The following is a 72089-nucleotide window of genomic DNA, read 5'->3' as shown; positions in this document are numbered from 1 at the left end:
AACATTAACTCAGAGGATCCGTTTAGCAGCCACGGCGTATACAAGCTTACCTGCGGATGCCAGCATAGTTACATAGGACAAACAGGACGGCAAATAAGAACGAGGTTCAGAGAACATATTAGAGATTACAACAAAAAAATACGGAATCCAAACATTATACCCGAGTCTAACTTCGCGGATCACATGGTCGAGAATGAATGTTCCCCAGCAAACATCAATAAAACAGTTAGGGTTCTTCACATACAAGAAAATGGCCGACGTCTCAACGTACTCGAAAACATGTAAATCTACAAACAGAAAACATTCGACGGTAGAATAATAAACGAACAGATAAACACCATTTCTGACACAATATTCGAGCCTTTAAAACTTGTTTACAGGAAACAACTTAATCACACAGGTACAACAGACAAACGCACAACAACAAATAAACACAAAACAATTAACACACCAAAACAAAAAACCGACAAAGAAGGTCAAACGACTAAAATCACAGATTTCTACCTACCCCAGTCAGCCCCACAAATCGATTAATAAACCACCCTCGGTTCTGAACGAACACACAGCACATACACATAACTAAATATACACAAGCATCAATTTGACAATACCTGCTCATATACCTACGAACTATAAATACAGGACAAATGACAACAACAGATCAGAACGAAAATCGACACTGATGATGGCACAACGCCGAAACCGGTTTGTCTCAAAACCAAATTTGACAAGGGATGACGGAAAATCGTTCCAATATACATCATTTATCCACCCTGTCGGAAAATCAACCAAACAAGATAGGCCAAATTATAGCTTGCAAAACTTTTAAATTACCTTCTTTTAAAAGTGGGCGGTACCACGCCCATTGTCAAAAATTCTACTAATTTTCTATTCTTCGTCATAAGGTCAACACATCTTCCAAGTTTAATCGCCTTGTCGGTCTTCGGGAATGAATTATCGCATTTTTTCTGTTTTTCGAAATTTTCGATATCGAAAAAGTGGGCGTGGTTATAGTCCGATATCGTTCATTTTAAATAGCGATCTGAGTGCCCGGGAACCTACATACCAAATTTCATGAAGATACCTCAAAATTTACTCAAGTTATCTTGTTAAAGGACAGACGGACGGACGGACATGGCTCAATCAAATTTTTTGATATATGGAAGTGTATATCTATCTCGATTCCTTTATACCTGTACAACCAACCGTTATCGAATCAAAGTTAATATACTCTGTGAGCTCTGCACAACTTAGTATAAAAAAAAGAAACGATTCACACACGGAAATAGTTCTAGGATTTAACCCTTACGGGTACACATTTGTCTAGCCAGACCCCTTTAACTAAATTTTTTTTACAGAAATTATATAGCTACAGTTCTGAGATCTTACGATATCTTCAAGCTTCAAATGAGCTGTAGCTTCGAAGCAAAAACTTAAAACCTAATAATAAATCTAAATTTTATTACTTAATTTATAACTTAACTGTACAAGAGAGGTCCAACGATATCTATGAAGTTATGGGTGAAACAATAACTAATGACTTAGTTTTTATGTACCTTTACTTTGAAACAAAAAAGTTTTTATACATAACAAGAGAAATTAAAATTGTTACAGTTTCAAAAAACAATCTGGCAGCCTCTTTCAAATTGTGCCTTAATATGGTCGCAAATCCCCTCTTTTTTGTTTGAAGGTATTTTTGGTTCGGTTGAACTGGGATCGGCCAGTTCAGGACCTCACATACACTGAATGAGTCCAAAGTGTGTGAAAAGTTACAACGCATAGCTTTGAGTGCTGCTCAACACCATTTGTACAGCAAATGAATAAACAAAATCTCTATACTTATGTGTCATTGAAAAAACATTTATGAACTAAGTCAAGTAAAAAAAAATATTAAATTATTTATTTTAGTTTCTTTTTATTTTACTCACAAACTGTCTACCCAGACCTATGGTGTCCGATATAAGGTACATGAAACTAATACAATCTTTAAAACTTTGTTATAATAGCGCTGACTACAATTAAGACGGCGACTACAAACCACAACGACAATAAAGCAAAGCTGGGCAATAAGCGTAAATAAGAATTGGTTACATGAATAGAAGGATTTGGCCAGTTATGGAACATTGAATACGGTCGAACTTTTTTTATAAAATAACTGGAATTGGAAGTACTTCCTATGCAGGCCTCATTTTCGTGCCTTTTTACAAGGAATTCGGGCGGTAATCCCTTGTAAACACGTAAATATCATAAACTTTGATCGTGAAACTTGAAACAACTTGGCATTTGGTTCGAAAATTCGTTGGCCTCTTCAATTCGATTTCTTGGTCATCAAAAGTATTAATTTCCTCCCTTTAATTCAATATTCAGACAATATCCAATGGAGTTATTAGCAAAGTACTTTTTATTAGTATTTACGGGAAATTATAGTCAAGTAGTACCGAGGAGACTTCGTACCAGGGAGTCACGCTCTAGTATTAGCATTTCATACAGCGGAAGTTTTCCAAGACAATGCTACTGCTGCTAATGAAGGAGTTTTCAATTACTACAATTTAGGCTTAGATTTAGTAGACAATTGATTTCCTTTAGCATTTCCAAATGGCAACATGGAGAAGCGGCGGCATTGTTGAATGGCGAGGAGATTTGAATAAAAAAAAAGTAGGACGGCAAGCTTAAATTTAGAAAACGTTTCTTCAATAACTCCAGCTATCCTGTGATACTTCAGGATAGGTTAGGTTAGGTTGAAGCGGCTGCCTCCGCTGTCCAAGCCGAGACTCACGTAGGCCATTGTGGCCTGTTGTGCTACCACGCGGGGGCCCCTATTTCCTATTTCCCTACTTCTGAAGAATGTTTAGACCCCAGTGAGGCTAAACCAGCGCGTTTGCCTGATGAAACGAAAGATGTCGTTTGTGTGTGCAGATTCAAGGTCCGCAAGACCCTCAAAGGAGTGTCTGTGGAAACATCGGTACCTGGTTTCTGATAGTGCGGGACAGTGGCGCAGATAGTGCTCTACGCTTTTTATATCCTACTCGTCCTTACAGCTGCGGCAGAAGTCATTTGTTTGTAGGCCCATATAGGCACCATGAGGGCACATGAGGCAGTGACCTGTGAGAAGGCCCACTAGTGGGCTTATAGATATACGGTTTAACAGTATCACCGATTGCGATCTCTTTTCATCCAGCTTAGGCCAGATTTGCTTGGATATTCTACATGAAGGTTCCATGGCCCATCTGGCGTTTGCTTGATGCGTGAATAGAGTTCGCAAGCAGTGTTTGCAGGTGTTTAGAGGAGGGCTGGCCCAACCAGCGGAGGTTATTGTTTGCAGTTTGGTGCCTTCCCTAGCTAGCTCGTCCGCAGCGCAGTTTCCTGAAATGGCACAGTGTCCAGGAACCCATATAATGCTCAGCTTGCATTTTTCAGCTAGCTTGTTGAGGGTTTCTCTGCACTTCAACGTCACTAGTGACGAGGTGTTGCTGCATTGAAGGGATTTTATGGCAGCCTAACTGTCCGGGAAAATTGAAATACTTCAGGATTGGCTGAACCAATTAAAAAACAGAAATACACAAATAGGAAGAGAGAACTAATATCTCTGTAAAAGCAAAATGAAGATTATTGAAAACCTATTTTTTACAACTTTTCATAACTTAGCAATATTATATCAGGGCTTTATCTCAAAAAACGGTCGATATAGTCGGACTTGGGTATTTGTTCCACAATTTTTATTGGTTTATTCGTAGGCTAAAGATCCAAAAAAGCTCAAAATGTATAATTGGTTTTTGAATGCTTAAGCTATCTCCGTAGTCACTCACACCTTTTTCGATTTGAGTTAGCTTTTTTCAATACAAAAAGTGCAAGGTATGCACCTTTATAGGTACCCGGTGTTGATTTCAAAAACGAAAACAGAAAAGAAAAAAGACATCAGTTGGTTGCCTCAAATTTCGAAGATGAAAATGGAGAATTTTTTAAAGAAAGTGGACTATAGGACAGTAACCTGTTAAACCGGACTCAGCCTTTCCATCCTGGCAACTTTTTTAAAATTGTTTAAGGAGATATATGGACTGCGGACACATGACACTTCACATTGCGATCAGTTGTAATAACTTTTCGAACATCACACCGGCAAACTACTTCCAGAGTTTTTATAAAAAAATATTTCTATTCTAAAACCTTTGAAGCTTTTTACGAAAAGCACGAAAGAAAAAAATTGTAAAAAGTGGTACGGATAAAAAGTCATAGCCAATTTGAGCCGAACGGGGAGCCAAAGTGGAAAAAGAACTTATAAGTTGAGAACAAAATGTGTGCGGACAACAACGATGAATCGGACTTGAGTCACCGAAATATATATTAAATTCGCATATATGAAAATCTTTTGTTCTATTTTTGACGAATTCGGCTTTAGGGAATAAACTAAGGACACACTGAGCGGCGCGGCATGCAGCGTCAGCAGTGCTCCACTTTTTTTGCTTATTTGATCAACATTGCCACTAATGGCCGCGCCGCGCAGTGCTGCTACCGCTAAGTGTGAATTGCTCAATAAGAATATATGCAAAGAATATTTTGCGGCGTAGTGCAGTGCAGCTCAGTTGTGGCCTTGGCTATAGTCGAACGTATTTAGCATTTCAACTAAAATTGAGGCAGATTATATGCAGTGAAAAGTGTTTTGCCATTAAATTTATATTTATTTATACTTTAAGGCAGCTCATAAAATCAGCGAGTACTAGTACAGTTAGAGAAAACACGTATGTAATGAAGCACCTAAAAATAGAAAACACTCATTTTCCATATCCTTTTTATAAACAAGTTTTACTTTATTCTTCTAATTTGCTCAGCTGGCTAACACTTAAAGTTAAAAGTCTACACACAACAACAATTATAATTGGTTTACTTTAAAACACTCACACAAATGTAAATGCATAATGCTTTTCAAACGCTATCACGGCGAAAGAGAGATCTAATAGTAATATTGTTTTTATTCAAGTCTAAACATTTTTAATTTAAATTTTTACAGTTCTTTTATGCTATTCGCACAATTTTAAAATTTTTTGCTTTCATTTTCCAATTTTTTTATAATTTTTGTTTTTGTTAACTAAAACCTTTGTTTTAGCTAAGTAAGCGCGATAGCTTTTGTCTTTTTGTTTTGTTGAATTTTGGTGGTTTTTGCCAAAACTTGTAAATTTTTTTAAATAAATTTCAAGCATTTTCTTAATGCAATTTTAGAACATTAATTTCTTTTCCGAATAGAAGCGTGTATTTTTCTTTTTTTTTTTGTATTTTTTCTACAATTGTTTAGATTTGTTTCTGTTTGGAATTTATTTTTAAAAGTTGCCTCAAATTTTTGCGTCACTTTATTCACAGCTGTTTCATATTAAATACTCAAGTTTTTATTTTATTTTCTTTAATCAAATTTGTAATTTGAGCAACTTTGTTAATTTGCTAATAAATACAATTTGAACTTTGTTCTTTGTCATAGGTTTTTTTGTTTTTTATGTTTACATGTATGCATGTGTGTGCATACGTACATATGTATGTCATGTATACATGTGTGTATGTATATCATGAAAATTTGTATGTGTTTTAATTTTACAACTACAATATCAAGACAACAATGTTGAAATATTTTTTTGTATACTGAAAAAATCATTTTTGAAACTGCCTTCAATTTTCGTCCTAGAAATGATTTCTCTACAGAATTTGTGTGTTCTGTATGAAGCATTATTAAAATTTTATAATAAAGTTTTTTCAAAAATATTTTCTTATTCTGTTAGCCGTTTTTTTTTTTCCTAAACTTTTTTCATTTGTTTTTCACGTTCCTTTTTTCATCATCATTATACAACAGGATGAAACAGTCTTTCTTGCCAGGTACCTATAAGATGCAAATACAAAGTAGTCTTTCAATGTATTTTCTGAAATAAAATAGTTTAGTTTGTTTACTTATTATTGAAAATATATAAAAATATTATCAAATAATTATAGATTTTTATTGTATATATGTACATATATATCTATATAATATGTTTGCATATACCTACGCGCATTCTTGGTCCTATTGGCAAGTTCGTTGTCTGAGGACTCTATCTATGTATCTATTACAGGAGCTTTCAATTGATGATATATATCGCACACCTAGATGAAAACAGCGACCAACTAAAAAAATCGCGATGTTCACAAAACGCGAAAAACTGTCTACCTCTCCCATATTAGAGATATACGCCGCCGCCGCCGAAGGTCAAAAATATCGGCACGGCGGCGGCGGCGTTCGGCCCGTTACTATATTTTCTACTCTTTTAAGACTGTCTAGTAGACTGGGTCGATTTATTAACCGATTGCGCGCTATCGATTTTTCGATAGGATTTGGGCTCAGGAAAAAAAGTTCCACTACGCATACCCAAAAAAAAAAAAATTCGAGCCTGCGAAATTTCATCAATTTTTTCGATTTTTTATGCATTTTTTTTTTTCAGTTTCAAGGCTCCAAATCATTTTTTATGTATTTATTTTTTTGTGTCAATTGGCAATGCAAAATTGGTAAATGCAGTTTTTTGAAAAAAAAAAAAAAAAATCTTTTATGGAGATTTAGAAGAAATCTACTTTTTTTCACAGGCTCGACAATTATTTTTTTGGGTATGCGTAGTGGAACTTTTTTTTCCTGAGCTCAAATCCTATCGAAAAATCGATAGCGCGATATCGGTTAACTTTCGCCCATACAAATCGGCCCAACCCACTGTCTAGGCCATTTATTGTTCATCTAGAAAATTGGTACTATATGGTCGAAAGGGGTATCAAGGGATGTGCATCACTGTCTGTTATACAAATTCAATTGCGAAATTTAACACTTTCTAATCGTTCGAAAGTTATTTGAAATAACAGACGATTTCAAGGGCAGCTTAACACGGATTTCGCATCACCGAATTCACCAAGTTATTAAAACAAAACACTTAAAGAAAAGTTATATAATAAATTTAAATGCTCACTTCGCATAATTTGTTCAAAAAATTAATAAAGAACAATGAATTTATATATAATGCCCCAAGTCGAACATGCTTCCAAATTGTTCTCAAGTTGTTAAAAAAGCAAGTTTCGGGTAAACGGTGCCGATTTTTTCAAAAATAGTATATCCCGAAAGAATAAGCGAATATCTGGAAAGATAAAGCGAAATCAGTGATGCAAAATCCTTTAGTAGGCTCCAGTGGTTTAAATTCATCTTTGAAACGATTCTCACCTCATACTTAAGTTGCATATACATATCTTCAACACGTATGAGAAGGGCGTATGAGGGTTTGAAAAATCACTTTATTTTCTTAACTATAAAATAGCGGCTGAAATCTTAATTTTGATTTTCACACTTCATTATTCAACACCCAAGTCTTCCGTTTTACATTTCGTAAAGTTGGCTGCCCTATCCTCAACTAGTCCCATGGAGTGAATCACATTAGATATAGCCCATCAACCATGTTTTAATATGACCTACACGTTACGGCTCCTTTTACAAATGTGAATATGTAGGCACATATTTTAACCAGGTTAGGCTTTGTCCTTCGCAAGAACACTAAAAGTTGTGAAGCAAAAGCTGTCTAAATACAGTCGTACAAATGGCCGGGTGTTCTACTACCCTAACGTAGGGGATAGTCGAGCTAGTCTGAAAACTGAAGGCGGTCATCCATAATGAGCTCTTATATTATAAGGCCGGAAACGAAGATTATTTAAGTCAATGTTTCGAACACAAACATCTACAAATTTTGGTCTACATTTTAAAACTTTTATCCACGGTCCTTGTAAAGTTTAAATTATGTAGATGCGCCAATGATTATACAATTTTCACCCATGAGTTACGCAATGATATCCATTTAGACTGCCTATGATTTCGGGGGCGGCATCCTTGGCCGAATAGTTACTCTCTAACGTTTCAATGTGTTTCTTTGGTGTAGCTCGGACTCATAGCGCGACAAAAACATCAGTCAGGAAGTCTTCGGAACTACACCTAGAACTTCTAGGAAAGTGACGTCGCCAAAGGTATGAGTATACGGTATGCAAAAACAGACTGCTTGTTTTGTTTGTATGGCTATTCTTCGCTGACTCCAATCATACCGAATATGCTCCTTTGATACCACATCCCATGTATTAACCAATGAAAACCATAGTAAGATTGCATAAGTCCGACTATATCGTTATCGTTTAGTTTAAATATTTCGTAAAATCACTTTCTTATACCATTATTCAGCTCTGAAAGGTTTTCGAAAAGGGGGTTTGAAAAAAATTTTATTTTACTTCTTTAGTGCCAATAGTCCAGTGCTGCCAGCATGTTTTTTTATATATAGCAAAATACTATGTGCCATCCTATATGAATAGCTGTAGGCCTACCAGGAACACAGGAAAAATTACCGACATGTAACATATGTATGTATGTTTATTTCAATAAATGCTGGGTGGCATGAAATTGGGCAACTTCACCAGATCCGTCAGTATTTATTGATCAGAAACCAAGTAAAGTATTACACCAGGTGACTCGCTCTATATTTTTAGCTTGATCTTGTACGCGGGATATTAATATTTTGGGTATGGGAAAACGAAACTTCATCCCTGAATGAAGGGGCAAATCGGGTGTTTGGCAGTTTGAGAGCTGCAAATTTGAAATTTGTGGAACTAATTTGTCTACTTGAAATTTTGTATTAACCTTAACAAGATTAAGCAGCCATTCTTTAGCTCAGCAACCAAGGTTCGTGCTCACACTGTCCGCTTAAATAGTAACCGGAAGTAAATTGACAATTCACAGAGCGATTTCGTTTAAGTTATTCGGGTATTCACGTTGATGGACATTACGCAAATTTTTCTTAATCTATTAATAATTGCAATTAAGTAAATAATTAACACGTTTTATATACTTGCCTTAGGTTAACTAAACCTACATACTACTTTTTAATTATTGTATTATTATATGACTGTTCTAAGACTACTTACTGATATATATAATCTATCAGAGTTTATAGAAAATTAAAAAATAAATGGCGTATTCTTATTGGCCTGGCTATCAGGTCATCATCTAATATGTTCAAATTGTTTATTTATTAAAAAAAAAAAAACAAGCTTTGTATGGAAAAAAAATGTTCACCCTGTTAACTTGATAACCAGACCGACTTAAATACCCGCAATACCAATAGGGGAAGCCGGTGAAAGTGCAAAACGAACAACAGAAATTAGCCAATTTGATATGATATTTGCCGACTGCGTTAAAAAGGGTGTTCCATATGGCAGCGTATCCGGCTCATAATCTTCAACGAGTTTAGAAAGAGAAAAAGGATGGGACATAAATAGTAACCTTAAAAAGGAACTGGGTAGTCCTTAAAATGAAGGCTAGGCTTTTATTTTAGATAATAGCCCCACGAAGGGGGATAATTATCGAGATCGGAGGCATCTTTAATTATTTTAGTCCAGTATAGCACTGGGCTAATGATCGGGTATAATACTTCACAAAACCATTGAAATAAAGCATTAAAATAAATATTTAATTGACAAGCCGGACCCGTGCGCATCTTGCGCAGCAAATGTAAAAGTCGTTTATCAAATATCAACAGAAATCAGCTGTTCTATCAGTCAATTAAAACTTACAGCTTGCACTTGCATCTGGCGTATGGTAGCAACTGCCGGTACTGCAGTGAAAATATTCACAATAGTGCCATAGTACAAATAGATTTTTTTGTGTGCTCACAATCGTTTATTTTTAATAAATTATTTGAATAAAATATGGCTAAACAAAAGCACTACGACCAAAATTTCCCAAAGCTCGCTAATAGCTCGAATCTCCGTCTTTACAAACAAAATTTTATTTATAGATTTGGATTACAAATAAGAGCGACAAAGGGACCCGTACATAAAAACAGCAACTAGAAATAATATATATGATTATCCCTTCACGGGGTGAGTCATGTGGACTGGCAATCAACCAAGGAAAAACGGAGCTGGTTCTTTTTACGCGAAAATACAAGGTCCCTTTTTCACAACACCCTCGTTTGGGAGAATACCGATGGCACTTTTTCCTAGGGTTAAGAATATGGACATCATATTGGACAGGCGGCCGCCGCAGTGGTAGCGTGCTATGCCTAGCACACCACGGATCCTGGGTTCGACTCCTTGGCAAAGTAACATCAAAAGTGTGGGAAAAGTTTTTTCAATTAGAAAAAAGTTTTTCTAATCGGGGTAGCCCCCGAAAACACTCCGAGTGTATTTATGTCATGAAGAGCTTTGCAGTGAAAGCTCATCTGCCTTGCAGATGTCGTTCGGAGTCGGCATAAAACATGTAGATACCGTCCCGCCACTTTGTAAGGAACATTAAAATGACGCAATTTGGAAGAGAAGCTCCGCCTTAATCTCCTGGAAGGTAAATCGCACAAAGAATTTTTTATTTTTATTTGTATATTTTTTTGGACGGGAAACTATCCTGGAGAGAAAATATGGCTGATAGGGTTAGGGAGGCTTCGGTTGTCTTGGACCAACGGTAAGAGCTGAGGACGCTCATCGATGGTAGCTAAGCCAATTTTTCTCTATGGGGTAGTGGTATGCGGGGACGCATTTAGCACGGCGAAGTTGGTCGGGAAGGCCGGTGCAGGAGTTTGCTGTCAGAGTCCCGATGTAGGCGGCAAGTTTAAGTTGTCTGAACACTGCAAGGTCGTCCAAGTGCTACTACGGTTACAGAACTCAACATCTACTCCTATAGCCATGCAGCTATTAAAGCTCTTAGCTAAACTGTGGTGCGATCGAGGGTTGTGTGGAATGCCTTACCTCGCTTGCAGCTGCGTAGAACTATTTTAACTATTAATATCATCTAGTTCCCGGGACATAGCAATATATATGGCACCTGCGCCGCGGAACTCCTATGTCTGTATGGAACACGGTGTATCCCTGGCTATCTGTGATGTGCTCTTCTTTAGATGGGCTCGAGTCAGTTAAACAAAAACTGGAAGTGTATAGCAAGCGGCTCGCTGAAATTATTGATTTCACCAAGGCTTTATCTTTTAATGGTGATTGGCGTTTTGACGGCTCATTTTCAAGTGGAATTCCATGCGGTACCTCTCAATATATTAAAAACGAGACGATTTGAAATCATCGAAACACTTCATGCTCGGCAGTCCAGCTTTTTCTAGAGTTATGCGAAAGTATTTCTGTCTCGGCTTACTAGGGTCTCTGAAGGACTTATCCAGTGTCGAGATCGGTCTTATTCGAAACTCCATCATTGCCAAGCAACGGTTTTTTAAATAGCTACAGCTGGGGTGGCTACCTTTCAGTTGGCAATTTTTATCAAAAAACGTAAGGATAAAGCCAATCTTAAAATCCATGTTTGGGCTTTGAAATAAAAAATTGACTTATCAAATTTTTTATTATAAATTTCTTTTTGCATGGTGTTTTCAGAAAATTTATCATAAATCAATCAGGCTGCTCATGATCTCGTTAGTTTTCTGGTTAGACAATTCACACAAGATACCTATGTACTATTTTTTTAATATGAATCTTGACACTCCGTAAGAAGGGTCGGTCATCTGTGAAAGCCATTAAAAAATCTTAATTTATTTAATTTTTCGGTTTTATTTTTCTTTTTTTTTAGCGAAAATCCCTTTAAAACTTAAGGCCCAAGAACTTATGTTTTGACAGTGTTGTCAGGTTTATTTCTTCGTAGCTTTCCAATTTTGCTCCCATTTCTTCTATTTTCAACTAGTTTTATTCAATGTTCAATTTTCTTTTTTGAACGAAAAAAATTTGTATTTATATTTTTTAATGAAAAAATTAAAATTTGAGTTTTCCTTTTGCGTCCATTATGGCAGCAAAATTTTCAACATGCGTTCTTTCTCCAACGCCAAAACGACGCAAAGGTCGCATGTATTCGGGCCTTTAGAATTAAATAAATAACATTTTTTAAAACAACTGAGCAGTTCGCAAGGTCTCCGATTCTAGGAGATAATTACAAAATATACTCGCTTTACTGTTTGTTTGTATGGACTTTCAAAAGTCTCACGGTATTTGATCTAAGCAGCAGGTTTCATCTAACCAGTTGATCAGCACGTGACACATTAGGCGTATTTTACGTCAATGTTTTATTATTATAATGATTTTATTTTATGCATTCAAACCGATTTAATTCTAATACTGTACTAAATAATGCAATTAGTCGAATGCAAATGTTTCGGTAAGTGAACAATGCTGAGCTCTTGCTTCATCACAATCAATCAATACTCTATTACTACGGACACTAAATAAGACTGCGTTCTCTCATAAATAGTAGTTACACTATATAGGATTATTTAGTTAGGTAGTAGATATACAGTTATAGTGTTTTTTTTGCTGATTTTATATTCTTATGCAGATTATTAGGCGCTCTCTCTAAGCGAGGCAAACTTTGCTCATTGACTAATCTATTTATACTCTTCAAGATGTGGGGAGTTAGGAGCTGCATATCTAAGCTAAATTCGGCTGGTGATGACGCTGGACAAACATTGACGCGAGCGAGCGGTCCTGTGAGGGAACATAACTGACGTTTCCTTGATGAGCGCTAAGCTTCAGAGACTGCGTGACACTTTTTTGTTTTGATTTTTTCAAAATTTTAGCTGCCATATATCAAGAATTTATTTGGACGTTATAAGTTTTAATTTAAATTTATTAATTAAAATTTTTGTTCCAAAATTTCTTTTGTTGTATTCCGCTGCTTCAAAGCCAAGTTATATTTTTCACAGGCGCGCTATTTAGAATATCAATCGTTTTTAGCACAGCGATTTATTTTAATTTAAGATTATTTTTATTTAGTTTTTTTTTGTTTTTGTTTTTTTTTTTTAGTTTTTTGCATTTAGTGTAGACTTAGATAGGTTTTTCTTTTCAGGTAACCACTGCGTACGGGCGATGACAAACCAGTTTCGTAGCTATTTTATGGAATTTGATTTTGTTGGTGTGATTTTTATGTCATGATTTTTTTTTTTGTTATAAATGTTGCAAATATTTTAGCGATATTGGTGGTGGTTAGGTGCGCATAGAGAGGATAAAGCGAGAAAGAGACGCAAAACACACGCGCACAGTGGATGTGGTTGTGGATGATGATGAGAGCAGGAGCAGAAGCAGGAGCAGGTGATTAATGTATTTTATATGCACCGTTTGATGACGTATATAAGAAGACATAAAGAAAAGATTTGATGAGTAAAAAGCATAAATGCTGACTTTTGTATATATGTATGTATGCATATTTTTTATTAAAATTACACATACCATATAATAATACACATAAATACTTTATAGTCTAATAGACGCCAATTATGTGTAACAAATGATCCAATTATTGTATTTTGGTATAACAATTACTAACATAAATTCTTACAGCTAATTTAATTGAAAATAACCAATTTGAGTATTTTGTGTTTTAATTATTTAATTTTGTTTTTGTTTTTTAAATAATTTGTTAGTTTAACCTTTAAAATAAAGTTTTATACCCAGCTGTGCTATATATGTTTTGTGTAAATAGCAATATTTGCTTCCTTTAATGCAGGGGCGTGCACACTCGCTCAGTTATACAAATGTGTGTCAATTAGGTGAAACAACCTAACTCGAGTTCAGGTCATTGTGGATAAGACAAGTGTGATAACTTCTCCATAGACGTCAAAATTACAAATAGAATAGATCACCTGATTTTTTATTGACTATCGCTGTCTCATTCTGTCTCTCTTTGACGGATAAGATATCACACTTGTTTTATTTTATCCACAATGGTTCAGATAGGCTTTCTCAGTGGGATATATTTATATTTGAATTTTTAGGTTTTTCACAGCGATTGATTTTAATTTTCAAATCAACTGCTAGGTGGAATATCACCCTATATCCACTGCCAGTTTGGAAACGCCCTATCTGAGAATATTTTTCAAAAATATCCCGCTTCAGAATTGGTTTCCATAACACCCTACATATCTGAACTTAAATTCGATAATAGCTGGGGCATTTATGAAACAATATCTGAGATTGGGCATTCTTTTACTGAATTCAGTGATAGTGCGTTTTTGAAAAATATTCTTAGATAGGTTATTTTCGAGCTAGCAGTGGAGATAGGGTGATGGCCAAAATGTTTTGGTCGATATCTCGAAAACGCCTTCACATATACAACTAAGGGCCACTCCCTTTTTAAACCCACCTTTTTAAAATACTCATTAACACCTTTCATTTGATACCCATATCGTACAAACAAATTCTAGAGTCGCCCGTGGTCCACCTTTATGGCGATATTTCGAAAAGGCGTCCACCTTAAGAACTAAGGCCCACGCCCTTTTAAAATACTCATTAACACCTTTCATTTGATACCCATATCGCACAAACAAATTCCAGAGTCACCCCTGGTCCACGTTTATGGCGATATCTCGAAAAGGCGTTCACATATAGAACTAAGGCCCACTCCTTTTTAAAATACTCATTAACACCTTTCATTTGATACCCATATCGTACAAACAAATTCTAGAGTCACCCCTGGTCCACCTTTATGGCGATATTTCGAAAAGGCGTCCACCTTTAGAACTAAGGCGCACGCCCTTTTAAAATACTCATTAACACCTTTCATTTGATACCCATATAGTACAAACAAATTCTAGAGTCACCCCTGGTCCACGTTTATGGCGATATCTCGAAAAGGCGTCCACATATAGAACTAAGACCCACTCCTTTTTAAAATACTCATTAACACCTTTCATTTGATACCCATATCGTACAAACGAATTCTAGAGTCACCCCTGGTCCACCTTTATGGCGATATCTCGAAAAGGCGTCCACCTATAGAACTATGGCCCACACCTTTCTAAAATACTTTTTAATACCTTCCATTTGATACACATGTCATACAAACACATTCCAGGGTTACCCTAGGTTCTTTTTACAACAAGGTGATTTTCCCTTACTTTGTCTCCACAGCTCTCAACTGAGTATGTAATGTTCGGTTACACCCGAACATAGCCTTCCTTACTTGTTTTTATTTAACTTTATATTTTAGTTACTTTGAACTTTGCAATTTTCAAATGTATTATCAATATTTTAATTTTCAATATTGATTATTCAATTTTCAAAAATTTTCATTGTTGTAAAAAAAAGAAGAATTTGACGCATACATTTAGGCGTTTTAAAAAATATAATTTAAAGTTTTTTAATAAAATAAAAACATGGTTTCAATAACTACATTGGCGATCCTGCCAGGAGACTTTAAGACAGCGTCGTTGTCAACCACTGGATAGTTTTTCTAACATATTTTGTGTCTGCCTACTACCAAATATACTAAACACATGTCAAATATTAAAATTACTTGAACGTGCACAAAAGCCAAACCATTAATGTAGTGATTATTTTAAAATTCAAAGGCTATTTTATATAGAACTAGAAGACCCGGCAGACGTTGTCCTGCCGTAAATTTGGCCAATCTGCATACATTTTAATAAGCTTTTTCCGTCTGACCACATTTTGGCCTATATCCCGAGATCACAGTCACCCAGGGGTATGAAAACTACTCTCTAATAAAGCACTCATCAACAGCTTACATTTGATATCCACATTTTATAAACACATTTTAGGGGTACCCGGGTCCTCGTTTTCGCCTATATCTCGAGACCCTAGTCACCCAGGGGTATGAAAATTACCCTCTACTAAAGCTCTCATCAACAGCTTTCATTCGATATCAATATTCTATAAACACATGCTAGGTGTACCCGGGTCCACTTTTTGGCATATAGCTCGAGACCCTACTCACCCAAGGGTATGAAAATTACCCTCTACTAAAGCACTCATCAACAGCTTTAATCTGATATCAATATTCTATAAACAGATTCTAGGGGTACCCGGTCCACTTTTTTGCCTATATCTCGAGACCCTAGTCACCCAGGGATATGAAAATTACCCTCTAATAAAGAACTCATCAACAGCTTTCATTTGATATGCATATTCTAGGGGTACCCGGGTCCACGATTTGGCCTATATCTCGGGACCCTAGTCACCCAGGGGTATGAAAATTGCCCTCTACTAAAGCACTCACCAACAGCTTTTATTTGATATCCATATTCTATAAACACACCCTATTGGTACCCGGGTCCACGTTTTGGCCTATATCTCGAGACCCTAGTCACCCAAGGGTATGAAAATTACCCTCTACTAAAGCACTCATCAACAGCTTTTATTTGATATCCATATTCTATAAACACACCCTAGGGGTACCTGGGTCCACGTTTTGGCCTATATCTCGAGACCCTAGTCACCCAGGGGTATGAAAATTACCCTCTACTAAAGCACTCATCAACAACTTTCATATGATATCCATATTCTATAAACACACTCTAGGGGTACTCGGGTCCACGTTTTGGCCTATATCTCGAGGAAATATGCTATTTTGAGTATTTTCCCGGCAAGTATTAGAATTTTTCTCACCTTTTAAACCTTCCCTAGACCTCCACGAATAATTCAACACCAAGATAAGATAAATCCGTTCAGCCGTTCTCGAGTTTTAGCGAGACTAACGAACAGCAATTCATTTTTATATATATAGATGATAGATGATTTAAATAACAGAGGCATTCCAAAAATATACTAACTAATTTGTATAGTGTAAAAACATTTAAAGAGAGTTTTGATTAAAAACGTAGACTATTATTTACAAATAGTTTATATGTGAAACTTTCACTTCAACATCAACAAATTAGTTGATCAAGAATCTTAAAAACTTTACTACAATAGTGAACAAAAATAAAACAATTATAAAATTAAAACTCTATCATATATCGACAATCCTCAACATTGTGCAATACAAATTTTTCTTCTATCAAATTTCCATATTCTCTACCAATAACAACAATCAACAATTTTCGATTAAACTACTCCTCAATCAATTTAAATCGTATCATAAGTTGGGATCAAATACCATACCTTCAACAAAAAGTATCATTTTATTACTATAATCAAGATCATCACACACTGCTGTATTTTTAAATAAAATCATTAATGACATTGCAAAATAATAAATACCATTGCAAATTACAAATGCCATTGCAAAGATGCTTTCTATATAATTTAAATACAATAACTAGAAGTTTAAAGTATGTGAATTGATTAAAATTTATATTGCTGGTGAATGAATATCAAGTGATTCAAACTGATAGGGTGATATTAAACGCATCAAGTAGTACAATATATATAGATATATTTTTAAATTATTAAATCGTTGTAAACTCTCTCTTTAAATTATCTATTTAATACATTTTCCGATATAATTACTGATTGATTTTACAGTTTTTTTTTTGTTTTTTGTTCGTAAATTCCTTTTCATTTAAATTAACATGTTTCGTTCACCACAACATAATACACAAACATCTACATTTGCTAATAATTTAAATAACTCTTTGATAGGTTTAACAAATGACACTACTCAACAACAAATTACAAATCCATATACAAATGTTACTCAAAATGAAATTTTGGCAGTTTCAGTAAAACTACCAAAATTTTGGACTAATTGTCCGGAAGCATGGTTTATTCATGCCGAAACACAATTTAGTACTAAAAACATTACACAAGAAAACGCTAAATACGAACATATCATTACAGCACTTCCGCAGGAAGTGGTAATAACTATTTTGGATTTTATCCAAAATCTCCCCATTAATAACAAATTTACTGAACTTAAAAAAGTGTTGATAGAAAGTTACTCACTTAGCGAAAATTCGAAACTTGATAAAATTTTAAATGATTCTGAGATGGGTGATCGTAAGCCATCAGAATTTTATCGTTCATTAATTATATTAGCCGGATCAAATTTTAGTGAAAATATTTTAAAGAAAATTTGGATGCGTAAACTTCCTAAAAATTTGAGTATGATTTTAGCTAGTTCGAGTTCTAATAATATTACCGAATTAACAAAATTAGCAGATAATATTTGGGAAGTGATAGACAAAAATGCAGTATTTTCGGTTAATAATATTTCGGATACAAAAGCACAAAATTCTGTTGTTGAAAACTTGGTTAAAACCACCTCTTTGATGAGTGAAAAATTTCAGAAACTTTCTTTGCAGTTAGCTGAAATTAAAACAGAAATGTATCGGAATAAATATAGGTCGCGTTCCAATTCTAGCAACAATTTTAGAAATTCTTTCAGGCGTCGTTCTAACTCGCGTAATAATCCAAATTGGTTGTGTAGATTTCACTACAAATTTGGAAATAATGCTAGAAGTTGTGAACAACCTTGTTCTTATAACAAAAAACAAAGATTCCACAAGCTAAATTCTTCCGTTCTTGCAGCGATGAACAACGGAAATTTAGAATTTTCGACGCGTCGCTTATTTATTTTTGATAGAGAAAACAAACAAAATATTTTAATTGATAGTGGAGCAGAAATTTCGGAATTACCCGCGTCTAAATTTCCTCATACGAAACGTTCAGACATAATTCTCACTGCAGCTAATGGCTCAACAATTGCCACTTACGGGAAAAGGCTTTTAAACGTAAATTTAGATTTAAGACGTGAATTTCCCTTTACATTTTTGATTGCGGATATAGCCAAGCCAATAATTGGCGCTGATTTTCTTTGTAAATATGGTCTTCTTATAGACATTACACATAAACGTTTAGAAGATCTATTAACCAATCTCTCAGTTAATACAGTATCCTACTTTTGTGATATTCCATTACCTAAATTATTTGTGGTTGACAATAAATTTACAAAATTATTAAAAGAATTTCCGTCACTTATTTCAGAGCCAGATTATACTAAACCTGTTAAACATACAACAGTACATCGACTTGTAACAAAAGGTAGTCTTCCATTTTCTAGCCCAGGCGCTTAGATCCGTAATAATTATCAGCTGTATGTTTTGTGAGAAGCTTTTCGACGAAAAACTTACCTTATGTCACTGCGTGCATTTTCTTTGCTGTGCATATTGTGACGAATATTACCATCACTAAGTGATACTAGCATCCGTAATCTGATACTAAGCATTATGAACGCAAACAAAGCAATCATCATACACACATACATACAATACAGTGGAGAGATACTCACAAACGCATGTCATCATCAACCGAAGTAGTACTCACATATACACACGCATCTGGCTACAAACTACAAATACACATGGTTATGGCTGGTGGCCGGTAACCAAGCATGAAGTTCACGAAACATCTAGATATTTGGGGAAATATGCGGACAAACCAACAGAAAGTATAAAAGCAGCACAAGATGAGTAGTCAATAATCCGTTATGATTTAAACACGCAATTGGTTGTGAAGTTAAGTGTTATTGTGAAGTACTTTCAAAGTAGTCTAATAAAGACCATTTTGCATTATTGAGTATTGGAGTTATTTATTCAACAGTTTAGAGTTCGAACGTTAGCAGAAGATGGAAGATAGGCGGAATTCCTTAAAATTCGTTACAATATCTTTGTCTGAGTCGATGTTTGGACCTCGCAGAGTACGAACATCTAGGGCATGGCAAATATGCCTGCCATTGATTTGGTTTTGTGTTCTTCTGGCTTGGTGTATCTTTTTTTCCACCTCAGCCTCAAGCCGTTTGGAGATGTTATATAGTGGAGGCTTCGTTTTCCTACTGCAGAACCGAATACCCCTATTTTTGCATGATTTAAATTAATGACAGTTATCGTATGGTTTTTTTCAGTTTTTATAGGAGTCGTTATCTTCGCCGTCTGCATTGTCTTTTGGTCCGTAAGCACAAATGAGAGTTAAATTGAAAAACCCCGTCTTGATGCGGATCGCGGAGGGATACTCATGCATAGTCGTGAATGACGGTACTTGGCAGCGAAGTCTCTTTCCAACCACAAAACCAGCAGCTTGACTCCTGGGGCAAATGTAACAGTACGTTTATGTACAAATTACATGAAGCGCCACAAAAATTAAAAGTAGAAATTTTCCGCCGTATGTGTTTACGTACAAATTGTTGTTGCATTGCTGCACATTTTAAAATTCCTTTTAAATTGTAGCACTAATTATGTAATATATTTTTATCATTCACAGATCTATTATACTTTCTCATATAAAAACCGCAAGCATACCAAGAACCGAATAAAGCAATGTCTTCACAAAATTTCGTTCACAGTAGAACGCAAATAAACTAGTTTAAATATTAAAAATAAATATAGCTACATATATTTAATGCATTTTATGAGTCCGATAAGCAAAGCATCAAAATGTTGATAAAGGAATACCGAATACCCTTGCCGCTTACGGTCGAGGAATATCGCATTGCACAGCTTTATATGATAGCGGTAAGTGAAAGCGCGCACACCAAATGACCAATCAAAGCAACGAACAAATTAAACGAATTTCAATTAATTCCTAACCTCGTCATACAGAAAAAAAGTCGCGAAGAAAGTCATGACGAAGGTAGTGGCGTCGAAATTATCATTAATGAACCCTACAAAGATGGTCCAGGCGGCAATGGCCAATACACCAAGAAAATCTATCATGTTGGCAGTCATTTGCCTGGTTGGATAAAAAGTGAGTACACTAATTGGCAATTAAATGGATTCAAGTCAATTAAGTGTAATGGGCGCACTGCGTGGCTGCTGGTGCTAACAATTAAATGCTTAATGATATTTTTGTTGTCATTTGTGGTTTTCACATACTTAATTGTGTTTCTGTTTGTTGATGTTTTTCGTTTATGATAAAGGTTTACTGCCCAAGAGCGCGCTGACTGTGGAAGAAGAAGCATGGAATGCCTATCCATACACACGTACACGTTATACCTGCCCATTTGTGGAGAAATTTTCACTGGATATTGAAACTTATTATTTTCCTGATAACGGTTATCAGGACAATGTATTCAAATTAAGTGGTAGCGATCTAAGAAATCGTATTGTGGGTGAGTTGGACGCTTCGATTAAGTATTCATTGAAGTCAATAAATTAAATTAAATTATCAAGCTCAGAGTTAATTTTAAAATTGGTGAAATGGGGTTTTAGCTTCACCCCCATGAGAAGCTAAATCTGAATTAGGAGCACACAACGTAGAACTGTTGGTCTGGATCCGAGGCCACAGGGGAGTTGAGGGTAATGAGCAGGCGGACAACCTGGCCAGAGATACAGCAACGGTACGATCCATCGGTCCCGAGCAATTCCTGCCAGTTGGCCCACAGAAAATCAGGGGGCATTTATTAGTACAAGACAGGGAAAAGAGAGAAAAACACTGGCGCAATATGCAAGGTTTGAAACAATCTAAATAACTGTTAAGAAGTTATAGCACAACCCGCTATAGGGCAATAATAGGCCTCCAAAAAGATAACCTAAGAACGCTAACAGATATTTTTACAGAACACTGTAGACTGAACAGCCACATGCAGAAACTTGGCATACTATCAGATAATACATGCCGATTTTGTGATCGATCAGTAGAGACGGTGTACCATATTTTCCTGGAATGTGATGCAATCTCAAGACGCAGGGCTAAGTTTATGGGCTCACCATAGTCAGAGCATTCCCACATTCAATTCCGCAAGCCAAGCGAACTGCTAAAATTCACCAAGTAAGTCGGCTTGCATGAGGTGCTGTGAAAGAGATGGGGGCACAATGGACCAACGGTCGCAGTGCAATCCTCAATAAATTATCTATCTATCTAACTCTGAATTAAAAAAATAATCTGAAATGCTGCAAGCGGCCTAAGTTCTCGTTATCAATAGATAATCTATGCGTTTACATATGTTTCATTCCTAGGTGGTAGATTATTTTCTGTAAATTTTTCATGTTTCTCTTTGTTTTTATGTTTACAATTAGAGATACGCTCGTAGAGGTGGAGTTTTTTCTATCAAAAAAAAAAAAAAACAATCCGCATCTCTTAAATTTGTTAATAATTACCGATTATCGAAGTCAAAAATTTATACGGGAAATCAAGTTAAATACAAAACGATTAGGAGTCAAGCACGAAAATGAAGATAATCTCATTATATGTAAACTAGATCTAAGAAGGTTAGTACAATGAAAAATTCCTTATTTCGAAAATTGTACATCATGGCAATCTTCGGACTTCATAGTTTTATTAAGGCCCAGATTTTCAGTAGTTGGTTAAGCTAAGCCTAAACTAAGTTTGCTTAAACTCTAGTCTAATTTAAGCTCCAGTTTAACTACACACTACTCCAATGTGGTACCACCAAAGACAACAGCTGTTTATTGTGACAAATAAACACCTCGCCGGAGCATTAATGAAGCTTTATAAATTAGAAATAAATTAAGCATGTTTGGAATCTTACGGAAACGGCGACCGCCCTGGTGGGATGGTAGCGTGCTCTGTCTCCAAATTTTAGAAACAAGTTTTTTTTTTTAAATTAGAATACAACTTTTCTAAGTGTGGTCGCCCCTCGGCAGCGCTTGACCATTTCCGCCATGAAAAGCTCTCAGAGAAAACTCATCTGCCTTGCAGATGGCGCTCGGAGTCGTCATAAAACATGTAGGTTCCGTCCCACCAATTTATAGGAAAAATTAAAAGGAGCACGTCGCAAATTAGAAGAGAAGCTTGGCCTAAAATATCTTGGAGGTAACCGCACCTTGCATTTATTTATTTTATTGGATTCCGTTGTGTAACTGCCTGTATCGGGGTGGGCAGCGTGGCCGGCAGGCATGGTGGTAGCTCGCCTGAGGCTCGTCGGTGGCCGTCGTCCTTGCCACCTTACTCCACCCGCAAAAACTAAAAAAAATTTAAGTGCATGCCTTAGGAGGGTTTGATAATGAATTGAAATAAAGAAAGATGAAAGCAAAGCGGAAGAAACCAGCCCGTGTCTGGGGGAGCCATCCCAATGCGCACAGTGGTCCTGAAGGAAGTTTATGACAAACTAAAATGTCATAAAAACTGCTTAATGCCATCCCTTTATACACAATATATGCTTTCAGAATCCGTTTTAATCAAAATCATAGCTGCTCATTTTCGAAAATGGTAGCAAAAATCTCCATTTTACTTTTTCTGAATGTTTTTCCTGAAAAGGTATATCAACGCCTCTCGACTTTTGTAAATTTTCCGAAAAAAAAAATTATAATGATTTCTTACGAAGTATTTCTTGCTATTTCCGAATCCGAGTTCGAAATGAAATACATTCCTATGTAAAATTTAAGATGAGCGACATATCTATATGTACTTTATGTTATAGAAGTACCCAGAAACCACGACGTGGACGTGGTGGCATATTGGTTTCATTAAAGTTTTTTTTGTATTTTTTTTTTATTTTATGTATTTTTTTTGTATCTTTCTTTGTTTCATGTATTTTTTTGTATTCTTTTTAGTTTTATGTATTTTTTTTTATTCTTTTTTTTGATTATATTAAATTCTTGTAGAAACTAAAAAAAAAATCCAGTTTATTAAATAAGTAATTTAATTAATATTCAAAGATGAAGTGACGTACATTAGACTACGGCCTTTTTTAATCGTTTCGAATATGACGGATTCTTTACACAAGTGATTTTATACTTATCCCAATATTTTAAAAACTTTCTGTGTACTGACTCTCCCGCTTGTTCTGACCATAGTCCCAGTCCATCATTATCTAAAAAATATAAACAATTTTGCAAGTGTTCTAGTAACACGTGTACTTTCAAAGTTGTTGTCAATCCTGTACTTTCGAAAGCTTTTTTTTAGTTCCAGAACTTGATTTTCCAAATTCGAATCACTTTTACGTATAGAAAAAATGCTTGATACCATTTTATCCATAGCCTTCAGGGCTGAAACATAAGGTACTAACTCAAAGTAGGCAAATTTTTCAGTATAAATTTCCGGATCTTGAAGAGCATCTGAGGATTTCAAAAGCTTGCGACATGCGTTTCCTTCAAAAACTTTGCCTTGATATTCTTTATTTTTCAGGCCTAGTTTTTCTGGCCATATTAAAGCTTTCTTTTTCCCAAGGATATGTACAAGACCATCCCAAAACAAATGGTTCACAAATCCCTGAAGTATATGTAATTCCGGGATTATACATTTATCAATGACATATATATCGTCATCTTCTTGAAAAAGTGGAGGATTTATTGTGCTATGATATTCCATAGCAAATTTCTTTTTGCCGAAAACAATAAACTCTTTATAATCCTTCCTCAGATCGCCAAAGGTTTTTAAACGTAAGCAATCAGCACTCACTTTAAGATAATTGGTTATTTCATGGTCACTTTCAGTTGTTTCATTAACTGATTTCCTTTTTTCTTTTTCTTTCAAATAGTTCAAAGTAACGAGGCAGTATGGACATGGGTACATAAACGAAGCAGTTTGTTGGCCATTTATAATAAGTAAAACTTTAAAAGCGCAGACTACTTTAAAAGTAATATTGTTTAAATTACTTATATCAAATAGTAATTTTATATTTTCGTACGTTTCTTTAATTTCTGGTACCACACATATTAAAATTAGTTTTTCAACGCTGGTCAACTTAGCCGTTTTAGCACTTGATCCACCTTCCGAATATAGACTTCTATATCCTTCTTCAGGTGAGTAATTTTTATGCATTACCGTCATACTAATTTTAAAAAATTTCTGACCTCCATCAAGCATTACTTTGACTACGAAATCATTTAATAAGTTTCGTTTTTCTAAAACATGTTGCAGCAAATTTTTTGCGTTTGCATAAATTACTGGTCTAAGCTCCTTTTTATGATTTGATTCTGTATCTGAAACTTCAAATAAATGAACTGCATCATTATAAAAATCTTCTAAAATACTAAGCTTTTCAGAAACATGTTTTCAATAACCAACTGGTATGGACCGTCTGTCTGCTCTACTTCTTATATAATTTGTAAATTTTTTCATGTCATTAGACGATTCTCCAGTGTTGTTTATTAAGTTGTCCAAACTTTCTTCAGAAAAAAATACTTCCTTTTTTGGGGCTGGTTTGACGGACAGATTTAATTTCTTGCCTTGAGTGCTTAATTTAAAGGCATATTACTCCTTTTATACCCACAAGAGTTGAGTTTTTCTTTTACAATTTTTGAAGCTATTAGCTCCTGTGTCTTTTGTGGCAGTTTGTCCACTATTTTAATAACATTTTCCCGACTTCTACTTTTTATCTTGCAGGAATGTCGTTTTCCTCTTCCTACCTCCTGACAAGAAGATTCGCATAGATTTATTGACATTTTTTTGCACGGAAACTGTTCAAAAGTCGAATCAACATCACGTTTGCTGCAAACGTCTATTTGAGTTAAATCACGTCTATTACCTTTCCCTTTCATAACTTTTGGATGGAAAGTTGATCTAGCTGTAAGGCATATATAGCATCCGCATACATCGGTGCAACCTCTGGTGTAAGTAACGAAGTGCAATCTGTTGTAGTTCGGCATATTTGGTAAATCTCTTTTGACAATCTCTCTTTCGCGCTCGTTCAACGTACTTCGATACGTACCGCAAATACCTGAAGGGAATTTGGAATCACTTTTATTGTATTCGCTATTTAAATGTTTCTTTATAAGATTTTCTAATTTTTTTGTAACAAGACCGAACTAAAAAGTAGAAAATAATTTTCAATTAAAAAGATTTTATATAACAGTACTAGAAGGTCAAACAATCATTTATAATTAATCACCTCAAAATAAAATTATAATAAAATTTAAGTTATTAACAGAATAATTTAATTCACAGTAAAAAGCGTGGGGTGCATTTGACTACATTTCATATCTTTCCTCTCGATAGTCGCCAATAGAATGATTGTAACATTCAATATCAAGCACCCCACGCTTTTTACTGTGAATTAAATTATTCTGTTAATAACTTAAATTTTATTATAATTTTATTTTGAGGTGATTAACTATAAATGATTGTTTGACCTTCTACTACTGTTATATAAACTCTTTTTAATTGAAAATTATTTTCTATTTTTTAGTTCGGTTAGCTATAGAAGTGTGTTTTTTTTAGTTTTTTAAACTATTATTTATTTTAAATTTTTTAGTTCAAGTAATTTTAAAAGTTGTAGTGGAGAGTGATGAAACCTCGAAACGGCAGCGGTCCATGGATGAATCCAACCCACGGCACCGAAAAGGGTCAAGACGCAGGGGGGCTGGTCGCAGTCTTTCGCCGAAATTGCCAAGGGTCGGCAGATCATTGGCATTATAGACGAGAGCAGCCGAAGATGGCAGGATCCCGAAACAACAGTGGAAGTGGATCGAGGCGGCGCTAGCTACGGTGGCCGTTAAGATTAAGAAAGACAACCCTGGTCCACCGCCATCTTACACCGATGCAGGGCGGTTCCAGGGTAATATCAAGCTAATTGCCTGTGATGACGCCAGGTCGGTAAACCTCTATAGGGCCGCCGGCTCGCTGATAGGGGTGGTATATCCGGGCGCGCACCTCAAGGTAGTGCAGGCGCGTAATATCCCCTCACGACCAAGGGCTAGAGCCTGGGTTCCAGTGACGCCAACGAACCCAGCTGACATCCTGGAGTACAACCCGCCACAAGTTTGGAAGTCAACCCGAATAATACCGAGCGTGTCCTCTTCACGAGGAGGTACTAAGTACCAAATCTTACACCGCCAAGAACTGGGGGTATGTTCTAAGTGTTTAGCGATCAAGTCAAGTACTTGGGAGTCATTCTGGATAGGAAGCTATTATGGAGTGACCATATAGTAGAGCGATCCAAGAAGGCAGCAGCAGAGCTGTTCACCTGCAAGAGGGCAATTGGCACCTCCTGGTGATTCTCCCCTAAGGTGACCTACTGGATTTACACAGATTGTGCGCCCGATTCTTCTTTATGGCGCCTTGGTCTGGTGGCCTGCACTAGCTAAAAGTACCTATCTTAAAATGCTTCAAAAGGTGCAAAGGAGTTCGGAGCTCTGCATTACCGGGGCTCTTGGCTTCACTCCAGATTACATTACATACATACATGGATACATAGATACATAGATAAATACAGTCCAAGCTAATAAAAGCGTGTTAAAAAGGGATCCAGTATGCTCTTTCGTAGATGTGCCATGCATCCCCTTCTATCATTAATAAAGGACTGCGTTCTTCTCATTATGTGCAAGGTTTCAAATCTATAGCCATTTGGGGTGGTCATAAGATCAATTGACCTTATGTCCGTTAACCTTATGTCACCCCACCATCACATTATTGCATTGTTATTGAGCCTTGATACGTGTGCAAAGTTTCAATCAAACTTATGGTCATTCAAAGTGGTAATAAGGCCAATTGACCTTATGGCCGTTGACCTTATGTCACCACACCATCACACTAATGCATTGCCACTGAGCCCTGATGCGTGTGCAAAGTTTCAATCATACTTATGGCCATTCAAGGTGGTAATAACGCCAATTGACCTTATGGCCGTTGACCTTATGACACCACACCATCACATTAATGCACTGTCATCGAGCCTTGATACGTGTGCAAAGTTTCAATCAAACTTATGTCCATTCAAAGTGGTAATAAGGCAAGTTCACCTTCTGTCACCGCACCATCACATTAATGCATTGCCATTGAGCCCTGATGCGTGTGCAAAGTTTCAATCATACTTATGGCTATTTAAAGTGGTAATAACGCCAATTGACCTTATGGCCGTTGACCTTATGGCACGACACCATCACATTAATGCATTGTCATCGAGCCTTGATACGTGTGCAAAGTTTCAATCAAACTTATGGCCATTCAAAGTGATAATAAGGCCAATTGACCTTATGGCCGTTGACCTTATGTCACCGCAGCATCACATTAATGCATTGTCATCGAGCCTTGATACGTGTGCAAAGTTGCAATCAAACTTATGGCCATTTAAAATGATAAAAAGGCCAATTGACCTTACGGCCGTTGACCTTATGTCACCACACCATCACATTAATGCATTGCCATTGAGCCCTGATGCGTGTGCAAAGTTTCAATCATACTTATGGCCATTCAAAGTGGTAATAACGCCAATTGACCTTATGGCCGTTGAACTTATGGCACCACACCATCACATTAATGCATTGTCATCGAGCCTTGATACGTGTGCAAAGTTTCAATCAAACTTATGGCCATTCAAAGTGGTAATAAGGCAAGTTGACCTTATGTCACCGCACCATCACATTAATGCATTGCAAGGCCAATTGACCTTATGTCACCACACCACCACATTAATGCATTGTCATCGGTCCTTGATACGTATGCATATTTTCAAATTAATCAGACTTCTAGAAACCGGTGAAAATTAAGCTCAAAGATTTCGTTACATACAGGCCAAGCTAATAAAAGCGTGTTAAAAACTGTCATACCGCTGTTTGTGAATTAATTTATGTATAAGCGCGTGTTAATGGTATTGGTAAAAACTAGTTATTCGTTTATATTTATTGAGCTTTACGGCCGATTTCAAATTATAAGGCAAAACGCTAAGTTTTCCTTTTTCTCCTATGCATTTCGGTATTAGTTATTCGACATTGGGCATGGTGTTGAGACCACGGTTGCCACTTTAATAAAAGTAGTCCTTTCCAACCCCATTTTGTCCGCTGGTCCCTCTTTTCCAATTTTGGTCCTTTTTAGGATGTAATCAAAATTGTTTGTTTTCACTGAGGAAAAAATGTTCAACACTGGCCACAAAATTTTCCACACCTTCATTAACCCTTATATAATTTATCATTTACCTCAATGAATTTCTTACAAAAGAATTGATGTCAACAAAATGTAGCAAAACAATGGCACTTCACCTAGCAGAGAGTTTATAAAAGTGTTGGATCTTGAAGCAAACAAATTTTCGTTAATTGTTGGTGAAACAAGCGATGAATCAGAAAATCTTGTTTTGGTGGCTAGATATTTCTACCGTTTATCGAAAAATATTCATCGTACACTTTTGTCAATGTTTGAGCTTAAAAAAAGTTGTTGCAAATGCACGTACATCTCAAAGTAATTTAACGGAGTTTTCCATTGATGAAGATATTCATGTATTGAAAACTAAATAAATTAATGAAACTAATTTGTTTTATATTAAGTGCACTTACCATTGTTTTATGTTCAAGTTATGCGATATAAAATTTTCTCACACAGCACAAAGCAAATTGATGAGTTTTAGAAATTCCAATGCTTATATGTTCTTCATACTGCGATGCGGCTATATTTTATATTTTTGTGTCTGGAAGTTAATAGCATTTCTGCTATACAACCTTCAAATTCAGTTACAGAATTAAAAGTTTCTATATATTTCCGACCTGTGATAAAGAGTTCAATCAGAAAAATTTAGTCTGCTGTTATTATTACATCAGTATTAGACATTTTAGGTGCAATGATTATATCAAAATATTGGATATTTAAAAAATGTTAGTGTACATAATTTAGAATACTAAGTCTCTTAACCCAAGGAATATTTTTTATTGGAAGTAAGGCAGGAATATTTTTGGAAAGCAGATCTGATATAAACGCTTTGTGCCAAATTATTCCCGTTAGAGAGCAGAACCCCAAAAACTTTAATAATAACATTGTTAATAATAACTAATTTCTCGTACCTCGTTAAATGGAAATTCGACCATTACTACACAGTTCAAACTCTTAAAACTTTTCAATAGTAAATCTGAGGACTGTGGCTAGATTCAATTAATGTGAATTTTGAAATGTACATTTTCTCTAACACAAATTACATGGAAATAATGTACATTTCAAAACCCGCACTTAAGGAATATAGGCTATAGTTGGGAAAATTCAAGCGAGAGAGTGCACTGGTAAACGGAAGAAAAAAGAATTAAATTAAAATAAGTAAAGGTGTCTAAGTTCGGATGTGACCGAATATTATATACTCAGCGAGAGCTTCAATTGTACATTTCATTTCAGATAAATTACTTTTCTACATAACACGTGGCACCGCCCGTTAAAAAATGTCTCCCCATTTCCTCTTACAATAAAACTTGATAAGTGAAATATCATTGATTCAAATTGCTAAGTTATAGCTTATTATTCTAGTCTACGACCCTTTTAAACCTTTTAAACTTGTTTTATATCTAAGTTGCCGCGTTATTTTTATTACGACCCGTTAATTTTTCTTCGAGTTATGGCTCCTGAAACATAGAAAATTGCATATTCATAAAATGGGCAGTGCCACACCCATTTTCAAAAATTTTAGTGTTTTCCAATTTAATGTTATAATTAAATTTAAAATGTAAAATTCTATTGATACAAAGCTCTTTTTCGCTAAAATATAGCTTATTATTTTCGTCTACGAACCTTTTAAAAATCTTTTATATAAAAGTGGGCGTGGTCTTTAACCGATCTCGTCCATTTCTTCTAGAAATATTTCCTGCTATAGGGAAAATCTGTGTACCCAATTTTATTATGATCCGTTAATTTTTCTTGGCTCCCGAAACATAGAAAATTGCTCAGTCATAAAAGGGGTGGTGTCACGCCCATTTTTATAAATTTGAAGTTTTTCCTATTTATTGTTATAAATCCACTTGGGAAATGAAATATTATTGATATAAAGCTCTTTTTTTTCAAAGATATAACTAATTTTATTCGTCCACGACCCTTTTAAAAATCTTTTATATAAAAGTGGACGTGGTCCCTAACAGATTTCGTTAGTTTTTCTTCAAAGCATTCCTTATAGTAAAGGCAACCTCTCTGCCGAATTTTGTTAGGATAGGTTTAAAAACTTTTGATTTATGATTAATAATATTTGTAAAATTTATTTTATCACAAGTGGGCTGTGCCACTCCCATTTAAAATTTTTTTTCAAATTTTTGTGAAGATATCGGTCCCCGCGTCAAATTTCAACATTCTAGGTGTATTATTTACTAAATAATCAGGTTTTTTTTTGTTTTCCAAAATGTTATATATATAAAAAGTCGGCGTGGTTATCATCCGATTCGCTCATTTTCAATACGAATCTATTCTGGGTCCAGACCAGCACGTGTGCCAAATTTGGTGAAGATATCTCAATACTTACTCAAGTTATCGTGTTAACGGACAGACGGACGGACGGACATGGCTCAATCAAATTTTTTTTCGATACTGATGATTTTGATATATGGAAGTCTATATCCCTCTCGATTCCTTTATACCTGTACAACCAACCGTTACCCAATCAAAGTTAATATACTCTGCGTGCAAAGCACGCTGAGTATAAAAAGCACCCACCTATTGGATTTCTTTGGAATTTGGTCCTTTTTTCGATGAATTTTGGTCCCAAATGAAAACATGGTGTGGAAACCGTGGTTGAGACTCACCTCGCTTGTCACTCTCCAATGGTATCATCCGAAAGCTAGCTGCAAAGAAAAGAGAAGTCAAAACAAAACCTGACCTACATTTGGTCGCTCCGGCGAAATGAAACTGCAGTAAATTCTTGCAGTGTTAATTTGTAACTTATTATTATTTCCGCTTACGCAAGCGGGTGCGTGGAACTTCGCGGCTGCCCGGAAAAAGTATACAATATAATGGAAAAATCGTGAAATATCCCGAGATATAGCGTCGCAGGGAGGCCCGGGTGGTCGTGTAGACCTAATGAGTGCAGTGAGTGTAACTATCTTTAAGGTGTTAGATGGGTTTTTTTTCTTTACTTTTTCTCCACGTGGGTGGGTCGACTGCGTTGTCTTTGTGGCTTCACGCCAACACGCAAAAAATATAAATAATCAAGGTACGAATAAATGTGCTGTTGTTGTAGCAAAAAACTTACAAAAAAAAAAATATAAAAATATGAAGTGAAATGACTACGTTCAAAAACATTCAAAATCGCAAATGAACCACTTCGCGGGACGCCTTTTAATACCTCTAATAATTAAAAAAAAAATGATATGTGAACAAAAAAAAAAAGGATGAAATGATGCAACTAAAATAATAATAATGGAAAACTTATATCTATCATGAAGCAAGTGCGTCACCTCCCCAATCATAGATCTCCACACTGCGACGAGCCCTCGCCTATAACGTTTGCTCTATACAAGCAGCGCTACGGTCGAAAATTTCTTCATCACCTCGCCCAGCTTTTCAGCTGGTTGGAGTTCCTATATGGTATCTTTTTTGCTTCTCAGAGCAAGCAGAAATTGGTGTTACTTCTTACTGGCTTCCAAATGCCTCCCTCAACTGTCTCCTAATTTAGTGGAATTAATGTGTTATCAATAATTTGCCCTCTCTCTGTATTAAAGTTCTCGATTGGTATTCCTCTGCCTCTGCCATGCACCCACTCATTGCCCGAAAAATTAAAAGGAGCACGACGCAAGTTGGAAGGGAAGCTAGGCCTTAAATCACTTTGGAGGTTATAGCGCCTTGCATTTATTTATTTGATCTCAGGCGCACGGCGCTTCTCTCTGTGGCCTCTTTCTCCTGGAACCTTTTTCAGTTTGGAGGGTTATTACCAGGTAAGCTAGCTGTCCGATTCCAAGCCAGAATATCGCCTTCCAGATAGGTTAAGGCGGCAATCCATCCAAATTCTTAGCATGCAAGAAAAGGAAAGCATAGAATAGTAATCCCAGACTTAGAACGTTATCAATAGAACTTTTGCTAAAAAAAAATCTTATTTCTAAAGATTAATTTTTGTGTTTCTCCTCCCTGCATAGAGTTAATTGACATTGTCAAAGATCAATTGTATGGCGGTGACTATGTTAAAGAAGAGGACCCAAAGCTATTTGTATCTGAGAAAACTGGACGCAGTCCACTCGGCGAAGATTGGCTGGAGGAATATTGGCATGACGTGAAAGGCAGGCAGCAACCAACAGCTCGTAATATGGCCTTGATGTGCGCCTATAAAATTTGGCGCGTTGAGTTCCGTTATTGGGGAATGCAAAAGAAGATTGCAAAATTCATACATGACGTAGCATTACGAAAAACTATGGTGCGTGCACATCGACAGGCATGGGCGTGGCAAGATGAATGGTATGATCTAACAATTGACGATATACGCGAGATTGAGCGTCAGACACAGCAAGCAATAGCAAAGAAAATGTGTGGTGCTGAGGGTAGCGAAAGTGATGCTGAAGATGGTGAGTGAAAATGAAATCGTGACAACCAAGTCAAAAATATCAAAATTGTAAGTCCTTAAAGCAAAATAGATAGACCCACCAATAAATATAACGAAATGATCAGGATGAAGAGCTGAGTTAATTTAGCCATGTCCGTCTGTCTATCTGTCTGTTTGTATGCACACTAGTCGCTCAATTTTTGAGATATCTTGGTTAGCGGGTATATTTAGGTGTCCGATTAGACATTTGTCGGAACCGGCCGGATCGGACCACTATAGCATATATCCCCCATACAACCGATTTTTCAGAAAAGAGAATTTCTGTCATATATTCCTCGATTTATCAGACTGAAGCTTCAAATTTCACCATATACTTTCGTATATTGCACATATTGTTGTCTGCAAAATTGGATGAGATCGGTTGTATATATAGCATATATCCCCCACAAGTAATTGTGCAGACAAAAAGATTTTTGTAATTTTTTCTTCACGAAAATAAGTGCCATCTAAATTTTAAACCAAATTTTCTTTGGTGTGCAAAAAAGTTAAAGATTTAAGCTCAAGATTTTAACCGTGTAGTTAAATTAGCTTCATTAAATACAAATGACTTAATTTAGTTATTTTTTTATTAAATCAAATCGTATGACAAACTTATTGAAAAAGTTAAATCTTCATTTATTATATAATTATAATTTATAATTTATTTAAAAAAAAAACCAACATCCATATTTTTTTTTTTCAGATTTTTCATTATCCATCAATTCTCTTATGAAACCCAGAACTTCTGGATCAGCTGCATTTACATAAAGTTTAAATTTTCCGTACTTCCCATAAATCGTAAATAATCCCACCGCACAAAGCTGTCCATTGACGATGCCCGGTGCTCCAGAATCTGCAATACACTCTCCACAGGCAGCTTGAACACAATACATATTTTTTCCTTTGGCGTAGTCCACACATTTCTGTGGTTCTACTATAGTATCGTTATGTTTTACGAGTTTAGAACGCTCTCGGTAGTATCTATATAGTAGAGGAATCCATTCACTAATTTGGATATTTTTGCCCACCGAAAGTTGCTTTTCGCAAAGTGGTATTGGCTCCACTCCATCATTATTTTCAAAGGCTTCCTTCAGTATAATTCCAGCTATATCTGTATCGCTGTTTCTGCGTTTTAAATTATTTTGATAAAATACTTTCTTCACTTTGCGATGTGTTCCGTGGAAGTAGTATGCATTAGTTATATTAGCTGCCACCTTGATTACATTTGTTTTTACACCTTTCAGGCATATCGCAGCTGTGATCACTATTTGCATAGTCACTAATGACCCAGCGCAATGATATTATTCCCTATTAAGTAATGCTACCAAATAACGCCGATCGTCAGTTTTTGAATTTATATGGGTCAACAGATAGATAAGCACTACAACCAGAATCGCGAAATTGCTTAAATTCATTTCTGTTTCTGTTTTTTTTTCGCTGCTTGTTAAGAAGTATAAAGTAACTATAACAAGAAAAGTTTTGTGGGCGCTATTTATATACAGCGGTGAAGCTCGATGAAATTTTCGGGTGCACGGTTAGAAATCTGCGGCTAAATTTTTAACCCTTTATCGGTTTAAACACTTTTTGAAACATTTGTCTTTTAATTTTATTCAATTTTAATTTAAAACTTGTTTAGACTCTAAGTTTAAAATTTAAGAATTGTTTTAAAACAAAATCAAAAAAGTTTCAAAAAATACAAAACTTTTAGTCACTTCTGGGTTTGAAACAAAAGCAAAATGTTTCAAAAATCTAAAAATATAAACTGGAATAGAAACGTTTGGTTTTAAAATAATCATAACAGTTTAAATTCGAGTCTGATAATTCAAACAAACACAAAATTTATTTGTGAAAAGTCCTGCAAATTATCGAATCTTTTTCAAAAAATTTTGTTATACACATAAGGTGTTATGAAATGATTTCTAACACAGTAGGTAGAGCAACACTGTAGGAAAAATCTCTAGTTCAAAACTTGTGCGTTTCTAGTATATACGGAACCTCTACTATTTCGCCCTTTATATCTTTTACATACTTCCAACTGGCGTATTTAAAATGGTGATGTCGAGTTGGTTCGAGTTGTATTAACTTTTTTATAGTTCAGAACTGTATAAATATTTCCACTTTTGAACTAGTTGGTTTATTTGAAGAATTTCATTAGTTCCAAACTAGTGTAAAATTGACAGGTTAGTTGTTACTATTTGTACTAGGTTGTGCTATTTCGTTGGTTCCGAACCGAAGATAAATTCTAAATGCTCCTTCTAGTACGATATTAGAGTGGGAAAGTTTGTGAAAAGAAATCATACTCATAGTCGAAGTTACTTAAAACTGGAAGTAGTTATTTTGCAGATAGCATATTTCTCAAATTAAATATGAAAAATAAGAACCCAAGCTGTCGATTTTATAACTGGGTAAAATCTTGTTAGTACCGAACTTGTAGTCATTTGGCAAATTAGGTCTAGTTCCGAACCAGAAATGTGTATCACTAGTTACTGATTGAAAGCATTTCAGGGAGCCGCCCCCTATTTTTTTTTTATAACTTTTCCAGTTTCAAATTGAAACCCAGTTCTATGCACTCATTTTCAGGAAGACCGGTATAATCTACATTTTATACAAAATTTGGTTTTTTCATATGTCAAAAATGTTTCAGATTTAGGCTCAAACTTTTATCCGTGTGCCTCCACAATCTCAAACTATTTATTGATAAAAAGCGGCCGTCGTGGTGTGGTGGGAGCGTGCTTCGCATACCACACCGAAGGTCCTGAATTCAAGTTCCGGTAAAAGTAACATCAAAAATTCAAAACCAGTTTTTCAATTGGAAAAAAGTTTGTCTAAGCGCGGTCGATGCTCGTCAGTTTTTTGGCGTACACTCCAAGCGTATTTCTAGTATGAAAATAAAACATGTATCCCGCTAATTTGTAGGGAAAATTAAAAGGGAGCAAGACGCAAATTCGAAGAGAAGTTCGACCTACATTTTCTCTGTGATAAATTTCGCCAAGCATTAATTAATTTTTTATTTTTTTATTATTTTTTACGTTTAATGCGTCAAGAGTAAAGCAAATTCTAAAACAGTTAAACAAACAGCTTTTGTTCTACCAAAACAGCAAAGTCAATGTTGTTATGTTTATTCCAGCGAAATGAAATTAGCGCGTAAATATTTGGATATTCTTTTTCAAAGGAAATTTTAGTTGTATTTAATTGTTCGTTTCTATATTTGTACAGTTGAATTGTGGTACAGTAGTCGCTCATAAATCAGAACCTTTAGTAATTAGAATGTCCAGAAATTAGAATCAACATTTTCAATACATTAAACGATCTGAAATGAGAATCGAAAATTCTAATTTCTGAGCGTATTTTCTTTTTTGTAGCAAAATATATATAAAAAGGGGAATTCAATTTATTCATACGCTCGGTAGTCGTTCGATTTTCGTCACGGTTCTGTACAGCTTTTTGTTAGTTTTTGTGTGAAATTCGATGCGCGTGCACGAATTTTGGTATTGTTTGTTTAAAAGTAATTCGCTGAAATGCCATATAAATGTAAGAAAAATATTTTGTCCTTGGAAACCAAAATTAAGATCTTGGAAAAGCTTGACAAAGGTGTTCAAGGGAAGCGGTTAGCCCTAGAATTTGATGTGGCTCCATCTGCAATCAGCTAATACTTATCATACGGCTAACAAAAAACATTGCACATTGCTGAATATTAGTTATGAAGTTTTTGTTTCATTTCTGGCCTTTTCTATCGATCTTTTATGTATTTTTAATGAAAAAATATATTTATTGTAATTGGAGTTTTTGTTTTTTGGATCTTGTTTTGATTCAGCGTATATATACATATGTGTATATTTAATAAAAAAACATGTGATATGTATTGTACTGGATTGTTATCTTATATTTTATCGTTTTTATAAATAAAAGTGAATAAGACAAGATTTCGTTGTAGTTTTTTAGCGCAAATTGACTTAATTTTTAAGGTTTTATACAAATAAAACCACGTACAGGAATTAGAATTTTTCATAAATTAGAATCATCCTAAAAACAAAGTGGTTCTAATTTGTGAGCGCCTACTGTATTAAGTTCACATAGTTTAAGTGATACGTGTACAATATGACCGTACTTTTAACCCTTACACGCATATGGGACACAGGTGTCCAAAAAATATTTCCTAGTATAGCAAGAAGGCTACAAAGTTTTTTAAACGGTTTTATTTAGCTTGACTTGACAGGCTGGTTGGATGGATGGTTGGCTGGCTGGCACGAATTTTGTAATTGAAATTTAAGTAACTTCCCTATAAGCTACAAGCTTGAAACTTGGAATATAGTTCACAACCCCATGACAATGCAATAATAAGAAAAAAATCCCCGCTAGGTGGTGCAAAGATCGAGATATTCACAAAAATCGTATTTGTGGTCCGATTTGGCTCATATTTGGAACAAATATTACATAGAGTCCGGTAGAATTGACATCAAAATATTTTGGAGTTGGAGGAGGGACAAGCCTACGTGGCGCAGAGTCGAGCAAAGTCTTTGGAAGGATTATGTATTGAGGATTTAGATTGTAACAAATTGTCAGGAAAGAGTCCTTGTAATAATGAGTCACTAAATGGACATTAGTGCAATGCAATTAAATAAAGACTAAAAAATTTAAAATAAAATAATAAAAAAAAGAAATTTTAAGTTAAACGGTTTTATTGAAAACAATACGTACATGAAGTAATAATAATACTAAAAGCTAGAAAATAATTAGGTAGGTCCTAGATACTAGTCACCACACTACTCACCAATCTAGAGCGTTGATCAGACAATTAAATAAAAGCGTTGGACGCGTCATATTTCTTTTGATAGTCATAAGTAAGACCACCTGAACCTTAATCAGGTTATGCTACGCCTCACATTTTTAGAAATTTCACGCGCCCAACGCTTTTATTTAACTGTCTGATCAACGCCCTAGATTGATAAGGAATGTGGTGACTAGTATCTAGGACGTACCTAATTATTTTCTAGCTTTTCGTATTATTATTTCTTCATGTAAGTATTGTTTTCAATAAAACCGTTTAACTTAAAATTTTTTTTTTAATTACTTTATTTCAACTTAAGTAATAGCATTTTTCGTTTTACGCTTGTTGGGTATATTCGACGCCATTTCGAACGAACGCAAATCACCGATAAGTTAACTAGTATTTAACCCGGCCAGATCGACCGCTTAAGCTCAGCTGAAACTTCAGTTAAAGTAGACTGAAAAACTGCAGAATAAGTTTAAGCGTAGTTTAACTGACAAACTGAGTTGAAAGCCATGTCCGTTCGTCCGTCTGTCCGTCTGCTAACACGATGACTAGAGCAAATAGATGAGATATCTAAACCAAATTCGGTATACGGTCTTATCTGAACCCAAATGGGTTGGCATTGACGATATCGAAAATTTAGAAAAATTAAAAAAAATTTGGAAATATGGGCATGACACCACCCATATTTAGAAGAAGAAAATTTGTAACTTTAACATGCCTTATGGCCGTTAAAGACATTACATTGATATTTGGCAGAGACAATACCCTTGCAAAATTATAAAGACTGAGTGAAGATAATCAAAATCAATGCTATAAGTCGAACAAATATCTCCAAATCCGAAAGAAGTTTGGCATAAGCATTTTTTTCATAACTACCTACTACTTTTAAACTGGATTTTTACACGCTCAAGTTCATGAGTGGTAGCCTCTGTATCTTTTTTGCTCCTTTCGACCGAAAATGAGTTTAGAATAGAACTGTGGCGGTTTACTAACTAGCCTTTTTACAATAGTCAATGAGAGTCATTTTACTTCGCGACACGATTCACATGTCATTCAATGATAAATGTCAAAATGAGTTTTATACCTTTTCTTACTTACTTTGTTCTTTGTTCGAGCGGCCGTGACAAGCGCACGCATTCATCATAAATTTGTAAAAACTAAATCGCAAACACTGTGGTTCATCCGCGAATAAAATCAAGAAATATTTATATAAAGTTATACAGTGTGTTTCCTTGATTCGGCAGCGATAAAGCATTTCATTAGAAACCATCATTTGTTGGAATAATTCTGCCGACAAAGAAGCCCACATTGGTGACCCCGACATATAACAAATACAATACAGTGAAAAAGGTGCAAATACATATTCGCATTGCCCTCATCGTTTATCGACTCGGGAATGGAATAAACTTACCAAAAACATTAAAGCATCGATATTTTCACAAAACCAAAAGTGAATTTAATCAGAAAAGTGCAATCAAAATCGTCTTTTTTGCAAAAGTCAAAAAATTAAAAACGCACAAATTTCACCAGCTGATTCACACATTACGTCACTTGTGCGCAACAAAATTAAATTGTTTGCAACACAAAAACATTATTATCCAAAAAATTGATTTGGGAAACGTGCCCAACAGAAGCCGAAGTGGAAGATAACCAGTATCTTGACGATTTCAACCAGAGCTTTCGGATGATATTCAAGATGGACGAATCGAACAATTCAAATGGACAATCAGCATCAAACGTAAGTACCGCTAGCAATTTTCCTTTACCTGAAATTAGTAGAATTACAATAAGGGCACCGACGTTCGTAAAAAATGAACCGGATTTATTTTTTATTCAAATGGAAGCTCAATTTACCAACGGTGGAATCACTAGAGATAACGCTAAATATAATCATGTCATTGCTGCACTCGATCCTCAATATTTGTCAATGGTTTCTGATTTGATTCGTAATCCGCCGGACGACGGCACAAAATATGAAACATTAAAAGCGCGTTTAATTAATGAATATACAGCATCTGATCAAAAGAAATTAAAAGTTTTGTTAACAGAAATCGAACTCGGTGATGACAAACCATCGCATTTATTGCGTAAAATGCGTGATTTAGCACGAAGTTCTATGAGTGATGAAGCATTAAAATCACTTTGGATCGATCGTCTGCCCGAAAATGTGAGAGCGGTTGTAGCCATTTCTAACGATAATTTGAACACATGCGCCACTCTGGCCGATAAAGTAGTGGAATTAACTTCTTCGAAACAAATCTCCGAAATCAAAACGGAAATAAACCCTTCTTTGTCACAATTAAAAGCACAAATTGATGAACTCACAAAATCGTTTAATGACTTTAGGGCAAGTCGAAGTAAAAGTCCCAACCGAAACAACAACAGTAACAGACGTTCTCGATCTAAATCAAATAGAAAACATCCATATTGCCGTTACCATTACAAATTCGGGGCACTTGCTCGCAAATGTGAACAACCTTGCCGGTTCAAAAAACCTGAAGGCAGTTCAAACGATAATTCGGAAAACTAAAAACCACTTCGCCACCGACGGTACACGAAGTGGAATCAAATCTCACTCGCCGTCTCTTCGTCACTGATCAATCAAATCATCGTAAATTTTTAGTCGACACTGGCGCAGACTTATCAATTTTGCCAAAAAATTTATTCAATAAATTAAATAAACCAAATTCCTATAAACTTTTCGCCGCAAACGGCACACCCATAGAAACTTTCGGTAGCATTACTTGCAATGTCAATTTAGGACTAAGACGTGATTTCATTTGGACATTTTTGATAGCAAATGTGTCCAAACCCATTCTTGGCGCTGATTTTCTTGATGAATACGGATTGCTGGTTGATATAAAAAATAAACAATTTATCGATGTTCATACAAATTTACGAACTAAATGCAATTCTCATCTTACACATTATCAAAGAGTCTCTTCGGTTCATTGCAAATCTGATTTCAGCGAAATAATAAATGAATTTGTAGATCTCACTCTGCCTCCAACCTTCAATAAACGTGATAATTTGAAACCTAGTACAGTAAAACATCAAATTATTACAACGGGTCGTCCCACTTTTTCACGAGCACGTCGTTTAAACCCTGAAAAACTTAAACTAGCTAAAGTTGAGTTCGAAGCAATGCTAAAAGCGGGAATTTGTCAACCAAGTAAAAGTCCTTGGGCAAGCCCATTGCACATAGTACCCAAAAAAGGCGGCACATGGCGTTTTTGCGGTGATTATCGTGCTTTAAATGCCGTTACAATTCCTGATCGATATCCCTTACCTCACATCCAAGATGTAACACACATATTTGCAAACAAACAAATTTTTTCAAAAATCGATCTCGTTAGCGCATACAATCAAATCCCAATAGCAGAAGAAGACAAAGAGAAAACTGCAATCATTACACCCTTCGGCTTATTTTAATTCAATGTGATGACTTTTGGTCTCAGAAACGCATCTCAAACTTTTCAACGTTTCATGAACAGTATTTTTCACGATCTTGATTTCGTCGTTGTCTACATCGATGACATTTGCATAGCTTCAAATGACATGAGCGAACATCGAAAACATTTGAAAATTGTCTTACAACGTCTTAAAGAAAAAAACATTAAAATCAACCTTGCCAAATGCGAATTTGGACAACAAAAAATCACTTTTCTCAGTCACATCGTCACAAAAGATGGCATTTTACCAAAAACTGAAAAAGTTGATGTCATTAAAAATTTCAAAAAACCTGAAAAAGCACACGAACTCCGTAGTTTTTTGGCAATCCTTAACTCATATCGTCGCTTTCTACCGAATGCTGCTCAAATCCAAGGCAAACTTCAGCTGCTAATAAAAGGCAACAAAAAAAAAGATAATTCGCAAATTGCTTGGAACGACGATGCATCTTTAGCATTTGAAAAATGTAAAGCTGATATCGCCAACGCTGTCCTGTTAGCTCACCCAATTCCCAATACAACTTTGGCATTACACGTGGATGCTAGTAATCACGCAATAGGGGCAGCCCTTCACCAAATCAACAATGGTCAACTTCAACCATTAAGTTTCTATTCCAAACGATTAACCGATACCCAAAAGCGTTATAGCACCTATGATCGTGAACTTTTGGCAATCTTTCAGGCAATCAAACACAACAAATTTATGATCGACGGACGCAATTGCATTGTGTATACTGACCATAAACCATTAACATTTGCCTTTCGACAAAATCCCGACAAAGCTTCACCCAGACAAGCACGTCAACTTGATTTCATTGGTCAATTCACAACGGACATTCGTCACATTTCCGGCAAAGATAACGTTGTTGCAGACTTATTGTCGCGCATTGAAGAAATCAAAGTTAACGATATCAGCTTAGAACTTCTAGCAAATTCTCAAATAAACGACAACGAACTAAATGACATTCTGGAAGGAAAAATCCCATGTTCTTTAAATTTGAACAAAATTTATCTTCCTGGTTCTAATCTGCACGTTTATTGCGACACATCTTCTAAGCAAATCAGACCCTTTATCGTCGGTAACATGCGAAAGAGAATTTTCAATCTGGTGCACAACATCTCGCATCCTGGTAAAAGGGCTTCTGTCAATTTATTAACCGAACGTTATGTATGGCCAAACATCAAATCGGATGTCTCTAAATGGTCAAGTGAATGTGTTAATTGCCAAAAAAGCAAAGTTCACAAACATAACAAAACTGCTTTAGCTAATTTCAATGCACCTGACGGTCGTTTCAAACACATAAATATTGATATCATTGGACCTTTGCCGTTATCCAAGGGATTCCGTTATTGCTTAACATGCATTGATCGTTTCTCACGCTGGCCAGTTACAATCCCCATCGAAAACATGACAGCTGAAACGGTAGCCAATGCACTCATTCGTGGATGGATTTCACACTATGGCGTACCATTATATGTCACAACCGATCAAGGTCGACAATTCGAATCGAATGTATTCAAAGAATTGAATCGTCTTCTTGGTTGTAAACACATCCGTACCACTCCCTATCATCCACAAGCCAACGGCTTGATTGAACGTTTCCATAGAACTCTGAAGGCATCAATCATGTGTCATCAAAACGAAACTTGGTATGACGTGTTACCTTTAATCATGCTCGCATTAAGAACGACAATTAAAAATGATTTACAAGCTTGTCCAGCTGAATTGTTATACGGCACAACTTTAAGATTGCCGGGCGATTTTCTCGATGACAAAACTACTGATCTCTCGACAGATTTTGTTAAAAATCTAAAAAACGTCATGAACCAAATCAAAACCATTGTCACTTCGAATCACTCTGTGAACCATTGTTTCATTCAAAAAGAACTTTCGAATTGCACACATGTATTCCTACGTGATGATTCCGTTAGAGCACCATTTAAACAGCCATATGATGGCCCATTTGAAGTTGTTAAACGAAAAGAAAAAAATTTCGACATTCGGGTAAATGGAAGATTGGTAACGGTATCATGTGACCGTTTAAAAGCAGCTGTATCATATAAGGATAATAATGAAACGAATACCAAAAATTTTATTGTAAAAAATAATGTTAAAGAAAACAATGAACCTCTTAGTCAAAAATTTGAACATGCCAAAAAATCCAATAACGTTAACTGTGTACCCACAGAAGTTAGAACACGATCAGGAAGACTGATTAGAAAACCCAATCGTTTTGTAACTTTTTCAACGTGATCGGTGGATCACTGGTGGGGGAGTATGTGGCGGTTTACTAACTAGCCTTTTTACAATAGTCAATGAGAGTCATTTTACTTCGCGACACGATTCACATGTCATTCAATGATAAATGTCAAAATGAGTTTTATACCTTTTCTTACTTACTTTGTTCTTTGTTCGAGCGGCCGTGACAAGCGCACGCATTCATCATAAATTTGTAAAAACTAAATCGCAAACACTGTGGTTCATCCGCGAATAAAATCAAGAAATATTTATATAAAGTTATACAGTGTGTTTCCTTGATTCGGCAGCGATAAAGCATTTCATTAGAAACCATCATTTGTTGGAATAATTCTGCCGACAAAGAAGCCCACAGAACCATATGCATTAGGGTGGGTCGATTAGTATGGGCGAAACTTAACCGATATCGCGCCATCGATTTTTCGATAGGATTTGGGCTCAGGAAAAAAAGTTCCATTACGCATACCCAAAAACCTAATTTTAGAGCCTGCGAAACTTAATTTTTTTGAGAGAGTACTAAAAAAATTGTCATATGCATAGGTACCATATATATTAGGGCGGGTCGATTTGTGGGGAGGCAAAAAAAAACGCCCATTGCTCTGTGAAAATCATATTCTAGGGATCAAAATAAGAAACTTTGCCAAAGGAATCATACCTCTAAAACGAATTCTGATGTCCCCCCCCCCCCCCCCCCCCCTCCCAGGTAGGGGCAAATTTTGAAAAATACCACTTTGACCCGTTTAGAGTGCTCTACTCGACTCCAATTGTCCGACACCCACTAACTTTGGAGGCCCGACCCACCGATGCTAATGGCACACCCCCTGGAACTCCCCTGGGGTTCACCATACAAACATTTCAAATTATTTCATTGCAATTTTTTTTATTTGTTTATACGTAATAATAAAATGTTACGTATACGCAGTGGTGCACCTCTTTTCAGTTGGTATGGATATGTTTGTGCTGATTTTTTCATGTAAAGTGCAAAACCGGCGATTTTTTGAAATGTTTGTATGGTGAACCCCCAGGGGGTTCTAGGGCGTGTGCCACTGGCATCGGTGGGTCGGCCTCCAAATTTAGTGGGGGTCGGTCATACATTTGGACTCGATTGGAGTACTCTAAATGGGTCAAAGTGGTATTTTTCAAAATTTGCCCCTACCTGGGGGGACATCAGAATTCGTTTTAGAGGTATGATTCCTTCGGCAAAGTTTCTTATTTTGATCCCTAGAATACGATTTTCATAGAGCAATGGGCGATTTTTAAATCCACCCGCCCTAATATATATATAAATATTTTTTTTTTTTCAAAAACTGTTATTGCCAACGTTTTTAGCGGACATTTTTGGGTCGGACATGGTATACATGAAAATTTTACAATCAAATGAAAATCTTTTAGTAGGTCATGAAAAAAACCTTAAAAATCAAAGTCGAAAAAAATCAAAAAAATGAAATTTCGCAGGCTCGAAAATTATTTTTTTGGGTATGCGCAGGGGAACTTTTTTTCTTGAGCCCAAATCCTATCGAAAAATCGATGGTGCAATATCGGTCAACTTTCGTCCATACAAATCGACCCACCCTAATAACCATATGTACCATTGCGCAGCCTTATAACACTATTAACCGCACAAAGCAAACAACAACAGCGTTTCAAGGGCACAGCTGGGTATGTAATGTTCGGTTTACTTGTTTATTTTATATTTATCGAAAATATCTCTTAAGTATGTATGTCTGTTCGATATAATTGCAGTACCCTTCAAAAAACGCGAGTACTCCATAAATGGTGTAAAGAATACTCTTTTGGGAGTATAGGAGTGTTCAAAAACTAATCTGTATTCACACAATAAATGTGCTCCAATTAACATTGCGATGTACTAGGAGAGGAGTAGGTGATCCCACTCTCGCTTTCTTTGTGAGTATTCCATACAGTACATACGTGAGAGTACTTTCCAAAGTACTTTCACTGTAGTACTCCATGGAGCACCTACAGAGGATCATATGCCAAAGTACTAAAGAGGAATTGTATTGTCGGAAAGAATTATCGGAGTGAATTTAATTTAAAATGAAAGTAAATGAAGAGGGGCACAACTTTTATATTTTATACTACGAATATTCTTATGTTATTTAGCATGTGCGTGAATAAAAAACTAAATATTTCTCTATACTATAGTATGTAAACATAAAACCAGTGCGCTGTTGCATTTTATCAGAGTTGCCATAGTAAAATTTTATTCTCAGTTATTTGTATGCAATATTTTACTTTTGGCAACTCTGTTCGATCGTCATCGTGTTGTGATCACGGTCGTTAAAAAACGAGCAATGATCGGCTGATGGTGGTCCACAAACGCATTGCAAAGGAGTATTGTTAGGCTACTCCAACATGAAGAAAATGGAACACGTAATCCAACAATTTTTGCAGGGTACATATCTTATACAGTCGATTATTCGGATATTACAAATGGGATAATTTTTGCTCAGCTCCATACAGGAAAGGTATGAAGCCTTCGGCACAGCCGAAAACAGTCCCGTCCTTACTTGTTAATATTTTATTTATTTACAAACTTTAGCCGACAGCATTGCTGATCTGCATGGCAGACCAATAACAAGCAGTACAGGCAGTGAACGTAGAAAATCGAGTGGCGCACCACCACCGATTGTCACCCAAGAGCCGCCAAGTGCTGACGGCACTTCAGATGAGGATGAAGAAAACGCTGGACAAGAAGTGAGCGCACGTTCACGTTCGCAAAGCATACAATTGACGAAGTCCAAATTCGGTTCTAAGGGTACGCTACATTCGCCAGCTGGCTCGGCGCATAGTTTCGATTTACAGGTAAATATTTGATCATGAATATTTAAAATCATTGGTGTGTTTCGTTAAAAAAATGCTTGCCTAAAGTGTGTAATTTATGACATAACTGTTAAAATAATTTGTAATCATACACGAAGTACGAAGCTCGTTTGTGTTTACGTGAATGTCTTATATGCTTAGCTGACTTTTCGTTTTGTGCTTTAAACGGCAAGGTCGTTTAATATCTTGAAGGGTGAGGAAATATGATATACAGCTATGAGAATTATGGATAGGAACATTTTTAGTACCTACCGAACAGTAGTCCAGAAGAGATGATAATAGCTATGGAGCAAAATAACATAAATGGAGATCTACACATACTTAAAATACACAACCTCTGATAGTGTTCGTGTTCCTACACAAGATCAAGGCCTTAGATTTACCAATTGCTAATTGTATCACATATTCAATAGCCAAACCAATTTAATAAGGGGATTTGTGTTCCTAGGAAAGTGTCAGGAATTGTCGTCTACACACGAGGACCCACTGAAATTAAGAAGCTTTTTTTTAAATAATAAGCCATCAAGCAAGGGTTCCGCTTGATGATCATCATTTGCACTAATTTTTTTAAACTGGGAACATGACCAAAAGCACCGTCGATTCAAAAGCCGGTTGGAGCGTATCTCTTAGAAGGACTTCAGAAAAATCAAACTCTCGTCATATCTCCCAAAAGCCCTCCACCATTTCATTTATCTCTACATCAGGGGTCGGCAATACCGTAGCACATTGTGCTCTCATTACGTATGCGAAATAGAAAGGGTTGCTGTTGACAAAATAGCAGGCATATTGTAAGTAAGGACAGGTCAACGAGAACTACTCTTCGTCTGAGGGTTGAAAACCAAGAGGTCAACCATGGTCAAGGGTACAGCTGCAAAGAAGCTATTAGATGTGAGGACTTTGACAAGATCTGCTTTATGAGATAGAAGTTAAGTCAATTATGCTCTATGAGATGCTGCTGTAGTGGAGCGCACTGTGCGGATATCGCTGGTTTTTATAAACGGCGCTATTAGAGCAACACCTACCTTGGCTTTGGTGGCACGCTAAACTTTTCACACGAGGCGACTGTGGCCCGGTGTTTGATTAAGTTTCGTGATATGTTGTAGGGGATTTGTGACTTCGGCCACACTATCATTCGTACCGAATTAGATTCCGTCCCAGATAGGACAAACTACTATATTCCGAAAACTGCCCCATGTGTCAGTTACTCATTAATTTTCTTGTATGAGGACTGGGGAGTTGGACTCATCTGGGGAAGTGGACAAGTTAGCTGGCTTACAGAAAAATCGACGTTGGCTGGGAAGATTTGTAGAGGATGATTTTTGCAAGGAGTTAGAACTAGAGATAGTAGCAGTGTTTTTTTTACATCTATAGACGTTTACGCTTAAACTTTATATGGATTTCTAAGGGTCAAACTTTAAATACACCTCTGAAATTGCTGCGCCTAAAATTTGTCCTACATAATTGCAATACGCATTATACTCAGATGTAACTGAAATATGTTTCTCTGTTTCACCCTCTACACTAATTCTATGTATTTTATGCGTGTCCACAATTCATCGCAACTGATTCAGCTATATGTTATCCCCTATGGCCATCAGAGGGTTGTGTCTCCGCTTTTCGGTACACCCTGTGCTGTAGCTAGTTATTTAACCACTGTCGCCAGATGGGTCTCCTAAACATTAACTAAGCGAGGATTAGCATTTTTTTACGCGCAAACGTAAACGTATACGCGTGTGAAAAAAAAACACGGCTAATGTATAGTCTTCCAAACAGAGTTTGAACCGATTAAGAATGCACTGAATGTGATGATATCTATACTGTAAGGGAACTTAAAGTCTAAGCAAAAGTCAAGAGTCTTACCAAAATTCTGAGATCAGTCGTAAGTGTAGTCTAAAAGTGCCTAATCTTGTTTGGGGCTGGATCAAACTAAAGTTGGGATAATCTGAATCAATATCAGTATTCCAAGAAGTTGTCACATAAATTTCTCGGCGCGAAACTGAAGTGATCATAGGGGGAAGTAGAGAGTACAGAACTCCGCTAGCTATGCGGATGGTCAGAACTAGATAACGTCGAGCCGTTTTAGTGCACTAAAGCAACAAAGTGGTCAATAATTAGCCTAACACAAACACAAAAAAAAAACAAGTAAGGAAGGTTAAGTTCGGGTGTAACCGAACATTACATACTCAGTTGAGAGCTATGGTGACAACATAAGGGAAAATAACCACGCAGGAAAATGAACCGAGGGAAGCCCTGGAATGTGTTTATATGACATGTGTATCAAATGAAAGGCACTAATGAGTATTTTATGAGGGAGTGGGCCATAGTTTTATAGGTGGACGCCATTTATGGATATAGCCATAAAGGTGGATCAGGGTTGACTCTAGAATGCGTTTGTACGATATGGGTATCAAATGAAAGGTGCTAATGAGTATTTTAAAAGGGAGTAATCCTTAGTTCCATAGGTGGACGCCGTTTCGATATATTGCCACAAAGGTGGACCAGGGGTGACCCTAGAATTTGTTTGTACAATATGGGCATCAAATGAATGGTGTTAATGAGTATTTTAAAAGGGAGTGGGCCTTAGTTCTATAGGTGGATGCCGTTTCGAAATATCGCAATAAAGGTGGACCAGGGGTGACTCTAGAATGTGTTTGTACGATATGGGTATCAAATTAAAGGTATTAGTGAGGGTTTTAAAAGGGAGTGGTGGTTGTTGTAGAGGTGGTCGCCTTTTCGAGATATCGCCATAAAGGTGGACCAGGGGTGACTCTAGAATGCGTTTGTACGATATGGGTATCAAATAAAAGGTGTTAATGAGTATTCTAAAAGAGAGTAATCACTAGTTCCATAGGTGGACGCCGTTTCGAGATATCACCATAAAGGTGGACCAGGGGTTACCCTAGAATTTGTTTGTACAATATGGGTATCAAAAGAAAGGTGTTAATGAGTATTTTAAAAGGGAGTATTCCTTAGTTCCATATGTGGACGCCGTTTCGAGATATCGCCATAAAGGTGGGCCAGGGGTGACTCTAGAATTCGTTTGTGCAATATGGGTATCAAACGAAAGGAGTTAATGAGTATTTTAAAAGGGAGTGGGCCTTCGTTCTAAAGGTGTTCGCCTTTTCGAGATAACGCCATAAAGGTGGACCAGGGGTGACTTTAGAATATGTTTGTACGATATGGGTATCAAATGAAAGGTGTTAATGAGTATTTTAAAAGGGCGTGGGGCTTAGTTCTATAGGTGGACGCCTTTTCGAGATCTCGCCATAAAGGTGGACCAGGGGTGACTCTAGAATGAGTTTGTACGATTTGAGTATCAAATTAAAGGTATTAATGAGAGTTTAAAAGGGAGTGGTGGTAGTTGTATATGTATAGGCGTTTTCCAGATATCGACCAAAATGTGCACCAGGGTGACCCAGAGCATCATCTGTTGGATACCGCTAATTTATTTATATATGTAATATCTGCCAAGATTTTAAGGGTTTTTTATTTCGCCCTCCAGAACTTTTTCATTTTCTTCTTATGGTAGGTGTTACAACCATTTTATAAAGTTTTTTCTAAAGTTATATTTCGCGTCAATAAAACAATCCAATTACCTTACCATGTTTCAACCCTTTTTTCGTAGTTGGTATAGAATTATGGCATTTTTTTCATTTTTCGTAATTTTCGATATCGAAAAAGTGGGCGTGGTCATAGTCGGATTTCGTTCATTTTTCATACCAAGATAAAGTGAGTTCAAGTAAGCACGTGAACTAAGTTCATTAAAGATATGTCGATTTTTGCTCAAGTTATCGTGTTAACGGCCATGCGGAAGGACAGACGAACGACTGTGTATAAAAACTGGGCGTGGCATCAACCGATTTCGCCCATTTTCACAGAAAACAATTAAAAGGGGCATAGCCACCTAATTTCAAAAGGATTGGTAAATTTTTGGCCGACTTATGGCTTTAAATGTATCCTAGACAAATTAAATGAAAAAGGGCGGAGCCACGCCAATTATGAAATTTTCTTTTATTTTTGTATTTTGTTGCACAATATCATTACTGGAGTTGAATGTTGACATAATTTACTTATATACTGTAAAGCTATTAAATTTCTTGTTAAAATTTTACTTTAAAAAAATGTTTTTTTAAAAGTGGGCGTGGTCGTTCTCCGATTTTGCTAATTTTTATTAAGCAGACATAAAGTAATAAGAGTAACGTTCCTGCAAAATTTCATTATGATATCTTCAACGACTGCTAAATTACAGCTTGCAAAATTTTAAATTAACTTCTTTTAAAAGTGAGCGGTGCCACGCCCATTGTCCAAAGTTTTACTAATTTTCTATTCTGCGTCATAAGTTCAACCCATTTACCAAGTTTCGTCGCTTTGCTTGTCTTTTGTAATGAATTATCGCACTTTTTTTTTAATTTTTCGAAATTTTCGATATCGAAAAAGTGGGCGTGGTTATAGTCCGATATCGTTCATTTTAAATAGCGATCTCAGGTGAGTGCTCAGGAACCTATATACCAAATTTCATCAAGATACCTCAAAATTTACTCAAGTTATCGTGTTAACGGTCGGACGGACGGACGGACGGACATGGCTCAATCAAATTTTTTTTCGATCCTGATTATTTTGATATATGGAAGTCTATATCTATCTCGATTCCTTTATATATGTACAACCAACCGTTATCCAATCAAACTTAATATACTCTGTGAGCTCTGCTCAACTGAGTATAAAAATTGGCAAAAATATTTCGGTCTTGACAACCAAGTCCGACATAGGTTTCATTCAAGATTATATTTTTATATTGCTATAACTTTTATCACCGTAATCGCATGTGGTATCACAACCCGCATGCTTCTCCTACCGGGGTATCTACAACTCAACCTAATGCAACCCGGACCGCTTGAGGCATGTTGAGGTCCTTCTCTGCTTAGGTGGAGATTGGGCTCAAATGACGAACTGAGGCGTACTTGAAAGTCAGCGCTGGTACACTGAACAACTGCGATATCTCACAGAACTTCCCACAAATTTGACTCAATATGCGTCTGGGAGGCGGTTCCCTGTCTACCAAGTTTTTGTTGCTGTGTCTTTTAAGTTTTCATCGAAGTAAGCATTTTCTTAAGTTATGAGTATCTACACCTCCAAAGGAGATACGCCGTGACGGCAACCATAAGTGATATGTGAACTTTGTTGCAACTTTGCTCGCAAGGGCACATTGAACACATCGCTCCAGCTGTTGGTAGCCATAATTTCGAAATAGTAAAAGAATTCGTTTATTTGGGAACTAGCATCAACACTAACAATAAAATCAGCTCTGAAATCTAGCGAAGAATCACTCTTGCCAATAAATGATACTTTGGATTAGGTAGGCAATTGACATGGAAAGTGCTCTCTCGGCAAACAAAAATCATGCTCTACAAGTCAATTATCCGTCCCCTCTTGCTATATAATGCAGAAGCATGCACCATGACAGCATCAGCTGAAGAGATAAAGAGAAAAGTTCATCGAAAGGTTAGGAACCTCTTCGCCTTGGCGATGGCGAGTACCGAAAAAGATTTTACGATGAGCTGTACGAGCTTTACGCAGCCATAAACATGATCTATCGAATTTAAACGCAGCGGATACGCTGGCTAGGCCCTGCTATGCGAATGAGAGATGACGCGCCGGCTAAGAAAGTATTTTTATCGCAACCCGCCTATGGAAGCAGAAGAAGTGGGCGGCCACCACTCCGGAAAACGATTTAAACTCCTTTGGTGTGACCAATTGGTGCCACTAGGCATAGCGAAGGAGCGACTGGTGCGCTTTGTAGGACGGCCATAACGGTTTAAGCGGTTAAGCGCCAATTAAGTAAGCAAGTAATTGAAGCGATTCAGATAGCCGCGGTGTCTTTCGTTCCTAGCATCTATGCTCGGGCGAAATTGAAAGTAACGAAAGAAAAATTTTAACGTCTAACTTAATATGTATTCCCTCTACAAACTTAGTTAGCTCAGGGTTTTAATACGAGGGCAAAGCTTACCTCTTTAATTACGCATTCCCTCGACTGAGGTCCAATTTAATTAGTATCTAATTTTAAAACGATACTTAGTTTGCGACCTCCTTCACCCTTCAAGACATTCATTTTTCATTACTTTGCGAAACTTGCATTTGTATTTCTTCTTGTTAACACAATTTTTTTAAATTTAAACGAAAACTCTAATTAAAAAAATTTATTAATAGCCGCATGCTAAGAGTACACACCACAAACGCGTAAATTTCTTTGTTTTACTAAATGTAATATCTGAATGCAAAATCGTATTCCTTTTTTTTATTTTTATTGTTTAATTGGTTTTCATTCTTATAGAAGTTTTCTAGTTTTACAACAAAACTAAAGCGAACGTTTGGTGTGATCGGTTCTAGAGTGAAAAGAACTTTCCACACAGAAGCTAAAATCTTGTTAAATGTAACACATAGATGGCGCCATTTTCATTTCGCTCTTTGAAAACGCCTACTCACTTTGTAAACCGAACCACCTCATTGTTATAGTCTTTTACAAAAGTATTGCTCCCAGCAAAATAACTAATTATTCAAAAATTTCAGGTTGCAAATTGGCGTATGGAACGTTTAGAGGTGGATACTAAGTCGAACTCTGACGAAGAGTTCTTCGACTAAGTAAGTACTTTATATACCGAAAACATAGTTTCTTAAGGAGACGAAAATTACGTCTGTAATTGCCATTTCGTCAGAGCATCTAAAAGAGCACAGTAAATTGGAGCGACAGGTGCAGAAGAATTACCATAACTGACGCGTCTCACACTCCCAATCATACTTATCAATAATCAGAAACATCGACCCAATTACAGATTCTTTCATATGATAAATTATCTGCGACAGCGTGAGTCAATGTATGTGTGATTTGTGCTGCGACTAACTAGCAGTAGCTAGTTCAATCACAATCTCATTGGCTTATATTTTCGCAGATAACGACTTCTCTGATCCCAGCCGTTTTGTGATAAACATGCTTCCGAACGAAATCTAGCTCAGTCACGGTGATTTCTATGAATCTTATCCGCCGATTTAGTTTTATCTTTCTATCGGTGTGACAATATCACTAGTAATCGCAGCACAAATCACAAATGCATTGACTCACGCTGTCGCAGCTAGTTTCTTTGTTGAGACAAAAGTTGTGATTGTGATTTACATCATATTGTAACGAAGTTAGAGAAATTCCGCTTATTCCAAACCTACTGTTATCGTTCGAATCGCTAAACTGTTGAATAAATAACTCCAATAACCAATAATGCAAAATGGTCTTTATTAGACTACTTTGGGAGTACTTACAATTATACTTCACTTCGCAACTAATAGCGTGCTTAAATCAAACTGATTACTGACTACTCAGCTTGCGCTGCTTTTATACTCTCCGTTGCTTCATTTGCATATTTCTACCAAAGTCTAGACGTTTCGCCTTCTAGAATCACTTGCTTGGTTACCAGCGATATAAATGTATATTTGCAGTTTAGGCGTTTCTCATATTCATGTGCGTGTGTATGTCAGCACTATTTCTGCTAATGACCACAAGTGTGTGCGCGTAATATCTCTTTATTGCATTGTATGTATTTGCGTAAATGATGATTAATTTGTTTACGTACCAAGAGTGGCAGCTTGCTGTATTGTTGTTGTGCCTTTATTTAATAACCGCCTAGTGATGTGAGTATCACTTAGTGATGCTAATAGTCACCACAATATTATTTTTCTATCAATGTTCGGGTCACCAAAAATAATGCAAATCGGTGCGACTTTCAAATCGCAGTTGAAAGTTGCGTGTAAAAATCGGTGCGCCATTCAAATCGCAGTCACACATCACGATTTTCCTTGGTTCTAATAATAGTTGCTTGCATACCTGCATATCCTTATAACTCAATGTTTTTCGTTTTTGATTTAGATATCAATGAGACAAACTCACTTGCCAAATGGAGTTCGCTTGAACTACTCGGCGAAGGTGATGACAGTCCGTCTCCAACTAGTGGTGTGGCTTACAAAGATAGTGAAGAATATAGCATTTTCAATCAGGACTTCCTTATGCGCGTTGCTTCCAAACGTGGCAATAAGCGTCAACTGCGTTCCTCGGCTAGCATAGATCGTGCACATGAAACTTCACCGCCAGGTTCGCCAGGTGCACCATCTTGTTGCACCACTATACTCATACTCGTTGTACATGCGGGCAGCGTTTTAGGTAAGACGTGAGAATTAAATGCTTGCAAAATGAAGTTAATAATGTTTTTTTTTTTTTATTCATTTCAGACGCCACCAGTGAGCTGACCGCCAAGAAGTCAGACATTACCACATTTCGCGGCGCTTTCGAGGGGGTTATGCGTCAACATTATCCAAGTTTGCTGAGTCATGTCACAATAAAAATGGTTCCATTTCCTTCCATTTGTACCGATGCATTGGGTATACTCTCTAGCCTTAGTCCATACTCATTTGATGCTTCGCCATCGGCAGCCGATATACCAAATATAGCCGATGTACCTATTGGCGCAATACCGTTGCTATCGGTGGCATCACCAGAATTTCAAGATACCGTTAATAAGACAGTGACAGCAGCAAATATTGTTTATCATTAATTTATGAAATCTGAAGAGGGTCACGGTTTCGCTGGTCAAGTGGTAATGCTGGGTGATTCGATGGGTTCGCTGTTGGCTTGTGAGGCGTTGTGCCGCGGTAATTGCTCTGATGGGGCTGGTGATTTTGGTGGCGGTAGCCGTTCATCACGCACAGATGACGACGAACGTCTTGTCTATTCAGATTTAGATGCGCAACGTTTATTGGTTGCACCATCGCCACGTCGTCGACGCTCCTCATCGAGTGATTCGCGCGGTAACAATCTGGATTTTGAAGTGGGTGATTTTTTATGTTTGGCTCACCGCTCTCCATTGTGTTGGCATCACGCAAGTTGCACGATGCTAAGGCGGGTAAGTTGGTCCGACCAAACTGTAATCAAGTGTACAATTTATTCCATCCTACCGATCCAATTGCTTTCCGTCTGGAGCCATTGCTCAGCGCCAGGTTTTCCATGTTGGTACCAGTAAATGTTCCACGCTATGCTAAGTACCCATTAGGCAATGGGCAGCCTTATCATTTATGTGAGTTTCTAATTAATAGAAAATGTTTCAATATATTTATTTAACTTACCTTTTACAGTGGAGGTCATTCACTCTCACCCGCAGCATTTTAACGATGCCAGCAATTTATTTAGTGGCAGACGTTTATCGGATGCTTCTGTGCAAAGTACTATATCTGTCCTAATTGAAAATATATCGCTAAGTACAATCCACTCACGTAAGTTGCTAGTATATTTAGAAAGCTTGAGCATAAGTTTTAGAGAGAAAGTTTCCCTAAACATAACACGTTACTCATATAAAGCATTGTAGCACTGCTAAGAAACTCAAACTTGTAAAATAACTATAACATAATTACATTAGGATGGACCAGTTTCTTTTAGCGACACCTTTTCTAGCACATTGTTTAAGTGAAAACAAGTCAAAGAAGCCTTTTTCAAAAATGAAAGAACAAAAACTACCAGAAGTTTCGAAAACTCGAAATGAGTTCGAAATATCCTTAAATATAAGAGCAAGGTAGTTATTATCTTTGACTTAAGTCCCAAAATTGGTAATGCCTTACAATTCTATGACTTACAATTTTATGTGATATGTTTGTATGACAATGATTTTGAAAAAGTTGCCTAAAACAAATTGGCCCACCCTAGTTTACATAAAATATTGACACTTGTAAAATTAGACTTATTAGTCATATAAATTACATACATATATACATTATCTCTGCAGTCCAAATGAAATGGTGGGGCACAAAACGTTTAGATTACGCTTTATATTGCCCGGAAGGTTTGAGTAATTTTCCAGCTCACGCTTTGCCGCATTTGTTCCATGCCAGTTATTGGGAGAGCGCCGATGTGATTGCATTCATTTTGCGACAGGTGAGTATTGGTTATTTTAAAGAAAAAAATTTGATTAGGTGTTTTTTATTTTGGTGAGAGCTTGAGGTTTAGAGAAAAAACCTATGTACCGTAGAGTTCAACAACCTCGAGAACATGTGACAGAATATAAACCGATGATATCTCGAAAAAAATACTTCTAATAGGGTCTACACACAGTGAATCAGATTCAAGAGTCAGTTTCGATGTGTAAGTGAAAATATTTTAGTATTAGTCCCACAGGCATGATTCTGGCTGACTCGTATACGTACAAAGCTGACTAGAGAGTGAGATGCACCGTGTGTAGGCCAATAAGGCCACGAGTGAGCACGCATTTTAATAAAAAATAAAATAAATGTAAGGCGCGATAACCTCCGAAGAGATCTAAGGCCGAGCTTCTCTTCCAATTTGCGTCGTGCTCCTCTTGATTTTTCCCTACAAATTGGCCGGACGGGACCTACATGTTTTATGCCGACTCCGAACGGCATCTGCAAGGCAGATGAGTTTTCACTGAGAGCTTTTCATGGCAGAAATACAATCGGAGCGCTTGCCAGACACTGCCGAGGGGCGACCCCGCTTAGAAAAATTTTCTTCTGATTGAAAAATCTTATTTCTAAAATTTTGATGTTGCTTTGCCCAGGAGTTGAACCCAGGGCATACGGTGTGATAGGCGGAGCACGCTACCATCACACCACGGTGGCCGCACGCATTTTATTCATCAGAATAAATAGGCACACTACCAAATCTCAGATACCATTTTATATTTTTTTAATATCCTTAGTTGAAGTTTCACGGCAGGTAATTATGAGGCAAAATTTAAATTTTCCATCTTACGCGTTTCGATACTTTCGCAACTTCGTCAGAGAGCTTCGTTATCATTAAAAAAAAAAAAAAAAAAACACTCTTATTTTCATAAAACGCTAAACACTTCAACACAACCAACGGTTTAAATGATATCCTACAATTTATTAAGAAGATGGGAATAGTATAAATAGAATATGGGAACACTTTAAGTAAGAACCGATTATCAGTTCAGCGGACCAGGGAAAAACACGTGATCTGCATTTTTTTTTCAACCATGCACGGTTACTCCACAAATGGACAAAGGAGAAACTGAACTGGCCCTACGAGAAATGCGCACTGATACTCTTAACAGGATCAGAGCATAGAGCAGAGCCGTGAACAAAAACGTGAAAGCATTTCTTAGGCTCTGATATGAGTTACGTCGTATTCTAGGGCGGACTTAATATCAGAATAAGGGCTCAGAACGATATGCCATTTCTAGTGGAGCGAAGTAAAAAAATAAATTTAGTGCTATTTGTTCTGTTAGACATTGTTATGCCGAACAATCCCGCAAAAACGGAGCGTGTCCCGTTCATTAGAAAAATGGACATTTCTTCCTCCAACTTTTTGAGACTATTAGTCTAACAAAATCCAGAATGTATAAATAAGATATTAGCTGACATGAGAATTTGGCGTTAAACGGAGTCAAAGCTGACCTAACATATAACAAGGACTTTATTACCGAAGTGGTTGACTTATACAAAATATAAGATATACTTCGCGCGAGGAATGAAAGGAGATCAAGGGCTTCATCTTACTCGAAGCAGCAGCTACCCTGCTCCAAAACAATAAAATCTTAGAGGTCAATGTAACGATTTTTGCTTGCACCCGCGATATCTTGCAAGGAGAGGTCGATCTGTGCTGGCGCTCATAGAGTATCTCGATATTCCCAACTGGATATAAACGAGGCCGACAGTCACGAGCACCCATCATTAAGTTATCTTCTGAGGAACACTGCAGAATACAGTTTTAGGCCAACAAACTTGATCGCACCTAACCGAAATGATTGTCCGGTATTGAGGTTCTTATGACAATGTTTGGATAGGAAAGGTGTGAAATTTTTTCTTATGATTAACATATTGCACTAATTCACCGATGTTCATACAAGAGCATATGCTCACAGCGTTCCATCTGCAGAAGTTGTGGGGATGGGGAGAAAGAGTAGTCGTTTCATCACATCCTCCGCTAATTGGAGAATAATAGTATAATATAATTCACAATATAAACTTGTTCGAGTGGTATGGTGAATAGTTCCCATTAATGCCCTCCCAACCTATGCAGTTTCGTAGTCCTTGGATGAAAACCACGGGTCATGATAAATTTATAGAGTACTAAAAAAAAAACAAGACTCCATCAATGTTCTTCGCACAAGAATTCCTATTTATATCTGTTTTTAAACGAGTTCATAAAACGTATCTGCCCCCATTTGTCATCTATCTCTTGTTCCCACCCTCAACTAAAGTTTCAAGGCTTTAACATAAGATCAGTTTTCAGATTTTATTTACATATTTCTATTGTTTAATCCGGGATCCAGCTTTCATCTCATATATTGAGAACGGAAGGGACATTCTTAGTTTCTTCAACCTTTTTGCTTTGAACTGTTCCCAGGCGAATTTTTTAAATGATTTTGATCCTTTCTAAATGCTAGCCTTGAAGGCTACTGTTCAATGTCTGACGTTGACACTTTTTCGTAGTACAGAAAGTCACAAATATTGATAATTTTCTTCATTGACCCTGAAAAAATATAAGTCAAATCGTGTCACCTCACGAGGCCAACAATAGATAAATTTGTTCCTAAGAGGTTAAAAGAAAAGAGAATTATTAAATCTTCTAAACAAACTCTAATTTTTTTCCATAAAAAAATTTATGAATTACATCAAAATTCCATTATTTCCAGATTGGCAAATTCGATGGCATTCCATTTGTCGGATATGCTGATGACAAAGACACCGTCACCTTCCATCCGAGTCAGCCACGTGAGAAATGGATGAAAAAGCGTACTTCCGTCAAGTTGAAAAACGTTGCTGCCAATCATCGAACCAACGATATCATTGTATTAGAGGGACGTGAACAACGTTTGAATGCCCGTTTTATGTACGGCCCACTCGATATGATCACTTTGCATGGCGAAAAAGTCGATATACATTTAATGAAAGATCCACCAGCTGGCGAATGGACATTCCTTGCCACCGAATTGACTGATAAAACGGGACGTATCTCATATAGCATACCCGATCAAGTTGCACTGGGCTATGGTATTTATCCAGTGAAAACGATTGTACGCGGTGATCATACATCAGTCGATTGTTATTTGGCCATTGTACCACCAATGACCGAATGTGTGGTGTTTAGTATTGATGGTTCCTTTACAGCATCGATGTCGGTGACGGGGCGTGATCCAAAAGTACGTGCTGGTGCAGTTGATGTATGCCGGCATTGGCAAGAGCTGGGCTTTTGTTGATCTACATTACAGGACGTCCAGATATGCAACAACAGCGAGTAGTCTCATGGTTAAGTCAACACAATTTTCCACATGGTCTTATTTCATTCGCCGATGGGCTATTGACAGATCCATTGGGCCACTAGACCGCTTATTTAAATAATTTAGTTCAAAATCATGGAATATCTATAGTCGCCGCATGTGGTAGCAGCAAAGATATAACGGTGTATACCAATGTGGGTTTGCGTCCCGATCAAATATTTATTGTAGGCAAAGTAAGTTGGTATGCGTGAAAGTGTTATACAAAATAATAGATTTTTTTCCTTTTTTATACTCGGTTGAGCAGAGCTCACAGAGTATATTAAGTTTGATTGGATAACGGTTGGTTGTACATATATAAAGGAATCGAGATAAATATAGACTTCCATATATCAAAATAATCAGGATCGAAAAAAAATTCGATTGAGCCATGTCCGTCCGTCCGTCCGTCCGCCCATTAACACGATAACTTGAGTAAATTTTGAGGTATCTTGATGAAATTTGGTATGTATGTTCCTGAGCACTCATATCAGATCGCTATTTAAAATGAACGATATCGGACTATAACCACGCTCACTTTTTCGATATCGAAAATTTCGAAAAACCGAAAAAGTGCGATAATTCATTACAGAAGACAACTAAAGCGACGAAAATTGGTAGACGAGGTGAACTTATGACGCAGAATAGAAAATTAGTAAAATTTTGGACAATGGGCGTGGCACCGCCCACTTTTAAAAGAAGGTAATTTAAAATTTTTGCAAGCTGTAATTTGGCAGTCGTTGAAGATATCATGATGAAATTTGGCAGGAACGTTACTCCTATTACTATATATACGCTTAATAAAAATTAGCAAAAACGAAGAAGGACCACGCCCACTTTAAAAAAAAATTTTTTTTAAAGTAAAATTTTAACAAAAAATTTAATATCTTTACAGTATATAAGTAAATTATGTCAACATTCAACTCCAATAATGATATGGTGCAACAAAATACAAAAATAAAAGAAAATTTCAAAATGGGCGTGGCTCCGCCCTTTTTCATTTAATTTGTCTAGGATACTTTTAACGCCATAAGTCGAACAAAAATTAACCAATCCTTTTGAAATTTGGTAGGGGCATAGATTTTATGACACTAACTGTTTTCTGTGAAAATGGGCGAAATCGGTTGATGCCACGTCCAGTTTTTATACACAGTCGTCCGTCTGTCCTTCCGCATGGCCGTTAACACGATAACTTGAGCAAAAATCGACATATCTTTAATGAACTTAGTTCACGTGCTTACTTGAACTCACTTTATCTTGGTATGAAAAATGAACGAAATCCGACTATGACCACGCCCACTTTTTCGATATCGAAAATTACGAAAAATTAAAAAAATGCCATAATTCTATACCAAATACGAAAAAAGGGATGAAACATGGTAAGGTAATTGGATTGTTTTATTGACGCGAAATATAACTTTAGAAAAAACTTTATAAAATGGTTGTGACACCTACCATATTAAGTAGAAGAAAATGAAAAAGTTCTGCAGGGCGAAATAAAAAACCCTTAAAATCTTGACAGGTATTACATATAGTTATGTATAGAAGGATACACATATGAGCTTGTGTTAGAAGTAGTATTAAGTTCTCTTAATTTAGTATTAAGAGAGAAGTTAACTTTAATTAGTTATAAGGATACCGTTATTCGAAATTGTTAACTCTTTGAACATTGGCATAAGCTCCATTCGAATTTCGGTTTAGATCAGATGTAAAGTGAAGCTCGTGAAATAAAGATCATTTTAATCGACTTTCCGTCTACATCATAATTGGCGCAGTCAACGGTTGAACTTACGGCTCGTGGAAAATTAGTTATTAATAAACCACATGTATTTAAATTTCGGAAAGAAATAAAGTATATTTTAATTGCAAAAGTGCTGTTGGTTATTTGAACAAAAAAAAAAAAACTTTAACGAAACCAAACGTATGATTTTGAAATACAGACTGAAATGAGAAAAACAAAAGAAGTGTATAAGTTTGTGGCTCATTTAACTTTATATAATTTCAAACATTGATTTTAACAAAAAGCTGCGAAAAAAAAAAAAAATTCAGAAAAATTAACGTTAATAATAACCCGTATAGCGAAGTAGCGTTTTAAATCGAAAAACAAGAAACAAAAGCTACAACAAAATTTAAAGGACAGTCCAAAGTTCAGTGAATTGATCATTTAAAGTCATTTAAAGGTCAAAGGAATTTTAACAGAAGTTCGAAAATAGTCAAAGATTTAAAAGGCACAAAGTCGTTTAGAGGGAAAACTCATCAGTCAATCCAGCTAAAGTAAATCAGAGCAGAGAATTTCTTTTTCCAATCAAACAACAACAAGCAAGCATAGGTAGAGAGAAGCCAATTAAATTGAGAAGCAGCAACATCTACAACATAGACTTATGAGAAGTACACGAACAACTTGGTAAGTTTAAACTCATCTTTACTCCCGAATTCGTTCCAACCGAGGTTAACGACGATCACGAAGGAATCAAGTGAACATCAAAACATAATTTTTTTAGAATTTCGAAGGGCAAGAAGCTGCAAGAAACCGAAAATGGAAGGCCTGGACATAAATGTTAGATTTAAGTTAATAACAGCAAATATTAATAACATTTCAAGTTTCAATGGCGATAGAGATGCGCTCCTAATTTTCCTACAGAGAATAGATTCGATGGTTCCAATTCTCGATTCGTTTCCATTAGATTATCGTTGTTTAATTATGGGTAGCGTTAAAGATAAAATTGTAGGTGATGCAAGGAGATCTTTGTTGGTCAATGGAAATGCGGATAATTGGCCAGATATTAAACAAATTTTAATTGACAATCACGGCGAAAAAGATTCCGTATATGACCTTATTGATAAAATTAGAACTTGCCGTTGTGATTCAACAATCGAAAATTTTTACAAAAAATTAAATACATTATTATGTAGGTTAAACAATGCTTTATATTTTAGCAACGAAAATAATCCAGTAATAAATAGTAACAGCAATGCCAGAATTGCTTTACATACATTTAAACATGGTTTACCAGAGCCAGTTAAGAGCATTATAATTAGCAGGAATCCATCAAACCTTAAAGAAGCTTTTGATGTTATAAAAAAAAATGGTTATTTAATGTACACAACCAACAGTCATTATTCTGTTAGTAACAGAGCACAGCACGTAGGTAATGTACAAAGCGCAGATAGGAACGTGGAACATAACAGAAGTAGACAACAGCACAGGCAAGACAGCAATAGGTATTTTAATGATATCGGAAGCAGAGCAAATGTACGAAACAATTTGGAAGGTAACAGACACCAACAACACATGCAAGACAACAGGTATTTTAATGAGTATCCAAGCAGAGGAAATGAAATCGAAAACGGAAATGGACGTGAATTGAGACAAAATCCAAATACACAAACATCTATGCAGTCAAGGAGAGCGCATAATTCTAATATGCAAGCAGTGAATGGTAACAGAAACGTGGGTAGGTATACATTTGGACACACAAATAATTCACAAAATTCATACATAAATAATACTCAACATCGCAATGATAACGAGTCTATGGAAATAGGTACAAATGAAATGATGCAAAATTTTCAAGCACTAAGCCTAGAAGATTACCCTATATAATAATTAATACAAAGATAAGAAAACTTAAATTTATTATTGATACGGGTGCAGAATTCAGTGTCATAAACCCTAAAGTTTGTAGCCCTAAATGGAAAATGGACTCACCGGATTTCACACTAAAAGTATTAAATAAAAAAGTCAGTACTAATACTTTATATAGGATACCACTATTTAAAGAATTCAATAAACCAAATACTTTTGTTCAATTCTTGGAAGTACCATTTCACACATACTTTGATGGCATAATTGGAAATAATATTCTGTTTGATCTTAATATAATATTTGATTATAAAAAGAGAATGTTGTTAACAGACAGTGCAAGTGTGCCAATTTATTTCAACGAAGAAGAAGAATCTTCTTATGATAAATATTTAAATAATGAATTGGTACAGGTTTTTACATGCGAGGAAGAAAAAAATGAAAAGTCCTTAAATAGTTTATTTTCTGAACACTTAAATTCGAAAGATAAGGCGATGCTAAAATCTGTTTTAAATAAATACACTGATCTTTTTTATAAGGAAGGCGAGAATTTGACCTTCACAAACGAGATTAAGCACAGGATTATCACAAAAACAGATGTCCCGATATACAGCAAACTTTATAAATATCCTGCTGTACACAGAGCAGAAGTCGATAGGCAAATTAAAGATATGCTAAATCAAAAGATAATAGTTCATAGTAATAGCCCGTACAACGCGCCTCTTTGGGTTGTACCAAAAAAAATCGATAGCAGCGGAACTCCAAAGTGGCGAATCGTTATTGATTATCGAAAGCTAAATGAGCAAACGGTAGATGATAGGTTTCCTATTCCGAATATGGAAAACATATTCGATAAATTAGGTAAATGTAATTATTTTAGTACAATTGATCTCGCGAAAGGGTATCACCAAATTGAAGTTCATCCAGATGATAGGGCAAAAAACTGCGTTTTCAACCGCTGATGGTCACTATGAGTTCAATCGCATGCCATTTGGGTTGAAAACTGCTCCAGCCACCTTTCAGAGGCTAATAAACTACGTATTGAGGGAATACATAAATAAAATTTGCGTAGTATATTTAGACGATATATTAATCTTTTCTACTGGATTTCAAGAGCATATCGACTCTATACAAAAAGTTCTAAATCAGCTACGCAAATCAAATTTAAAAATACAGTTTGACAAATGCCATTTTGCTGCAATATCAACGAAATTCTTAGGTCATATCATTTCTGTTGAAGGAATCAAACCCGATCCTTCCAAAATTGAGGCAATTAGTTCCATGAAATTACCGCAAACTGAGAAAGAAATTAAACAATTTTTAGGTATAACCGGCTATTATCGGAAATTTATGCGCGATTATGCGAAAGTAGCATTACCGATGACTAAATTTTTAAAGCAAAATGCAGTAATTGACGTTAAAAATAAAGACTATATTAGTTCATTTGAATCTTTAAAAAAATTATTGACTAGTGATCCAGTTTTACAGCCACCTGATTTCGCGGAAAAATTTATTTTGACCACGGATGCGTCCCAATTTGCCATAGGTGCTGTATTGAGTCAGAAAAATCATCCAGTTTGTTATGCCTCGCGCACCTTAGCTGAACATGAAATACGATATTCAACCATTGAAAAGGAACTTCTAGCTGTAATTTGGGCTGTGAAATATTTTAGGACGTATTTGTATGGACGAAAATTTCTAATCCAAACAGACCACAAGCCTTTGACATGGTTACATAATATTAGAGAACCTAATATGAAATTACAAAGGTGGAAAATTTTTCTAAATGAATATAATTTTGATATTTGCTATATTAAAGGCAAAGACAATAAGGTTGCTGACGCATTAAGCAGATATTTAAGAAAATCAAACGACGACAATAGCGTTGACATTTTTAATAACGAGCAAATTGATTTTGCTGATACTAACATAGATATTCGCTCTACAGATGCAACTGTCCACAGTGGTATTGAGGATAATTTAAAATACATTTTTATTACGGAAAAAAGTGTAAATTATTACAAAAACCAACTTTATCTTAGTTACGGTGATACAGAAAATATTTTTACAGAAACTGTTAATAAAAAAAGTCATACTTTTGTCGTCATTAACGAGTCTTCTGATTTAGTAAATATATTTAGTAAAATACTTTTGAAAAAGGGCATAATGTGTATATATTGCGAAGATGATGATCTTTTCATAAAGTTTCAAGATATTTATATTAATAATTTTCAAAACAGCAGCTTAATTTTGTACAGATCAGTTACTAAGTTAGTAGAAATTACAGACAAAGACGAGATTTTAAGTTTAATTGAAAACGAACATATTCGAAACAATCACAGAGGAATTAAAGAAGTTTTTTACGAATTAAAAGATCGGTATTTTTATCCCAAACTTTATAAATTGATCACAATAGTAATTAATAATTGCAAAACTTGTCAGCTCGCTAAACACGATAGAAAACCACTAAAAATTCCGTATCAAGTTACGAAAAATCCAACTCACTTTAATGATATTGTGCACATTGACATTTGGTATCCAAATAGAAATTGTATGTTTTTAACCACAATAGACAAATTTTCCAAATATGCAACTTTTCACAAGTTAAATGATAGGAATTGGATAGCGATATTGGACGCTTTAAGACAGCGTATACAGTTTTTAGGAAGAATGAATACAATTGTTTTTGATAACGAAAGATGTATGTTACACAGTGCTGTCGCTTTGTTCTTGAAAGAAAATAATATCGAAGTTCATAAAACTACGCCATACCTTAAAACAGGCAATTCCGATATCGAAAGGTTGCATGGTACATTAAATGAGCATCTGAGAATAATGAACGTGGATAAAAAGAAGAAAGGTTTATAGTTAGAGGAGAAGCTTTTTCAAATATTTAATATTTACAATAATACAATTCACACTACAACAAAGAAACGTCCTATCGATTTTATAATTAAAAATTTTGACAAAGATTACATTCAAGACTTATGTAAAAAATATCAAGATGAGAAGGCTAAACGAATAAATAAGCTTAACGAAAATAGAAATCAACCAACTGACCAACAAGATAACCTTGTTAAAACCAGAAAAATTGCAAAAGCTGAACCAAAATATAAAGAACTTGATAACTATGTTAAGGAAGGAAATTATGTTTTGGATACATCTACTAAGCAAAATAAGAAATATTATAAATCACAATTGAAAAGAAAATATAATTATCAAACCACTAGTTAAAGAAACAAGAGAATTTTGAAATATTAACAATGTTTTAAAATATATGTAACTAAAATTATTATTTTTTTTAATATCTTACCATTGTCGAATTGTTTTTAACATTTCTTTTCTTAAATAAGAAGACTGTGTTAACATTTTTATTTTTATTGATAACGTTTGCAGAGACGCAAACATCTAAGGGTGGAGGAGTTATGTATAGAAGGATACACATATGAGCTTGTGTTAGAAGTAGTATTAAGTTCTCTTAATTTAGTATTAAGAGAGAAGTTAACTTTAATTAGTTATAAGGATACCGTTATTCGAAATTGTTAACTCTTTGAACATTGGCATAAGCTCCATTCGAATTTCGGTTTAGATCAGATGTAAAGTGAAGCTCGTGAAATAAAGATCATTTTAATCGACTTTCCGTCTACATCATAATTATATATAAATAAATTAGCGGTATCCAACAGATGATGTTCTGGGTCACCCTGGTCCACATTTTGGTCGATATCTGGAAAACGCCTTCACACCACTCCCTTTTAAAACTCTCATTAACACCTTTCATTTGATACCCATATTGTACAAACAAATTCTAGGATCACCCCTGGTCCACCTTTATGGCGATATCTCGAAAATGCGACCACCTATACCACAACCACCACTCCCTTTTAAAACCCTCATTAATACCTTTAATTTGATACCCATATCGTACAAACACATTCTAGAGTCAACCCTGATCCACCTTTATGGCTATATCCCTAAATGGCGTCCACCTATAGAACTATGGCCCACTCCCTTTTAAAATACTCATTAACACCATTCGTTTGATGCCCATATTGTACAAACAAATTCTAGGGTCGCCCCTGGTCCACCTTTGTGGCGATATCTCGAAACGGCTTCCACCTATGGAACTAAGGATTACTCCCTTTTAAAATACTCATTAACACCTTTCATTTGATACCCATATCGTACAAACGCATTCTAGAGTCAACCCTGATCCACCTTTATGGCTATATCCCTAAATGGCGTCCACCTATAGAACTATGGCCCACTACCTCATAAAATACTCTTTAATGCCTTTCATTTGATACACATGTCATACAAACACATTCCAGGGTTTCCCTCGGTTCATTTTCCTACATGGTTATTTTCCCTTATGTTGTCACCATAGCTCTCAACTGAGTATGTAATGTTCGGTTACACCCGAACTTAACTTTCCTTACTTGTTAATACACGTTTTAGGTTAGTAAAAAATTGCAATCGAATGCTACGGTGCTAAGCGATGGTTATGCTGCCTATTTGGCTGGTTTACAAGTAATGGGCGGCTCACGTCCTGCCAAGGGCAATGCACGCATGGTAATTCCGCGTGGTTGCTTCAATTTACCTGGACAAGCTTCGAATTCACGGCGCAGAAGGTATGTGGATGTGCCTATAGTTTACTGTGTCCATTGTTTTATTTGTTGTAAGATCATCAAAAGTACACCTATTAATACTAAGTATTTAGTTGTACATACATATATGTATATACTATAAATAGTATACAACTATTTTAGATCTATTTAATTTAAACGATTTTGTCGGTTTGATCACAAACAAATCGCTGACTTTGTTTGGTTGAGTGTTGATTCTTAAACGATACAGGGTTTTCAAATTAAATGACACAGAGCAAATGAAACTTTTTTTTTAACCAAATTAAACTTTTTCAGGTCAAATTAAACTTTTTTCAAGTCAAAGTAAACTTTTCTTTAATCAAATGAAACTTTTTTCAGAGTGAATGAGAGTTTTTTTAAACCAAATTAAACTTTTTTGGAGTCAAATTAAACTTTTTTAAATCAAATAAAACTTTTTCAAGTCAAATTAAATTTTTCTCAAATAAAATTAAGGTGTTTTCAAAGCAAATTAAATTTTTTTTCAATTAATTGGAACATTTTTCAAATCATATAAAACTATTTTCAAATCAAATAAAACTATTTTCAAGTTAAATGAAACTTTTTGCAAAGCAAATGAATGTTTTTAAATTAGTGAAACTTTATTTAAGTCAAATGAATTTCTTTTTTTTTTTCAAGTCAAATGAAATTTTTTCAAAGCTAAAGAATTTCTTATGTCAAATCAAATTAATTTATTTTCAAATCAAATGAAACGTTTTTTCAAATCAAACGAAATCTTTGTTCAAATCAAATGACATTTTTTTAAAGGAAATGAAACATTTTATAAGGCATATTAAACTCTTTTCAAATCAAAAAAACTGCTTTCAAATCAAATGAAATTTTTTTCAAAGCAAATGTAACTTTTTTCATGTCAAAATAAACTTTCTTTCAAATCAGATGAAACTTTTGTCATATCAAATGAAACTTTCCACTTCAAATGAAGATATTTTCATTTAAGCAACAACTATTTAAATTTAGCCAAGTTATTTATGGTGAGTTTAAGGTGCAGTTAAGTAAAGCTTTGTTTGCTCCTAACACTTAGGTCGTTTTAATAAAATTCAATAAATAAAATGGCAAATACTATTGGCTTTTTTGCGACCTGCGTTCTTGTAAATATTTGGCGATTCTGCTGGCTCAAGGTCTTTTTAATAAATGAAACACATAGGTTTTTTTCTTCCGATATATTTCGGTTACACTACGATAGCCGTCCTCAGGGAACTACAAACGTAAAAACAAATTTTTATTAATAAATGAAACCAAAAACTTTACAATAAAATTGATTAAAAATATCACATACATTATTTTACACGTCCTTCCGCCGTGAAGTGGAGTTTGGTACTGGTCGTTTGTTTGTTAGTAAATATTTATAGTTGTGAGCGGAATGGTCAATATCAGTTTTAAAGTTCAGTCTAATGTGTTCTGGAGTGTTTACGATACGTAGCATTTCCAATGGAAAACGCTTATTGTAGTGTTGTTCTTGTTGGAGAATGCTCGCGCTCTCGAAGCTCGGTATATGGCCGCTAGCTGCACAGTAAGACATTAGTGCTGTTTTTTGATTATTAGACTGTTGGCAATATTTTAAATCTGATTTGTGTTGCGACAATCTGGTTTTTATACTCAGTTGAGCAGAGCTCACAGAGTATATTAAGTTTGATTGGATAACGGTTGGTTGTACATATATAAAGGAATCGAGATAGATATAGACTTCCATACATCAAAATAATCAGGATCGAAAAAAATTGGATTCAGCCATGTCCGTCCGTTAACACGATAACTTGAGTAAATTTTGAGGTATCTTGATGAAATTTGGTATGTAGATTCCTGGGCACTCATCTCAGATCGCTATTTAAAATGAACGATATCGGACTATAACCACGCCCACTTTTTCGATATCGAAGATTTCGAAAAACCGAAAAAATGCGATAATTCATTGCCAAAGGTTAAAGCGATGAAACTTGGCAGATCGGTTGACGTTATGACGCAGAATAGAAAATTAGTAAGATTTTGAACAATGGGCGTGGCACCTCCCACTTTTACAAGAAGGTAATTTAAAAGTTTTGCAAGCTGTAATTTGGCAGTCGTTGAAGATATCATGATGAAATTTGGCAGGAACGCTACTACTATTACTATATATGTGCTAAATAAAGATTAGCAAAATTGGGTGAAGAACACGCCCACTTTTTAAAAAAAAAATTTTTTTAAATTCAAATTTAAAAAAAATTTAATATCTTTACTGTATATAAGTAAATTAAGTCATAATTCAACTCCAGTAATGATATGATGCAAAAAAATACAAAAATAAAAGAAAATTTCAAAATGGTCGTGGCTCCGCCCATTTTCATTTAGTTTGTCTAGAATACTTTTAATGCCATAAGTCGAACAAAAATTTATCAATCCTTCTCAAATTTGGTAGCAGCATAGATTCTGTGACGGTAACTGTTCTCTGTGAAAATGGGCGAAGTGGGTGGAAGCCACGCCCAGTTTTTATACACAGTCCACAGTCTGTCCTTCCGCTCGGCCGTTAACACAATAACTTGAGCAAAAACCGATATATCTTTACTAAACTTAGCCCACGTACTTATCTGAACTCACTTTATCTTGGTATAAAAAATGGCCGAAATCCCACCATAACCACGCCCACTTTATCGATATCGAAAATTACGAAAAATGAAAAAAATGCCATAATTCTATATCGTATTTGATAAATACGATAAAGCGTTCTTTATTTTTTCAATAATTCTTTAGCAACTAAAATTTATTTAGAGTGAAAATATTTTTTTCATTTTGATGTTTTACAAAAAGTTATATAAAAAATTGTTTGATAAAATTAAAATAAACTAGTTGTTTTTTTAACAAGTGAATGTCCTACATATTTCCCCCTCCAGAGACTTTGTTTAACGATGAAGTCTCGATCTAAAGCGTACATGACGTGGAATACGACTTCTTACATGAGGGTGTATTGGAACACAAATCGTTCGAGGATCTTCACAAATATCAGTATTAAATACGAATGCTGGCTTGAGTCGATCAATTGATATTGATTTGGTACTATTATTAATATTGACGTTAAAAACTTTATCATTTCTGCTCACCACTAGATATGGACCATCATACGGTGACTGAAGAGACTTTTTAACAGCGTCGCGACGAACATATACATGAGTGCAAGTAGCAAGATCTTTGTGTACGAAAACAGAACGATTTGATTTATACGAAACTTCAATTGGACGCAGCGAGTTCATTGAAGATTTCAGTTGCTTGACAAATTCATCGGAAGGAGACAAATCATTCTTAGCGTCGAAAAAATCACAAGGAAGCTTTAAGGAAGTTCCATAAACCAGCTCAGCAGGACTGGCATTTACATCTTCACGTAAACTTGATCGCAGTCCTAACAGCACAATTGGTAAAATTTCCATCCAGTTTTTAGTGTTGTGACACATGAAAGCAGTCTTCAGCGAACGATGCCACCGCTCAATCATACCGTTGGCACAAGGATGATACGACGTAGTACGTATGCGTTGAGAACCAAGAAGTTGTGCAAGTTCCTTAAAAAGATTGGATTCAAATTGACGACCTTGATCCGTTGTAATTTTTGAAGGAACTCCAAACCGAGAAATCCACCCATGAAATAAAGCTTCCGCCACAGAACGGGCACTTATGTCAACTAAGGGAATTGCTTCCGGCCAACGAGTGAACCGATCAATGCAAGTTAAAATATACAAATATCCATGTGAGGAAGGCAATGGAACAACAAGGTCAATGTTAATATTCGAGAAACGTGAACTTGGGTTTTCATAACTACCTATCACACTATGATTATGACGATGAATTTTTGATCGCTGACAATTAGCACAAGCTTTTGACCATGTCCTAATATCTTTTTTCAAATTCGGCCATATGAAACGCTGTAGAATTATTCTAGCTGTCGCATTAGCTCCTGGATGAGACATATTGTGAATAGTATTAAAAATGTCTCTCCTAAAACCAAGTGGAATGTATGGTCTTGCATTGGATGTGGATATATCACAAAATATAGGCTTCGACGACGATGGAATTGTTATAGATTTAAAAATTAAAGATGAAGAGCTTGGATTCTCAATTAACTCTTTTAGTTCTGTATCTTCTTCTTGAGCTTTTGCTAACTCTTCATAGTGATTAGATTCGGAGGATCAATAGTCGAAATTCGTGAGAGAGTATCTGCTATAATATTTTCATTTCCTTTGATATGACGTATGTCGGTGGAAAGTTGCGAGAGAAAATCCAGTTGACGAAACTGCCGAGGCGAAGCAAAAGTAAGGGGTTTATGATCCGTATAGATTATAAAATTACGACCCTC

The 72089-nt window shown here is 35.8% G+C and overlaps 1 protein-coding gene and 1 pseudogene across 1 annotated transcript; both read left to right on the top strand.

Moving 5' to 3' along the window:
• Positions 1–20174: 20174 nt before the first annotated feature.
• LOC137248795 (protein retinal degeneration B-like) lies at positions 20175–68710 on the top strand (annotated as a pseudogene).
• On the top strand, positions 61063–64027 carry LOC137249121 (putative uncharacterized protein DDB_G0282499). The gene is made up of 2 exons (XM_067780344.1): positions 61063–61931; positions 62029–64027. Exon 2 carries the CDS (start codon positions 62064–62066, stop codon positions 63129–63131), a length of 1068 nt encoding a protein of 355 aa, XP_067636445.1. The 5' UTR covers positions 61063–61931; positions 62029–62063; the 3' UTR covers positions 63132–64027.
• Positions 68711–72089: the final 3379 nt, after the last annotated feature.

Source organism: Eurosta solidaginis, chromosome 4, assembly GCF_040869045.1.
Source record: "Eurosta solidaginis isolate ZX-2024a chromosome 4, ASM4086904v1, whole genome shotgun sequence".
Lineage (NCBI taxonomy): Eukaryota > Metazoa > Arthropoda > Insecta > Diptera > Tephritidae > Eurosta > Eurosta solidaginis.
The sequence above is the reverse complement of the archived record's forward strand: the minus strand, read 5'-3'. Positions and strand labels throughout refer to the sequence as shown.

Coding starts and splice junctions, on each gene's coding strand:
- LOC137249121 (XM_067780344.1), top strand. CDS start 62,064: ATGGAAGGCCTGGACATAAATGTTAGATTTAAGTTAATAACAGCAAAT.